Source organism: Micrasema longulum, unplaced genomic scaffold (genome assembly GCF_059751315.1).
Source record: "Micrasema longulum isolate JH-2025_06_02 unplaced genomic scaffold, ASM5975131v1 h1tg000678l, whole genome shotgun sequence".
NCBI lineage: Eukaryota > Metazoa > Arthropoda > Insecta > Trichoptera > Brachycentridae > Micrasema > Micrasema longulum.
The window spans coordinates 2,279,476-2,340,423 of NW_028277874.1; the positions used below are offsets into that span (position 1 = coordinate 2,279,476).

General features: G+C 31.8%; 1 protein-coding gene across 1 annotated transcript; it reads left to right on the forward strand.

Annotated features, from left to right (window-relative positions):
* Positions 1-12,303: 12,303 nt before the first annotated feature.
* On the forward strand, positions 12,304-56,276 carry LOC148279735 (organic cation transporter protein-like). The gene is made up of 6 exons (XM_088229543.1): positions 12,304-12,805; positions 29,481-29,706; positions 35,928-36,183; positions 38,821-39,480; positions 42,787-42,968; positions 56,046-56,276. Exons 1-6 carry the CDS (start codon positions 12,648-12,650, stop codon positions 56,196-56,198), a joined length of 1,635 nt encoding a protein of 544 aa, XP_088085669.1. The 5' UTR covers positions 12,304-12,647; the 3' UTR covers positions 56,199-56,276.
* Positions 56,277-60,948: the final 4,672 nt, after the last annotated feature.

A 60,948-nucleotide genomic window follows, 5' to 3' on the forward strand; every position in this document is an offset into this window, starting at 1 on the left:
CAGTCTATGAAACAAGATAAAAAAGAGACAACTATTCGTGCCACCTAAAATGGCAACATCGTTTAGTCAGAGGAGTCATATGTACCTTGCTTCCAAAATTTACAACATTATACCTCTGGATTCAAAATGAAATATAACCATACAGAAATCCAAATTATTTGTGACAAAATGGCTTCTGGATTTGGGTCCCGAGAACTGTCTTGAGATGGTCACGCCACCAAAACAGTAGTCTATTTGAAATCAGAATTATTTTTGCATGTCTGCTAATTATAATTTATGCTTAATAATAATAATGGATTATTAACAAAAATTACAAATTCATTATCTACTACATACATACTTATGTAATAAATTTCTCTCGATTATGTCTAGTCTGCCTAACTAGGTACAACCTGTTTTAAGGCAGACATTTGTATGCAAAAACAAACAATAACATGACTACCTACTAGTTAATTTATTATAAAGTTATACAATATACGAGTATATACCATTTATTGTTTTAGAATGTTTTAGTAAGATTTTTCTCTACCTAAATCCAGTAACCATTTTATTGCAAATTTATTTGATTGAATTCCGGTCATGGTTTTGTAATGTTTGGGTAACATATTGAATATTTTGGGGCCCAGAAACCTGAAATTTCTTTGCCCGAATTCAGAATTTGTGGTAGACCCCATGACCCATCCTTTAGCTTGACTTTTGGTAGTGTGGGAGTGTTCCTTTTGGGATTTGGTAGAATAATAATAATTTGCTTTCAAAAACATAATTATTCTAGATATATATAATTGCCTTATATCTTATACATCGAATTCCTCGAACAACTTGACGCTGGGGTACCTGAAGGGCTTTTAAAAAATTGTTTTAATGTTAGATTTTTGAGCAGATTCGAGAGGTTTTAATATTGATTTATAAGTGCCTCCCCATCCTATTATGCCATAAGTTATAATTAAGTTACATAAAATATAATATAGTTGTTTATATCCATAAAGCGTTATTTATTATATTATATTTATTTATTATGTATTGGAACATAATAAATAATGTAAATGAATGCCTTGACACGGGTTATGCCCAGTGAGGTGTTCATATAGAAAAGAAAAAAAAAAGTTTTATGTGAAATAAATAAATAAATAGATATGACATAGATATGAGATATGACATATTGTTTTGTCCAGTTCTGTGAATAGCCTTGACCGCATAGGATGAAACGATGGGACAATTAAAAAAAATCGGCCGCAGTTGTGAGCGCTGCGAAAATGAATACATGACCGTGTTTATTACGAGCGAGTTCACGAAAAATACTATTAATTTAAACTTAGATATATTGGAATTACTTAAGAACGAACTAAATAATAAAAATGGTTTTTTTCCGCCAATATTTTCGGCAGAAATAATAAGCGGGAGCGACTTGCATGCTTTGAGCAAATTGCTATTGTAATACAGTCCTGTCCGTACGCGTTCACGCGAGAATAATGTGGTCGCGCGCGGTGGTGGGAAAATCATTGTTCGTCGGAGATAGCCTGCCCGTCTATCTCCGCGACAATGTCTCGGAACAATGTTTTGCGCTACAAATGGCTTTTTACACGTGACAATCTCCTCTAGTAATTCCATTATTAAATTATATTACGTTTTCAAAATTCACCAGTCAAATGTCACGCTATGGGGACATAAAAATATTATTTTTAGTGAATTCGATAAAAACGTATTTTTATAATAATTGTCGGCTGCATTGAAGAAATACATTTTTTTACAATTTTTAATTAATACAGATCTATGAAATACTGACCAATTAATATTTTTTTTTAATTAGTATTGTATGAATGGGTGCGCGTGAATTGATTTGAGGTTAAATGAGAAAGATGGATTACAAATTAAGTTATTTATTGAGTAGATAGATGTTCACGAGTTATATCCTTACAATTTTGTACAGAAGGAATTTACAATAGCGAACACTGGCGGAGAGCTGATGGCCGGGCGACACGAAATGCCAAGATGAAATGTGCATATTCTTTTGATGCACGACGTTTAATAACTTGTCCGAGCTGACGTTGCATCGGATTACGCGTTGCGGGCCAAAGCGGTGTTCGGCCCTGTAAACTTCACGGTTTGTTGGTGATGTCCCCCACAGTATCATAAAAATATTTTTCATTGATAAATTTTAATTCCCGTGAAATCGATCCATTGCATTGGCCACGCCCCTAATACGTCACGATTCAGTTAAATTTTAAAATTTAATCATGATTTAAATTGAAAAATAACATCGTCACGAATCTCAACGTCGCAATTTATTGTCAAAGCCAAACATGTCGCGTTTTTGTAAAGACATTTTTCCAACAATTTTCTTTTTAAAAATATGTATGAAAACCTTTTTCTACAATATCCTATTTTTTTTTTTTTTTTAACTTAAAAAAAATCTATTTCACGTATTTTTATCGGTATTCGTAGCATGTGATATTACCCAATAGCCTTTCTTGTTCGCATGTTCTTCATCCATCCGGACACAGACAAGTAATTGTAGCAGAGCCATATCCAATATTTTAATACAGAGTTCATTAAAATGTACTGTAAAAATAATTATCTTAATTTTCAATCTGTTTGAGTTTAAAATAATGTTTGAATATCTAAAACAAAGTAGTAATAATAATATACTCGTATATACACAAACAAACAAACAAAATGATAACGCGTTTAATCAAATGTTTATTTTAGATAAGCAACATTAATTATTTAATAATTACTGAAAATCAATAAATGTATTTTTTTAATAAAAAAAAAACTTGAAACATACACACCTTTTCTTCGTTTATTTATTTAAAAACATATTAAACATAATTTTAAATATTAAACCTAAGATTTTTTTGTATTGCTTGTTTACTTATTGTTTTCTTGAATTTGTTAAAAAACATTATGTCGGCCTCGTGGTCTGCCCATTTGCCTACCATGCTAGAGGTCTCAGGTTCGATTCCTGACATGTTTTCCGAATGTTTGAGTTTACTGTGTACCATATTGTTGTGCCATAAATCTTAGATTTTTGTATTTTTGTTCATTTTGTCCAAAAGTTATAGTCGACTTTGTACTTCGCGCTTCTCTCGGTGATGTATGGATTACTGTTTGTTGTGATCTCAGGGGTAAACATTTTTTAGGTAATAGAATAGTTTTATCTCTGATGCCAATACGTTGTATTCGTTACATGTCTTTAGTTCCTAAAATGTGCTTATCACACTATAAATTTTATTTCCGCTTTTACATTTTTGTTTGTAAATAAAAAAATAATATGTTTGACAAAAAGATATCACAATTTTGTATTATTTATACAAGTAAGAATTAAAAGATGTATGTTGATTTCTTCAATACGCGTTTAAAGATAATACTTTTAAAATAACTTTTTAAATTTATTGAAAATAAATTAACTGTACGATGTTTTTTAAAAACGTCCATTTCATGAACAGTCCTCCCTACATTTATTTTTTGGTGAGAAAAATCTTACATGATTTTCAGATACAGTAATTAACGACTCATGGAGCTTTGAAAAATATTTGTACATTTATGATAATGATACTAAATAAAAACCATGAAAAAAACATGTTCCCACCAAGCAAGAAAATGATTATGACATAAAAGCGATTGTTTACATTCTGCAGTAATAATAATAGAGTTTACAAAAAAGACACCATATAAAGTTTGCATGACATTAATTGAATAGTTAATACATTTTTGCAGAGAATTGTTGCAAAAACAAGAATGATGAAAGCATTTTATTTGTTTCTTTTTTTATTTTTTTATTTAATTTTTTGTTTTAGTTTTTTTACAATATACATAAGAGGTAAAAGATGCATGCATAACACCTATTCTCCTCTACGGATGCAAATCGTGGCACCTCACTAAGGCCCAAACAGCAAAATACTGAGTTTTAAGAGTAGGTGTCTTAGAAGAATCTTGGGTGTGCGGTGGTGTGACTTTGTGAGGAATGAAGCAATAAGAGAACGGACGCAGCAAACTCCGGTGACAACTATCGTCAAGCGGAGGCGATACAGTTGGCTGGGCCATATACTGCGGATGCCTCCTGAGAGCCTAACCCACGCTTGCCTACTTTACAAGGCATCAGGTTCTCGACGTCCAGGTCGTCTACTGCGGCGGCCAATGGCCAATGCAATGACCGTTATCAAAATTACAAACTTTAAAATATTTTTAATGCTACTAATAATTAGCAAATTTTCTTTTTTCTAAACAGTATTTACCCTTATTACTTTAAAAAGTGATATTTCCTTATTGGGGTGCCAATGCAGTGCCCTTTGCAATTCTGGGTAAGAACAAATAAATTATGATTAATTATTTAGTCTACTAGGCAACGCATCGCCTGAAAATACTTTCAAACTTTTGTACATTTTATACCAGTTAGTTAAACCATTCATATTTTGAGTATGTCTCACCCACAACAACAAAGTGCTAATATCATCATCATCATTGTCATCATCCGACAGCCCTGGGTGGGCCTTGGCGGAATCCAGCAGTCTCCTCCACTCTTACCGGAGTTCTGCCCTTCCTCTCCAGTTCCTCACTTCCAACATTGTAATATCTGCGCTGATGCAGTCCATCGATCGCATTTTGGGCGTTCCTGGTCTTCGTCGTCCTTGTGGCACAGAGAGAGTTAGGTGTTTTATGGGGTTTTCATCGTCCATTCTAATTATAGCCAGCCCACCTCGAGCGTCCCGCCTTGATGGAGCTGATTACATCGGGCGCTCGGTAAATATCGTATGGCGACGACGCCAATGATTGTTTTCTCTCACAGCGCCATAGATAACTCTAAGGATTCTTCTTTCGAAATCTGCAATGGTTCCCTCAATATTATTTGTCATAACCCGGATTTCGGAGGCATATGTCAGGGTTGGTTTGATCAGAGTTTTGTACAGTAGGGCGTCTATTTATTGTTTTATTGACGTGCCCTTGATGGAGTTGGCAACAGCAGTCTACAGGGAGTAGTTGTGTATATACGACATCTGGACGGAAGAAAATACCAAAAGTAAGTTTTTGGGCAGTATTTTGATAGCCTGTTATTTGATACGCACTACGTGAACGTTGACGTGATATTATTTCCAATATGCACTGACTATTTAAGTTTCAAAGCCTGATACTGTTTTTTATATCTCGCCTCTAGTTAAGAGGTTAAAAGCTATTATTCTGAACATGACCTGATATTTTAAGCCTAAGAGAGTTGAAACTCTCAGCTTTTATTTATTTTATTACTAAAATGTTTTGTGGGGTGAATTTGGACACCAAATAGTTAATTATTCTTATTTCAGAATGCCCAATCAATATGTACGTAAGACTTTATTGCTATAATTCAAAATTACTGCACAATAAAGCCTAACCAACAATTTTTTATTGATGAACATACCAACGGCTGATTACAGCAGTTAAATTTGTTTCACGCGTATTTTTCTAAATAAATTATTTCATTTTTAAAAAAAAGTATTGTTTTTATTTTAAAAAATATATAATCCACAAATACCAAACTGTTACAACTTACCTTGACCTCCGTTTCAACTTACCTCGGTACTAGGAGAGTTGTAACGCAGGGAGTTTTTTTGGTTTTAGCCGATTTTCTCATTGACTTCAATTGTTTTTTCCTGTTATATTGTTTAGATTATATAGTGTATAAAATTTCCTACGTTAAAATATAAAGTTCATTGAGGTGGGTCTATTTTAGGCTGAGAAATACTAGGTAATGTAAAAACTGTTGAACCCTCCTCAGTCTCCCTTACTATTTTAGTTTGTTAAAGTACTAATATAGTTTTTTTTTATTTGAAAAATTTATTTATAAACCCTTACGGATTATTACATTCATTTTACATAAAATAATATATCCATTTTTCATTTATACTCTGTTGTTCAAAATAATATTTTTTACATCTTTTGAAAAGTTTGTCTCAGTCTTTCGTTTAGTTTTGACTGGTAGTTTATTGTATAATTTCAGTCCCTGGTTCATTAATCTTGATTGTCCTTGTCTTATTTTAGAAAGTTGTATATGGTATTTGTCTGATATTCTCGTATTATGTCCATGTTGACTACAATTTTTTACAAGTTTTAGTTCTTCGTCTACAATTACATTAGTAGCTAATTTATGGATTAATTTTAATGATTCTAGTTGAAAGAGTTCAGTTATATTTAATTGCTTAGTTTGTTTAAAAAGTTTTTTAGTTGCAGTTAAATAGGGAAGGTCATATACTAAATTTAATATTTTATTTTGTTGTCTTTGTAGTCTGTTTATGTCATTTTGATATCCTGCTCCCCATAGTAGTTGCGTATAACATATTTTAGTTTTTACATAGGCTTCATACATTAGAATTTTTTCCGTTTTTGGAATAAAAATTTGATTTTTAAAAAAAGATTCGATAATGTCGCCACTTTGCTAATTAAATTGTTGATATGAATTGTCCATGTTAATTGTCTGTCTATTGTTAGTCCTAAGTATTTAACATGTTCAATTACTCGTAACTAGCTACTGGAAATAAGTCAAAAGGTTAAACTATCTGTAACTTAACCGATCTTGTAAAACCTGTAACATTTATAGCGTATTGTACATGTCACGAGAACCTACGTTGCGTGGGAATACCTTCCAAATTAGCATAGTGCAAACACATTACTTTTAAATTACAACATATTCCCGTATACTCGTATAAAAGATATTGTGAAGTGTGTAAGGCTGAGACATGCATTATCGACAGAATCAAGAAAGGGGTGCTGCGTTGGTTTGTACATGACATGTAGAGCGAAAGAACGGCTGAAAGGATCTACGATAAGAATGTTGATGGATGCAGAAAACGAGGAAGACCGAGAAAGACATGGCACGATCAAGTCCATCAAATACTTGAAGATGGACATGTAAAAAGTAGGAATAATCGGCGTACGTGCATGAGAAGATGCATGCATGTAGTGGAAGCGAGGTCTGTGTGTCAAGATAGAGTGATATGGCTTTCTATTCTCTCTGCCTACCCCTACGGGGAAACGGCGGGTTGGTTTGTTTGTTTGTTTTGATTTAATGATACAAGAATACATTTATAGAATATGCGCATACTTTTATTTTTATTTATTGTTCGGCGCACTGTGCTATGTTGGTTCAATATTCCTAGACTCCATACCAAAGAATGTTTGTTTTTTATTTTTAATTTACCTTGTTTATTTTTAATTTTTATTTTAATTTACTTTGTTTATAAAAAAAAAAAAAAAATGTGAAACGAACTCCCTCTCTAAACACAAGTATCTACTTTATTAGAGATGTAGAAACGTTTTATATAAGATGTTCTGTATATTTACCTATTTTGTATTTCAAAAATGTATTTTGTAAAAAAAAAAATACCTATTCAATAAAATAAAAAAAATAAATATACATAAATATCGAAAATGATTACTAAAAGCACTTATTACGTACAAAACATAATAAACAATACAAATTTCTAACAAGGACATCAAGATTAAATGATAATAAATATATTACTAGCATGCCAACGGTCGGCGACTGCTGACTGCTGTTATTTTAAATTACATGTAATTCGCTGTTCAATTTCGATCTGCTCAATTTCGCTTACTAACCGATTTTTTGAGTAGAGATTTTATATATCTGTAGGGTTTTGCTGTTTGAGGTGATCCTGCCCCAGCTGTGCTTAGTTTAATAGTTTATTAAGAACTCCCCGTAATCTCTAAATTTCTTATTTGTGATTTGTGAAATAAAGATATTTTTCTTATAAACCAGGCGATCGGTACTGTCCTACGTGGTTGATACTCATATCTTTTGAAAAATATGTAAAAGATTACAAAAAAATAATATAAATATTTTTATCTGATAATCAGATTGCCACCATAATGCTACAAAATAATTATCTTTTTTTTTCTAAGAACAACAGTACCCATTGTTAGGACAAATTAATTTTATTTCATCTTGATAGATTGGTTCAAAAGATTACATTCTTTGAAATCACAACTTTATTGTGTAATTAACTTATAGTAAGTAGTCGCCAATTTATTTAAAACTTTTTGTCTAGAGTAAGTAAAATTAGCAAGTTTATTGTTGTGGAGTATGGAGCAATATCTTCAAACCATCCAAATAAAAATGTATTCTTTATTTCTTGATACCAAGTAATAAAATTATACAATACAGCCATATAATTAAGAATAGTCCAGAAACCGCATACGCACATCAAACAGAAGGCGACTTAACTATTCATAAATGAGAAGGTTTACGTTTTGCCCCATTAGTTTCTTTGTAGACGTCGCTCAGTACGCAAGTCCTGATTTGAATTCAACTATGCCGTGTTGTGTCCTTTTGAAGTGTAGAAATACTGCTAGGATCTTAAAGAAACAGGATGGCATCACTTTTTATGTGTAATTAACAAACGAATGTTTAAGTAGCAAATGAATGAAAAAAATGAAAAAACATAGAATTAAGACTAGTCCAGAAACCGCATACGCGCATCAAACAGGTGATGGGTGATGAGCGATGATGGTGAGGATCTTAAAGAAACAGGCTTGGATCACATTTCATTGTAATAAGCAAGTGCATGTGTAAGTAGCAAATGCATTACTTAAAAATTTAATTATTTTTCCATCTGTCAGATTGTCGAAGAAACAAAATGGAAATTTCGTTTGTATTGACAGGGTAGAATTTTTTTTACCCTACTTTGCTCATTTAATAAAAGAACTAATGAAAATTAGACCTCGGATTAAACAACGCCGTGGGGGACATTTGAACGACATTATCTTTAAAACATCAAATATTATTGAACATGATATAAAAATATCCGTTTTGTGTCAAATAAAATTTGTTTTATATTTTAGGTTCAAAGTTCATAAATTCAATTACTCCTTTTAAATGACCCTTTATTTATCTTATTTGTTGTGACAATCAATGTGCACAATAAAATTTTAGAGAAATGAGCAGATTACTTTTTTTTAACTTTACATTTGTGTTATGATTATTTTTTTTTCCCATCAAGCAACATTACCCGGCGACTTAACGTATGCGCGCGGCGAAAGTACGTCTAAGTGGGGAAATTATTGGACATAGTCCGATGTATTTAAATATGATTCTACGCTCCTTCTGGACTATTCTTAATTCTATGAATACAGCATACAAAGTAACGACAAATAATTAATTCTTATTATTTTTCTTTTTTCTTCTCAATTATTTTTTTTGCTACTTTTTGTAAAATACATGCCAGTCTTTATATTTATATGTGTAAAACATGTAATAGCCAAATAAATAAATATGATATTAACGACCTTATCTCCCTTAGTCCTAGATTTACCACTTCCGCCTTTCCTGAAAGCGTTTTTATATATACTTTGATTGTACAAAAAAGTTTATGGTTTGTAATATGTTGTTTTTTTTTATTTAATTATAAACATGTTAAATTTTATTTAATATTTAAAGCATTAACTTTGTGGTCAAACATTTAACTAAATGTTATTAAATATTTGTATGTAACCACTTACCGACTTTTCTATGTCTACCGGTTTCGAGACGTACCCGTAAAAATAATGTTCCTTAGATCAATAATCAAACAAACTTCCAATATAGTCCTTTATACGGTGTTCCACTGTAATGGTCACCCTATATTAAGCTTATCCCTTCCCTCCATCCCCTCTACTTTTTTCATTAATTCTCAAACAAGAGAATATTTTCATAATATAAAATAAAGAAGAAAATATCATTAAAAAACTGATAAGAGGAAGTAAATATAAAATAGTATTTTCAATGTCTACCGTTTCGAGTTGTACCCGTCTTTCCGCCAGGACACAAAATAAACCAACATTTGAAACCCCCTGTACACCTTTTGTGCAACAATTATGGTTTTGCGTGTTAGTTTAATTTGTGTCCTGACCAAGAGACGGGTACGTCTTATTAATAACTTAAAATAGTACTATTAGATAAACATTATACGATAAATTATTTGATAAGTTTTAAAATTAACTTTAATAAAAGTGCGGATGAATAATGATGATGATGATAGTCTCAGGCAACATATTAAAGGTGATTTATTGTTTTCAAGATATTTGTTTTATTTTACTTCATTGTAGTATTTTTGTTATGTTGATTGTTGTAAAATATATTGTATATTTATGATTAGTTCGACGATTCATGTGTTATCAGTTACTCAGTGATACAATACATATATTATGTTATAATATTTAAAAATAAATAAATTGCTTTTAATAACTTTAAGACCACGGCACAGCAAAAAGAAAAGTTTATATTACATTTAATAAATGTTGCAATTTCGTCGTTTTATCTTCCCTTTATCAGACAACTCATTTTGTCTATTTTTTACATTAAGGTGTATAACTAGATTAAAATAATAAGCGTTCGAAATATATTCCCTCAACCTGCGGCCAATTGGTATATGTTCGATTGAACAGTCTGCTGATTTAGTCTGTTGCGAGCGTTCGCCATCTTCTTTTCTCCTCGCAATTACTAAAATGCCTATATGTACGCTAAGATACTGCACTAATCAACCTGGAAAAGCGATAGTATAACCTTTACCGCCAAGTAATGTTCTTATCTTAATCAATATTTGTTTAAAATAGCTATTTTAATGTCAAAAAAGTCTTATTAATACAACAATGTTTGAGTGTACAAACAGACTGGCTGGATTTCCTCCCTAGGGAGTTATTCATATTTTAATTTATTTCAACAGAGAGCGAAAACATTTTTGAGAAGGGAATATGGAAGTCTAGGCATTTATAGGGCTTATGACCTGTCATTGGCTGGTTTAATTTTCCACTTTACACACTGTGTAACATTTACCATTCTGCCCATGTTTGAACTTCCACATTTCCTCAACTCTTCCATATAGTTGAAGATAAATTCACTCGAGCGATTGCGAAGATACACTACCGAACCCCCACCTTCAAGTTTTGGGTAGATACATCGATATGAAACAAGATGAAGCGTACGTCACGGTACACATACCCACGCACTAAATAACATAGCTTCAGTGTGACGTCATGGTAGAAGATAATATTCTCTCAACCGATTACGAACATACACGACCGATCCCCCCACTATCAAGTTTTGATGTAAGTACATCGGTTTATACCGACGGGTCTAGAACTTCTCGATACGTTTATCTACGCATTAAAAGTGATAAAAAATTTGTTCCATTGAGCGATTTTCCTTCAATTATGATTTGTTTAAATTTTTAATCGATATGATGTTGGCACTTTTTTTCTTAAAAGTCTATGAAAAATATGGGATAGAAATAAGTAAATTTTTAAGTCGAATTAAATTCCGACATAACTGTCAGTTTTGAAAACGAGCGGCTTGATGCAGTGGCTAAACTAGCGAGATGCTGCCCTATCAACATACATAATTTGGTGATTGGACTCATAAAGGTAATAAACCAAAATCAGTGATCGAACATCCCATTTCCAAGACAAACAAAAACGATTTTTTTCCGAGTACCTAAGCCTTGTACATCACACGTAAGGCTACTCAACACAGGAGTCCAAATATATTAAAAAAAAAAAAAAACATACATAATTTTTTATATAGATTTCAACTTTGTTTAAATTCACTCATGTATTATCCATATTATGTTAGTTCATTTTACATAGTTATATTTATGGTAGAGCATCTAGACGTAAAATATAACCACGCTGTAAAAAAAATATTTATTTATTATATTTTTTCCATCTGTTTTACTATCTTTTTGAGTGTACGTTGTACGTATCGATAGTCGGCCTTGTAATCGCTTAGTGAATCTTCTCTCAAGCCACCCAGATAACATACTTCAAGCTGTGGGCTGCTTGGAGACAGCAGCGTCAGGCAGGACGTCGTGTTGAGGATGGCAACTGAGAAACAATAGTCAACGGTGGCATCCAAAGCCCTAGTTAGCAAGAAGGATTACTGTCTTGGCGTCAGGTGGCAACCGGCCGTTAAACAGAAACCAAACAACAAATCTCCTCGTCCGACGGGTAGATTGAGAACTTGGAGGGCTGACCCCAAGTAAATGGGACATACAGCCAGGATGAAGAAAACGAAGAAAAAGATTACAAAATCAAAATGTTTTTCGTCAATTTTTATATTTCTTTAAAATTGGTACCTATTTGCATCAGCCGTAAAGAAACAAACTATGAATATTACGAAACAGTTGTGATTTCTGCGCTACGAACCGATCGACTTACTATCCGCTATCAAGTGCATATTTTGATTTATCGCAACGTTGACCGTGAACTAGAGCCGCGCGGATTGTATTGTAATTCCAGCGTCTTATCGTTTGTCAACTATTGGTAACAACTTATGAATTTGTTATTGTTTCATCAGTGTGTGTCCAGTACTGATAAAAACCACAGCTCATCTCGGACAAAAATTAAATAAATAAATCAGTTTTACATAACAAAAAAATAAAAATATAATGCAATGTGGTTGATATGCACTAACTAAATGTCAGTAATGACTATGACGTAAAACAAAATAAAACCGTTGAAAGTGAATCTGCAATTGCATTGCAACGCGATTTTTAAAAAACATGATCAAAATTTCAAAAATTCTCTATTTTAGTTGACGATCTTAGATCGGTGGCCAATTTGGTTTTAAAAATAGTTTTTTTTCTGTTTTCGTTAGGTTTAAGTGTTTTATTCGTATTTAAGTTAAAATGAAGCCAGCCGACGTGGATTTGGACGGAATCATTGAAGATATTGGTCGTATAGGAAAATACCAAATAAAACATTTTTTGTGGATCATCATACCTGTGATTATTTGCTCTCTGCACGCGAGTAATTACATATTTACTACACCCGAAGTCCGTTACAGGTAATTAATTTTTATAATCAATTTTTTATTTTATTTTTATTTTATTGAAATAAACGGCACTTAGTACCTTTTACATATTAGTTCTAAATACAATTAAATATACATACATGTAAATATAATTATAAGTAATACAGGGCATTTAAAACAACACAATTAATTTACAAATTAAGAAAGTCTAAAAAAGATAAACTATATAAAATGTTACCAGTTATAGAATCATCGATAAAAAATGATAATTTGGTATTAGAAATACTTTGAACCAGTTAAAAAAAAAACTATAAAAAAATTTTTGAAAAACACTAAACGATAAAAATATATTTATGTATTATTATTTAAAACTAATACTTAGGTAAATAGTATATATTTATGTATAAAAATATGAATTACTAATTATTTCTTTTTTTACTTCAATGATTTAAATAACATTACTAAAAAAATAATGCATACGTCTTTTAATAAAATTGTTTTCATGCAATAACTCTTATTATGAATTAATCAATACATGAATTGTATTGAAATTCAATGCAACAGAAAAGAGAAAACATTTCTGAAAAGAGAACATGGATGTCTAGGCATTTACAGAGCCTATGACCTCTCATTAGCTTTTTCGCGTGGCCATTTTACACCTGTGTGGCGTTTACTATTCTGCCTATGTTTAAACTTCCACATTTCCTCAACTCTTTCATCTATTGACTTTTGTGAATTTACATAGATAAAACCGTTTTTGATGTGGATGATATTCATTTGACTGAGTTATATTCCCCAGTTTTTGCATTATTCAAAATCTAATTTACTGAATATACAATTAAATATTCATATAAACTAACAAATTACAACAGGGATGGAGAATACCTTAAATAAGGGGATATGGAAGTCTAGGCCTTTACACTGTGTAACATTCACCATTTTGTCTATGTTTGAACATCCATATTTCTTCGATTCTTCCATCTGTTGATTTTAGTGAAGTTAAAGAGCTGAAACCTTTATTCAAGAGATTCACCTAACTTAATTATTTCACATACTAGGCAACGCCTGAAAACAATTGTTCAATTTTTAAACTTCTTCTTGGACCAGTTGCTTTCATTACAATATTTGAGTTTTGTTGAATTACCAAGTCAATCTCTTCACAACAATAAAGGTTTCAGCTCTTTGACTTCACTAAAATCAACAGATGGAAGAATTGAAGAAATATGGATGTTCAAACATAGGCAAAATGGTGAATGTTACACAGTGTGTAAAGTGGCCACTTTAACCAGCCAATGACAGGTCATAAGCATTTCAAGTCATTTAAGGTAATTTTTAAACTTCTTCTTGGACCAGTCGGTGAAATCCAGTCTTTTGTCTACGAACATTTGGACAAACTCAAATATTGTATTAATGTAATAAAGGCTTCAGCTCTAACTTCACAAACATCAACAGATGAAAGAATTGAAGGAATATAGAGGTTCAAATATGGGCAGAATATAAATTTATATAAATGTGTTACAATATGTACCTATATATAAATATGAAACATGTTCAATCACAGGCAAACATATAAAACAATATTTTGAGTTTGTCCAAATTTTTGTAGACAAGGACTGGATTCAACTCCCTGGGGAGCTGTTTATATTAACATTTTATAACAGAGATTTTATAACAGAGAATTTGGACAAACTCAAAATATTGTTGATAAATTACCTGGTCCATGAAGAAGTATAGAAATTGAAAAAATAATATTTTCAGGCGTTGCCTAGTATGTAGGTGAAATAATTCAATTAGATGAATCTCACCCGCATAAATAAAGGTTTCAGCTCTTTAACTTCACAAACATCAACAGATGAAAGAATTGAAGGAATATAGATGTTCCAATATAGGCAAAATGGTGAATGTTACACAGTGTGTAAAGTGGCCACTTAAACCAGCCATTGACAGGTCATAAGCCCTGTAGATGTCTAGACTTCTATATTGCCTTCTCTTAAATGTTCTTCATCTCTGTGGTAATATTTTTTTATATAAATGTGTTATAATATGTACCTATATATAAATATGAAACATGTTCAATGACAGGCAAACAAAAAAAATTCTTTAAATTTTTATACAAATTAACTCATTTTCGTACAGAAAATTCAGTTTTACCTTATACTCGTAGATATTTAAAAGTAAACATATTAACTTCCTATTGTAATCACAGCTCTGAGCCGCGATTATAAGCCATATCTTCACCGATACACATCGAGACGGTATACACTAACATCGATATTAATGTACCAAAATGAGTATATTTGTATGAAAATTCAAAGTATCTTCGTCGATAACCTGTAATTGAACAATTTAGGGGGGGGCGATAATTTTTTTTTCCCAATTTTGAAATGAAAGGGGTCTAAAAAGTTGCCTTTTGGATTACTCGGAATGCAAAAAATCTTAAAAAAAATATTCCATACTACTTTTGGCCCTCAACCAAAGCTTAAAGTTTTCGAAAAAGTAGATTTTTTGCGCTAAACCGGCTTTCATTTCGTAATTAAGTAAGAAAATTAGTCCAATTAAATTCAAAATGTGAATTAAACCTTATTAAATAAGCATCTAAGGGCGTGAGACCCTGGGCCTCGATTACAGTGGGAAGTTAACTGAGTTATCTTCGACTGTCTATAAAGAAAAACCGATATTTGTGTACGAAAATGAATTTTTTGCTTGAAATTTATAGTATCTTCGTCGGAAACCTATAGTTAAACATGTTTAGAATAAAAAAATGTATGCATATTCTGCTTTTCTTACAGAAAATTCAATTTTACTTTGTAGATAAAATTGAAGATAAATGTTACCTTTCCATTGTAATCGGGGCCCAGGAGTCGTTTTTATTTTAAAACTTTAACTTTGAGCTATATTTTTTATTATTTTAATTAATATTTGCGTTTTGACGATTTACTCAACTATGTCAATTTAAATCCATTTTCTTTTAGTCGTCTCTGTGTTTAAATGGGAAACTTGATCTGGTAGAGCAAGGTTCGAGCCTCGAACCTGTGGTCCGTGATTTCGCGACACTAGCCACGGGGCCACAGTCCGGTTCGAATTTAAACATTACCTGACTGTAATTTAAAGTCTTTTAATTATAAGCTTAAGATATGTAATATTATTTTTTCTGAATCGTCCAATCAATCACCATCTTATTTATTGACAGGTGAAATTGTTATGCCCATATCTTAATGTAAATCTTTTAATATTGCTTAAGTGATTTGCAAATTTAAAAACTTTGTTATGTACGTTAAATACGTCTTAAAGTCGATTAGATTTTATAGTTTAGAAGAGGCGGTGTTTTGGAATTTTGATGAATAGGTATTTGAACATTGTTTTTCTGTCACTCTCTCGCAAATCACAAGATAACTGCTCTCACTTTTAAATTTATTTATTTATTAATTCATTAAAACTTACACTCGTTTAAATATAAGTGAAATTATTAAGACTTTTTTGGCTGTGCCCGTGTCAAGCCATAATAATTAACAATAACAATACATAGAAAAATTGATTAGATTCAAATATAATGACACGTGATGCAATATAATAACAATCCGAAAAAAAAGGAATAAGTAATAAATAATAAAATTCCAAAGAATATAATTTAGAAAAGATAATCAGACATAAATATTAAAATGTAAATTATAAATAATACAAATTTAGATTTATATATAATCAAGTTTACAAACTAACAGTATCATTGAAATCAATATAAAAATAATGTATCTATAAAATCATGGTTGAAATGATAATTGAGATATGGTTACTTTTTTTATAAAAAGTATTAGAATTAAATTTTATGTGTCGATAGCTTTTACGTTTTTCAAAATTATTTATCATTTTTGTACACCGTACGTCCGAAGACGGTACATAAAACTGGGCGCTTTTATAGGTTTTTTGATAGACCAAGCTCCTATAAGAAACTATTTATCAAAAAATCAAATTAATCTATGTTGTGTATAGAAATCATCTTGATCCTTAAAATATAGCTTTATCAGAATGACAGTTGTCAGCAAAAGTGACGACATAACTTTGTAGTAACGTCTAAGGAATGATTTATATTGACACACGAAAAATCATTTGTATTTTTTTAATACAATGCTTGACATATAAATAACATAAATATATAAAATCAGCTTTAAAACTAAAATAAACCTAATTATTAATGACGTTCCTATGAAGTTACATCATTTTGCAAAAATCTTAAAGATGGGACCAATTGAACGTAGTTATGCAGAAAGCAGCCAGCCATAGAAAAGTAAAACTGAGATAATAGCACTTTTATAAAAAGAGTCAATAATCAAATTTACACATCAGTTGAAATGTTCTTGACTTTGACAAATGATAAACAATGAATACATTAGTTGTTTTTTAATTAGTAATTTAAAAATATTTTTTATTAGAAACAAGAGTCTAATTATATATTTGACCAGTTTTAATGATTTTTATAGTACTGTAAGATTTTTCTACTGCTGTGGATGTTTTCTACGAATTGAGAAATGCCCTTTTTGTGATCGACACTCTTTTCAGGTGGTGATTATTACACTTTTTTGTATGAAAGCGATCTGGCTGTTTTTCGCAGAACATAGAATTGAACTTACTGCATCTGATCACATCAATACCTTATTTTTTCAAAATTGTGGACTGGCTGCTTTCTGCATAACTACGTTTAATTGATCAATAAAAATTGATCAAATAAAAATATAATAAATTTGATGTTGTTCATGAAAAAAAGTATGAATGTCTTATTTTTTGGTGAATAGTTGTCTAAAACATATTATAATAGGCTTCTTTTTGCGTTTTTATATCACTTTTCGGAAACAGAGTTTCATGTTTGCATGAAAAAACTGAAAATTGATTTGATCGGTACATGATCAGTAATCGGTAATTTCCTATTACTAGTGACATTAGTTTGGCACCTGTAATTTTAATCAGGCTATATTTTAAGAACTATAGTTGCGTACTCCAGAGAGTAAATACAGGAATATGTTAGTTGTATGAAAAAAAGTCATACCGCTTTTCCTATTGACCATTGCAACATGGGACGGCCAATGATTAATTTTAGTGTTTTTATCGAAATAAGTATGATCTCCGTGACACCATAATATAATTTTTTTAATATTAAAATCAAACGCTGATTTGAGTCCACTTAAAATCGTTTATTTTATTTGTAAACAAAAATTCGGACAATAGGGAAATATCACATCCTACGAACACCAAATACATGAAATGGAATAAGAATAATTAATTGAATTTTCAAAATCTTTTTAAATAAACTTTTTTCCAAGTGTTGCATTAAAATGCTCTAGAATAAAGCTACGTAATATATTTATATTATGAAGTTAATTATAACTTTTGTATAAGTTTATTTTTTTTTTAAAATAACTATTTATAATTATATTACTTATTTATTATGTACTTATATGTAGGTACAAATAAATTATCATGTTTTGTAGATTACCTATAAAACAAATCACTGCTCGCCACTGATATCCACACACTGGAAGTGACAAAAATCACGCTTCTGTGGGCAATTTCTACCATTAATAATTTCAAAATGGTTAATTTATATTACAGAAGCCTATTTAAATTACGATAGATTAGAAGTACTTATTAATTTGACATTGAGAGCGAATACAAGGTTCGACATTTAAGACAGAAGGTAGTGACATCGATCAATCTAGCGGCTAAGATGTGGAAATTCGGGGTAATTACAGCACATGCGTCAAATCATTTGACGTTTGAGATGACATGATGCGCATGCGCCGTAAATTACAATGGCGACAATTCAAAAGAGAAATTACCAGTTATATTTTTTCAATCTTCCTGAAAACACGCATCACGCATATATGTAGAGCCGGTTCCGTAATACCGAGGTAGATAGAGTCGAAAAATTAAGTGCATATGTACCGGTGCAGAAGCTCAATAACAAATAACTATCGACGTGCTAAGCATTTGAGTGATCACAATGAACAATAATGAACATGCTGAAGCCACTTTAACCAGCCAATGACAGATCATAAGCCCTGTAAATGCCTAGACTTTCATATTCCCTTCTCAAAAATGTTTTCGCTCTCTGTTGAAATAAATTTAAATATAAACAACTCCCTAGGGAGGAAATTCAGCCAGTCTACAAGCATTTGGATATACTCAAACATTGTTGAACAATGAACATGCTTAAGTTATCGTGGTCATAAGTCAACGCGTGTGTAATTTCTAGGTCAACGCTCGTGTCGGTTTGTCTTTTGATTTCCTCGTAAATTAACACAGTTCACTGGTAAAAAAATCGGCATTTACTATAAAAAATGATTGTATATACAATTTATTGTTTTTGTAAAATAGTAAGTAGAATCTAATACAAAAAAGTGAAAATTAAATTACAATTACTATGGCGACTGCTTTTCTTGACATTTGGCTTGCCAACCGCCGGCTTAATGCAATGAATAGCATGATAATAATAACATACTACAACAGAGATAAAGAACATTTAAGAGAAGGTAATATAGAAGTCTAGGCATCTACAGGGCTTATGATCTGTCAATGGCTGGTTTAAGTGGCCACTTTACACACTGTGTAACATTCACCATTCTGCCTATATTTAAACATCTATATTCCTTCAATTCTTTTATCTGCTGATGTTCGTGAAGTTAAAGAGCTGAAACCTTTATTTATGCGGTTGAGATTCATATAATTGAATTATTTCACCTACATACTAGGCAACGCCTGAAAATATTATTTTTTCAATTTCTATACTTCTTCATGGAAAGGTTTCAGAGGTTTCAGCTCTTTAACTTCACAAACATCAACAGATGAAAGAATTGAAGGAATATAGATGTTCAAATATAGGCAGAATGGTGAATGTTACACAGTGTTTAAAGTGGCCACTTAAACCAGCCATTGACAGATCATAAGCCCTGTAGATGCCTAGACTTCTATATTACCTTCTCTTAAATGTTCTTCATCTCTGTTGTAATATGTTAGTATAAACAGCTCCCCAGGGAGTTAAATCCAGTCCTTGTCTACAAAAATTTGGACAAACTCAAAATATTGTTGATGATAATAATAAATAAATAAATAAAATTAGCGGTTTTGGAATATTTTCCATATTAACACCGGTGAAATTGAAATATGTTATTGAGCAGCAGGATTATACATCGCGAAACGTCAATATTGTGACATTTAATATTTGGTTTTCACGGATGTTCCATTGTGATCGTGAATGCGATAAACAACCATGGTGAGAAATTGTTATCACGTCGCTTATTAGCACGTCGATAGTTATTTGTGATTGAGCCACAGATAGCGTCTGTAATCGTTCCTCTGAACCCCCGGCATGACAATTTACAATACTATTAAAATAAATAACATACAATCAATTGAATACGTCAGAAAGTAATATTACATTATATGATTGTTTCTATTATCATTAAAATGAATAAGCAAAATAAATATTAAATAAAGCGTCTAGGAACTATCAGTATAACGACCATTGACAAAACATAGTGATTTTAAAATGACCGCGTAGGTATAATATTATTGTTTATTGTCGTGATATGATATAATAACTTATATTTAAATATAAATTACACATTAAAAATACTTGGTATGCTACTACTTTATTTATTTATTTGACCAATTAAATCTTTCACGGTCTAATTGGCATCTTTAGACTGGTAAAAATTATAGTGTATGTATCATTTACATAAAACTACATATTTTCTTAAGTATATATATTATTTTTTTTATTAATATCCCTACAGAGATGAGGTAGAATTTTTTCAAATTCAGGATTATGGATATTCGAGCGTTTACAGGGCTTATGACCTGTCATTGGCTGGGTTTAAGTGGCCACTTTACGTACTACAACATTCCCCATTCCGCTTATTAGCGAATATCGACACAGGTAACATTTTTGATTTTTGTATATATGTTATTAAATGAGAAACCATTCACAAGCGTGTTGGAGCGCCATCTATGTATTAATATTGAAGTTAAGTATTGGGAGAAATCCAGATTTGTGTATGTACAAAATACACGTACCAAAAATAATGTTGTATTTATATTATACTTAAGATCATATTTAAGATAATAAACTCAACTCGTCTGGGTCTTAATATTAATTTAAAAAAGACTCAGATTACGTGCAACAAATCCTGTCCTGACCCTGATCAGACTCTCTATAATAATAGACAGAGGATTGAGAAAGTTGATAACTCTTAATACTTAGGAGTACACATAACTGAGGATGGAAGCATGCATAAAGAACTCGCAACCCGCCTTAGAATTGCTGGAGCAACTTTTAACATGATGCGTGTTGTCTGGAACTCTTGTCTATACTCGTTCAAAATGAAATGCTGATTATTCAACTCTTGTATAATGCCAGTTCTCCTATATGGGTGCGAATCTTAGCACCTTACCAAAGCTCAAAAAACCAAACTTCTGAGTTTTGAGAGTAAGTGCTTGAGAAGAATATTAGGTATAAGGTGGTTCGATTTTATAACTAACATTGAAGTCCGAGAACGGACGCAGCAGCGCCCTATAACGAGCGTCTTGAGGATGCGGCGGTGGACCTGGCTTGAACACGTGCTGCGCATGCCTCAGGAGAACCTTCACTCTAGTTGCCTCTTCTATAAACCTGCGGGATCACGCCGTCCTGGAAAGCCGTCAATGACGATCTTTAGACTTAATTCGGTGGAACTAAGGGGCGCTGGATTGACATGGGAAGAAGTGAGAGTGCTGGCTGGCGATAGGGTCTCCTGGAGGCAACTGGTAATGTCCACATGCTCCACTTGGGAGCAGATGGGGAAAAGAAGAAGAAGAAAAATAAGAAGAAGAAGAAGAATATTGTCTTAAGTATAAATATAATTCTCCCTTACAGTATTCCGCCAACACGTGTTTTCAATAACTTTGTCCCATTCATTGAAATATTATGTATTGTATCTCTTGCGACTTATTTTTTAAATATATCTACATTTAATATAACATTTTTTTATATAAATGATTGTCACACTTTTTTTATGTTATTTATTCACACAAAGATACATATTACAAAAAAATAACGATACATATTTTTTTTAAAAACCCCTGGGTTGAGTTGGGATACAACATAATGGAAAGTGAAAGCATGGATATTTTTAAACTACACCACCAATAAACATTATTACATAAACATAAATTTCAATAAACATCTGGACCACCCGCCTAATAGAACTATATATCAATTATGCAATGCCTCGCTGCAGTCTCCTGCAATGATCTCTTTCCTTAGACGAGATACAAACTTGTCCACTTCTCCCGAAAATGGCTTTCATTTTTGAGAGCATTGAGCCTACTTACATCCTTGTTTTTTCCAATTCAATACTTCGACCCCATACATAATGGTCGTCATCAGGACTCCATTGTGAACGGATAATTTTGCCTCTATAGAGGAGTGTTCGGCATTTTGTTCCCTACTTTGGTTTATTTTACCAATTGCCTGCACTATATTGGCCATGTATGATACTACCTCTCGTGTGAGTTCTTTATTACATATCACCGATGGGATGTCGCATAGATCTTCACCCAGGCCTCTGCATCGCGCCTCCAGCTGTTGTCTTTGAAAGCTGAAAAAGGGGCAATGCATCAACAGGTGAGGGACATCTTGAGGAGTTTCATCGTTGCATGGGCAGCTATCGATCTGAGAGCTTGAAGCGATGCAGGTAGCTCATGAAGCCACCATGACCCGTAAGCATCTGGGTGAGCTCGTAGCCAGCATTTTGCATTTTTCTGAAATCATAAGCATGAACAATTGTAGGGAAAATCATTTTAGTTACACTTCCGGTTGTCTCACTCAAATAGCGATCGTTCCAGAGTTGCGTACTACGAACCGGTTTGTTTGTAAAAATAATTTCACATGACATTGGTAAAAGCATACAATTTATCATAAAACGCCATTTTATTTTTTTAAAAATGGTCTTAGAGAAATAAAAAATTATACAAATCTCACCCGCATAAATAAAGGTTTCAGCTCTTAAACTTCACAAACATCAACAGATAAAAGAATTGAATAGATATATATGCTCAAATATGAGCTGAATGGTGAATATTACACAGTGTGTAAAGTGGCCACTAAACCAGCCAATGACATGTCATAAACCCTGTAGATGCCTATACTTCTACATTACCTTCTCTAAAAATATTAAATTTAAAAAAAATCATCTTTGTTGTAATATTAGAATAAACCTTTGTCATATAAACAATTATAAAGCTACGAATTTATCCAAATAACGCCTGTTGGTATTCGTCACTGGGAAAACCCACGCTAATTAAATACATTTTATAAGTTTAGTTTAGATCGGTTTATTTATCAATAATATAATATGATTACAATCTTATTGCATAAGACAAAGTATATATTATCTCAAATAAAAACACTATTCAAGATCATCATAATTACGATCTTATCAAATTTACCTTTCACAAATTATAAACACGAATCATTATGTATATTTTAAAAGGTTTCTAAAAGATATCATCAGACGATAATCTCTCAGTCGAGATTTTTTTTATTCCAGTAATATCTACCATCAAGCAAATATATCATTTTTATTCCCTTTCCGCAGTTAAGAGTGTATCCAGCAATGCATTGGTACTTGATAATTATCATTTTTGCCATACGAAGTTAAGATGATCAGTCTAACGATCCAGGAGTCAATCTTTGAAATATTCTTATGTAAAAACACCTTTTTTTTAATAAACGTTTGTTACATCATCAGCTCTCTCGTGTCCTGTCTCCTTATCCTGAACCAATCGCATCTAACTACTTCTTAGGCCCAGATTACAATTGAAAATAAACTGTTTAAATTTATGTCAACAGAGAGAGAAAACAATTTTGAGAGGGGAATATGGAAGTCTAGGCATTTACAGGGCTAATGACCTGTCATTGGTTGGTTTGAGTGGCAACTTTAAACACTGTGTAACATTCACCATTCTGTCCATGTTTAAATATCCACATTTCCCCAACTGTTGACTTTTGTGAAGTAAAAGAGCTGAAACTTTTATCGCGGGGGTGAGATTTATCCGGCTGAACCAAATCACTTACAATGCAACACTTGAAAACAATTTTCCAATTTTTTACTTCTTCTTTTGCCGGGTAGTTAATTCAACAATGTTTGAGTATGTCCAAATGCTTGCAGGCTGGCTGGATTTCCTCTCTAGGGAGTTATTCACATTTAAATTTATTTCAACAGAGAGGGAAAACATTATTGAGGAGAGAATATAGACGTCTAGGCATTTACAGCCAGTTAAACCAGCCAATGACAGGTCATAAGCCCTGTAAATGCCGAGTGCGAGTTTTGTGCATGAAGATGCGTGGGTATGTGAATAAAGTGTGGTTTTGGTAGGATTGTGAATATGTGTGTGAGTGTATATGGGTGTGAGGGTGGGTTTATGGGCAGTGTAAGTGTGTGTTTGATACGAGCGTAGAAACATCTTAAATTTATAATGTAAAAAGATTTTTTTTATAAAGGAACATATTTTTTTTCAAATAAGTGAATGTAGGTTTACTATAGTGAAATATATATCTAAGCTATTCAAAAATACATTATAATTACGCGCCTAGCGAATCAGAGGAGAGTTCTGTGCATAGTTGGTGCGAACTGTTGGTACATGGAAAAGAGATTTATTTATTGATTACTTTAATTTATACTTTATATATCATATTTTAATTATTATAATAATTTTATTTTTGTAATAAATGTTCTATTAATTTTAATATTTTGTATACTGGTTTATGATTGTTACTTTATAGGTATGATTCTTATTTATTTATTTTGGTAGTTTTAATTGCATTTTTTTCAATTTAACCGTTATTTTTTATTTATAATTAGGCATCATATAAAACTATTATTATTATCATAGTATTTAATGTTTTTTCTTGTATTTAGATTGTTTTATATCTTTTTTAAATCTCATATTGTATCATAGGAAATTATTAATTATTTTAATTTACTTTAGTTGATTTTATATAGATTTTGGGTTGTTAATTTATTTTTTGGTGTAATTGATTTATTATGTTTGGTAAATAAAGTGTACCAGTTTCATTTACTACCTAAATTATAAACGTATCACATATTTACAAGAATGCTTTATTAAGCATATTATGGTGAACTACTTATACATTTTTACGATGTATTTTTTATTAGCAATGCCATGGTTTGATTAACATACAATATGCGAAGAATGATTAAATAGCTTTTTTATTATTATTTTTGTTTTTTAAATATAGTTTATAAGTTTTAAGATATAATATATAAAACCATGGATTATTATCGGCCTCGTGGAGTAGTGGTCGGCGCACTTATTCAACGGGTCTCGGGTTAAGATTTATTTAAAAGGGTGTTTTCCCTGTGTTGGCCCTGGACTGGCACCTGAAGTGTAAAACTGCTCATCTTACCTTCATTGTACTAAAAATTATTTTCAATTTTCAATGTTTTAAATTTTATTTTTTTATATATATGTACATTACAAAATGAAATATCTTAATTCATACATGTTGAAATAATTAAAATAAAAAGGTATATATATATACTTGGATAATTTATATAGCGCCATTTTTGTGAAAATCACCTCAAGGGCGCTGTACAATTAATAAATATCCCAGTACGTCTTGCAGCTACAGAGCGCATGGACGGTTGGGATTCTAGTTCCTCGTTTTCAATTAAGATCAATAAAAAAATATAACAGATAGGAGCTAGATTACAGGACGTCTTGCAGCTACAGAGCGCATAGACAGTTAGAAATTTAGCCCCCATTTACACATTTTAAAAATTGACAAATAAATTTAGTGTATTAATGATACTAAAAAAAAATAAAAATAATATGAATAATAAAAAGGAGTAAGATTACAACACGTCTTGCAGCTACTAAGCGCATATACGATTGGAATTCTAGACCCCATTTATAAAATTTAGGTATTTTTAAGTTGGTGTATGAAAGCTAGATAACCAATCATCGTGCAGCTACAAAGCGCATGGACTTGTGGAATTCTAGCAAAGTTAGAATGATATCAATAAATAATCACACATAGGTTTGCATAATATCCATAGAATAATGTGTTTGAAAAATAATAGAATCTTATAACGAAAAAGTCCCTCAGAGACGTTTAAAATGTCAATATTGAAAGTAATATTGTTCATCATAGAGATAGCCCTTCCAACAGGCATAACCATTGGCAGATTGGTTCTGTATATAGGAATGTGAAACCGTCTATGCTGACGCTGTCTAAAGTAACTATCCGGAACATAAAAGCTAATGCTCCGCATAATTTCAGTAGTTTAATCACAAATACTATCGACGTGACAACAATTTCTCACCATGGTTGTTTATCGTATTCGCGATCACAGTGGAACATCCGTGAACACCTAATAATAAATGTCAAAATATATACGTTTCTTGCTGCGCAATCACATATTTGAATTTCACCGGTGTAAATATAGAAAATAAAAAACAAACCGACACAAGTGTTGACTTAGTGATTACACACGCGTTGACTTATGACCGCGATATCTTAAGCAAGTTCATTATTGTTTATTGTGATCGCTCAAATGCTTAGCATGTTTTTAAGCACGTAGATAGTTATTTGTGATTGCATTCCCTGGAGGAACTCGGCGGGATAAAGCCATGGATAATATCCGCACTCCCCCATGTAGAGAAACCATTATTTTTTTTTCTGAACCCTCTCCACCATAAGAGAGTACTTTAACTCACACGGTCCCCGAATCATCGAGCCACTCTCGAGTCTACTTTGCACTAACGAGTTATAAAGAATTCTCAGTACTCGTGTATTACCACAAACTCTTCATCTTCAACGAACTACTACAAACTGTTTCGATCTGATCATGAAATGTCAGGGAACTCACAAAAGTGATGCTTAGATCTTTAACCTTCGAAGTTCGCATAAGATTCTGGTCATTCATTCTATCGCGGAAAAAAAGCGATGATCAATATACGCTGTGATTGGTGTACTAATGCAGTTCCCTATGCACCATTGTGTGGAGAAAAATGATGACGATATAACCATGATGATGATGACGATATAGCCATGGTTTTCTTAAGGATGTAGTCGGGTAAAATGCACGCAAAATGTAAAAATCATACGATTTTGCCATTTTAAAACGAAAGTTTTTTAAAAATCGCGCAACAATAAAAGATAACAAATCATAATTTAGATAAGAACAATAATTTTTAAAGGTTTTTCTATTAAAAAATAAACATGTAAATTTTGTATAACTAAAATATAATTACTTTTAGACCAGCAGATTACGCCATTTCAAATTTAGACTAAACTTATGTATCTGGATTCTCATATAAAGACTAAGTATTGAACCAAAAAATTTTGTAATAACTTGAATATAATAAATTGAACATGAAAGTGGCCCAAGCAAAATTTATTTTTTTTGTTTTTAAAAAGAATTGCAAGCATTTTAAATCACATAAATTTTTGTGATATTTTCCTTTATTTCTACGTAAAATTATGACTTATTATAGAAAAATTATTGAAATATTTTTTTGTTATTAAATCGTTTTCCCTTTTTTTTAAATAAAGATAATTCTGGTTGCAATATTTAATTTGAAACATCTTATTTACGTTTTTATGACCTTCAGACCTGCCCTTACCGAAAACGATATCGTAAAAAAAAACATTCGTTTTAAAATAGCAAAATCGTATGATTTTCTCATTTCGCGTTCGTTTTACCAGACTACAGCCTTAACTTTGCCCAGCTAACAAGGGTACATACCCCGTTCCAAGCTAGGCAATCACATTTTAATACATGATAATAGTTTACAAGTTAATAGAAAGCACAGACTAATAAAATATAAACTTGCTCGTATACACATTTTGATACATATACATACACACTTTTCTTTTAAAGAAGATTCTTTTAAAGAAAATTCATGTTGTAATATTCAATTTCTAACAATATCTTATGTAGGTTTTTATTACTTTTATACCTGCCCTTATCGGTACCAATACATTTGCGCAAACTATGCAAACTGTGCAAACAATACGCGTACTGGTTAGTGCGTTTACCTGCCATGAAATAAATAGATAAATAATTTACTAAAAAATTATCCTACTTTTTTTTATTTTATACGCCTCCACTCGTTTGCGAGTTATTTTGGCTCTTAGCAACAAGAATAAGACACTTAAAGAATATACGCTTCAATGAACGACAAAAAAAAACATACCCACGAAAAAATATAATATTTTTATTAATTTTATTTTATTATTTTTTCACGCCCATAAGTCTTTTACATACATGAAAGTTTTACAAAATATAAGTATATAAACAACATTAAATTTAAAAAATACAATATAAAGCAACAAAAGATAAAAAAGTATTAAGTAGTAAAGTTGGTATAAAAAAAAAGAAGATGAGTATATAAACAACATAGATTTTTTTAAAAACACAATATAAAGAAATAAAATATAGGAACAGTGTTAAGAAGTATAGTTGGTATAAAAATAGAAATGTGAGGTATTTAAAATCAGTATGAAAGAGTTATGAGACAATAAAATATTATTACCGTCTAAATTAAGCGTAAACATAACATGAAATTTTGGGCCAAAAGTAAAGAGGGACATTCAATTAGACTTATTATTTAAATTTGATATCCTACATTTACAGCTTTCAAATATTCAAAGCTAAAGTCTGTTCATTACTATAAGAATCTCCGAATAAACAAACCAGCTGCGTGATACCCGACGGAGAATAGCCTATTTCACACATATCACTTAATCCAAACGGCACGGTAAAATTATAATGGATTGACATTTATTAGATTCGTTCGTACCTATTTAAATTTGATAAAATTTACATTTTAGTTTTCTTTAATAAAACTCCATGGTTTTTTTAAATTTATTTTTTTTATTAATATATTTCATAATAGATGCATGTTTCTTAGAAATTCTATACATATCTACTTCTACTCATCTAGTAAATGTTATCACTGTAACTCTCCAAAAAAAGAGACTAACTCTTGTGCTTGGAGAGTGACTTGCACTGTTGTAGTTGTTTATTTATAAGAGTTTATATAATTTTAAATACGAGTACATGAGAAAAAATAAAAATAAAGGAAATATAAGGAAAAATCATAAAACAATAATACATTCATGCTAATTAAAATTTAATGTAGTTTTTACACGTGTTCAAAAAATTTATTTAGATTTACTTTAAATTTATTTATTGATATTTTATTTTTAATAGTTTTTAGTTCATTGGGAAGATTATCATAATTTTTTACACCTTTTAAGACAAAGCTAATTTGAACATAACTTGTGTAGAATTTAGGAATTTTAATATTTTGTTGGTTTTGATTTTCATTAAAATATCAATAAAAACGCCTCGGTTAATATATTTATTGTTTTTTTTTTTAATTGTGTTTTCATAATTTACCCAAATATTTAAACTTTGGTAACCATTTTAAACGAGCTGTATAATTTACCCAAATATCACTATTAGAAAATTGTTTGTATTATAAGAGGGTTAAGCCATTGCGAGTCTAGAGGGGTGTCATAAATAAAAAACGCAAAAAAATAAAAGGACACAAACCCTTTAAATGCTTTGACTTCTATATTCCCTCCTTAAAATGTTTTTCATTACCGTTGCAATAAATTTAAAGACCAATGTTTATTTGTTTTTAGGTGTCGTATAGCAGAATGCGATGGAAAAGATGCCGTATACGAAACAGACTGGCTGAACAACGCAATACCGAAGGACCACAAGAAATGCTACAGGTTTGCTGCCGCGGGAAACTTTTCGTGGAGTCAGAACGAGAGTACGGAGTGCCCTGATAGTCTTTTTAACAGGACCAGGGAAATTAGTTGTGATGAGTACGTTTTCGAAAAGGAAAACACTTTTGTTGAAGAGGTAAGGAGCGTTGTTCGAATGCATATTTAAAAATGTCAATTTGATTAATTTATTTATTAAACTTCAAGTACAAAAATATATGATCATTAGTGGGCTTCTTTTTCTTCCAAATCGGTCCCTCAATGGTGATCACCATGAACACTTCTAATTAGTCTGTTCCACTCCAGTCTATCCTCAGCCCGACGTACTGACTCATCAAATTTTAGCCCCGTAGCCACCTTTATTTGGTGAGTCCATCTATATGAGATTCTACCCCGGCTTCTCCTACATTCAACTCAGCCAGACATTATTGCCTTTTCTAGATTGTCTGGCTCACGTCTAACAATATTTCCAAAAAAAAATAGTATCCTTCTCAAACACACCACTGATAGACGAGTTGTAATATAGAGCTCTTCCAGTATCGATGCATTCGTCCTTCTGGCTGTCCAAAGCCCTCGCAGCAGCCTTCTCCAACTCCACATCTCGAATGCATCGATCCTCTTCCTCTCGTAGGCACGCACTGTCCACGTTTCAGCCCCATATAGGAAAACGGAGAATACCAGGGCTTCTATCAACCGCTTTTTTGTGTTTTTTGATATACCTCGATCTCGCCAAATCTTCTCCAAACAGTTCATTGCTTCTTTGGCCATTTGAATCCCACCCACTTACGTGGGCTTATTACTTACTTAAAGCATAAAAATTTAGTATCAATTTTTGAAAAGCTATTTTTTTTAAATCGGTACTCAATTTCTTACATACCATAACGATAAAATAGTCACAACTCAAAAAAGCAACATTTCCAGGAGTCAAATGTATATGTCTGCCAAATTTTTCAATCGGCCACTCAATTGAGCGGCTAGGGTGTTCGTTAATTACGAAATTTACATTTTAATACTTGCAACTATTGTAAGACTGAATATCTCGTTCCTACCTAAATCCTTCCTATTTCAAATCATTGTTGTTCTGTCGTCCTGTGAGCAAGTCACATTATAAAAAGGTGTCTCTGATAAACCCTTTTCATTACCATATTCTGCGTCAGCATATTTCAGACAACGTGAAGTTAACCTATGTATTTTATTTATTTATTGAATACACAAAATACACAATTTTATCGTAGCATAATTCAATTTGTTTTTGTTCCGACTTGTTAAAAAATTATGTGTTAAGTCGGGACTCTTCTATATATAAATCAAAAACATATTTAAGCATATTAAACAATATATAAAATAATCAAAACAATTTACAAAATAATAATAAAAAAAATAAAAATAATAAAAACTTATACTTGTCAAGTAATGGAATGCAGAAAAGTTATTTAATAGTACATGGCAATATGTTATTAATAATTTATAGCTATTTTATAATTCAATTCGGTAATTGATTGATAGTAAAAGAAAAACAAAATAATACAATAAAGTAATAATAGTAACACATCTATAGAGTAGAATATGTAATTTAATAAACATAATAATACATAATTGTATGCTTCGATTAGAAATAATTAAAATATACATTACAAATAATTGAGCACCATTATTAAGTTTATTCAAAGATGATATACATATATACGTATATAAATAAGAATGAAGACGGCATCGATATTATATATTTATTCCCGAAGCAATCTTATACAGTAGTCTCTCTCTACCCCTCGATAAAATCCATTTAAGGATCTTCATCTTAAATAAAGACGTTATTTTGAAGAACTTAATATGTTTATCCAAGACGTTGAACATTTTTGGAGCTGTCCGGTAGTTATTCAGTCCATCGAGGACACACATACAAACATTGCATTATATATATTTTAATATTTTTAATATTTTCAGCGAAATGTAGATCTTTGCAATGAGCATATCTACAGCGACGAAAATCTTTAATTTATTGAGTAGAAAAAAGTTAGGAGCGTAAATGTTTTTTTTATCCATCACCAGGGTTGCATTTGACGAGAATGCGTATAATAAAAGATGGGAAGATGTTATTTTCTAATGTATAAAAAAGTTTGTTTTTGAATGTTTACAAATAATTTTTGTTTTTTATGGATCCCAATCAGATTATATATATTTTAAATTTATTTTCATTTATTCCTTTTTAATGGCTTTTTGGTAATATTAAAATAATATCAACTGACATTCGATACATTATTGAAAATCGCATTCCTGAATACATTGCACCCCTGTTCGTGAGGAGAGCAGAGTTTGACATTTGCAAAAAGAATTCTATATTTAAAAATTAATTATTTGCAGTTTTGGAATTCAATCATAAACAAGTACCTAGGTACCTACTTATTAATGAAAAGAATTTTCCAAGGTAATAGCATGCAAGCTTACGTTTGGGCAGGACAACGTCGTCGGGTCTGCTAGTAGTATATAAATCTATGCAATATCTCGCAGCAGTCTACTGCAATGGTCTCTGGACAAAATCCAAACTTGTACATTTCTCCAAAAAAAGGTTTCGCTTTGGAGAACTTAATATGTTTATCCCAGACACTAAACGCTCTTGGGGACACAAAAGATAAATTTCTCGGAGAAAAGGTCGTACTTGTTTTTGGTATTAATCATTTAAATGAATGGAAAACCTCGTAAGAGCATTCATAGGGATCTCCTCTTGTAACCACATGACCAGAAATGTGTCAATGACTCTTTTTTTTATGTCTAATGTCCAGTACCTTCATAAGTTGTAACAATGTCTCTGATCGGAAAGTAGGGGTGGAAAGTATTAATAAGGGGGTTCATGATAGACGCTGTGCAACCTACCATATCAAAAAAACCGTCCGAAAAATAATTCTCGGACCTTTCTCCAAGTCTAGTTAAAGGGTTGAATATTAGCAATGATATTATTTATTGTCCTTGTTCTACATTCATGTCCTTGAGCAGGGGGATGATGATGTCCATCTCCAAATGTGTCTGCTAGAATCATTTAAGCGTATATTAGGCATATCTCAGGCACATCAAAGGCTTAAAAATTTTCTCCAGACGGGATTTTTATTAATACCTTGAGAATTTAATTTTATTGATTATATCAAAATAAATTGATTGAATGTTTTTGCTTAAATTTGTAGTTGTTGTTGAGTATTTGGAGTATATTATGACATCTTACCTTCATGTAACAAAAAAATTATCAAGATACGCTGCGATTGGTGTACCAATGCAGTGCTTTATGCACCATTAGGTGCGGAAAGGAAATGACAATGATGATATAACGACATTAAAAATACAAAAAATAAAAATTGCATACTCTGATAAAATGTAACTTCAAAAACTCTTTTAATAAAATAACTGTATTACGTTGGTGTATTTTAACAGATAATTTTACAGATCGTGAGAGAGAATGATACCAATCTTTACAAATTTCACGTTTTCTGATAGCAAAATATGATACAAAACGGTTTATTTGGCTAATAACAAGCTTGCTACGTGAAACTCTATTATTATAAGTTGTTAATAAAATAGTACAAACGTCGATTACAATTGAAAGCATGATTTTATAACAGAGTTATTGAGGTTATAACGGGTTTTGGTCCCGTAGTGGATTCATAGATCAGAGATCCGAGATTCGAACCCCACTCTACCCTGTACATTTGGGTATATAAATCATAAGACACTAAAATATTTATTTTAAAAAAAAAATTATAAACTTTTTTTACACTCGCAATTTAGGTTAATGTTTTTTATGTCAGTGTCCAGGCGGATAAAGAATACAGTTCTGTTTGAAACAGATTTGGAAACCAAGATAAGTGTTTTTGACTCGGTAACTTCTCTCAATTATAAATTTGTAAATCAGGTAGAAAATTAGATGACCTCACACTAAGGTCGACATTACTCCATTTATTAATTTTCTTAAACTAATTAAGCTAAATAATTTAATAAAAGCGACCAATGACGGAATACAAAGCTATACATATATCAAATGTGTCCTTTTAGAACAAAAACGGCTCAACTTAAAAATCAAATTTTTGGGAAATTCCAAAAGGTAATGTAAATTTTGACACCTTCGGATTCTTTCGTTGATTGTTCCGTATTTTTCGAAAAAAGCACCAAATTTTGAGTCAAAAATTATACCGAAGGCTTTCAGCTATGAATCTATGAAAAAAAAGCGTAATAAAAATAAATCATTATAAGTTTAAACAAGAAATTTATTTAATGAGTCATTATTAGATTGAAAGAAATCAAACAAAAGCACTTTGATAAATAAGATAATGACATAATTTTTATTAGGTCAGATCAGGTCACCAAACACATGTTTTTATTTATTCACGAAATGACATAAACGTAAATAATTCATTAAGATTATCGTCAAGTCGAAACGAAACAATCGCAAAGCTAATTTAGTCATTTTAATATTTTTTTAATAAAGTAAACATGCCATTTGTAGTGGAATAAAATCGACTCGGCTTTCGGTCACTATATGTTTGTCTGCGTTGCGTCCTTCACACTACAATGTAAACACAACACTAATTGCGTCGCTTCCACGACACGGAATCTAAATTCTCTGAGTAATAAAGAGACCGATGTAACGGTTTTGTCCTATTCTCACCCGAATGTTTCGTTTTTTAAATGCAAAAATATAGATAATGTTTATTGAAGTCGTTTTATGATCTTAATTCATTTTGAGTTTTTTTTTAGTTAAGTCGTTTTTGTCCTAAAGGTGCGATATGTTTGCGTTAATATTTACATTTATGTATCATTCTCAATAGTACGCTTTTTTTAATAAAAAAAGAATAGCCCGCTAAGCTTCTATTTAAGAGGCTTGTTAGCAGGTGGAAAAAATGGGATATTGAAGAAAGTTGTGAAAAATACACCACAACACCCAGACTAATTGAGAAAAAAATCATTCTTGGATTTTTTCTAGCAACTAGCGGGAATAAAACCCGCGACGTCAGTTTCCCAGTTTGCCGTCTAACCTACTACCCGATGGCACCTGTCTTAGGCGCTGATTAGTTGTTAAAAAAGTTATGTCCGTTTTTTTCAAATTTAAAAATGAGCACCAAAATTAAAACAAAAAAAAAGGTTATTCGAAAGAAAATTTTCGGCTCTACAAGATATTGTATTTGCTTGTACGTTAAAAATATATTTTTGTTTGAATACAAGCCTTCAAAATGGAATGTCGAGTACACGAAAGACTGCTCTTTTTGCTCACGTTCAATCGAGAGAATAAAACTATCAAAGCTGCCCGCGATATTTGCGCAGTGCAAGGTGAAGCTGCTATAAATTATTGACCAATTTGCCGTAAAATAGTGAAGGAGAATGCACTATTGACTAATTTGTGATTATTTTTTATTTGTCCTCTTGCTCTCTTCATTTGAATAAAAAAGGACACAAAATAATCCTCCGGGGGCCAAATCTAGTCTTAAAATAGCCAAATCTTAATATATATATTTTACATTTAAAGCACTAACTTTGTAGTTATTTATTTGTTTTATTTCAATAATTTATTATTTTCTATTATAAACTAAGATTAATAAGAAAATATTGTGACCTCACTGGGGTTACCCGTACCGAGGACTCTTAACAATATACTTTTTTTAATATTTTTACATGTGAGAAAATACAAAAAAGACCTAATATATAGATATACTTAACAAACTATTCAAAAAGTTTTAAACACTAGGTATTTAAGTTTATATTTCATTTATGTACACCTATATTATTTATTTTATAAAACGTACAATAAAATAACAAAAACATAACATGAACTACACATTTGTGTAGCAGTTTATTATATATTGGTTTGGGCGTATAAGACAATCCATTTTACTTGTACTCAGCTTCACAATAAATTTTTATGGCTTTTTTAAATTATTTATTATAATAAAATAAATAAAAACAACATTGCTTTTAACCACTAATTTTTATTTTTTTCTACCGACCGGTTTCAAAACTATATATGCTTCTTTATCAAGGTATCTTAACAAATGAATTCACTCTAATTTTATTTTATCAATATTATGCTGAGGATGGAGCTTATAAATCAAGTATTTTTGTCCTGTAAGGGTAGGAAGCGTCATGTGAGATGAGTACGATTTATTAGCTCCATACGCAGCATAATATTGATCAAATAAAATAGGATATAATTCATTAGTTAAGTATACCTTGATAAAGAAGAATGTATAGCTTTGAAACCTGTCCGTAGAAAAAATAAATAATATGTGGTTAAAAATAAAATTGTTTTTATTTATTTTATTCAATCTTAAAATATATATTATTCAATTGAGACATACACAAATGATTTCTGTTTGTTTTTAGGCAGACATTCCGTGCGAGAGTTGGAAAAGAACCCTTATTGGTACGATGCACAGTGTCGGTACATTGTTTGCCCTCCCTTTGATAGGCACATTCTCCGATAGATTTGGAAGAAGACATGGACTAATTGTGTCGTCAATGATCGAAGGGGTTCTGGGTATCATCAAATCTTTGTCTGTCAACTACGGAATGTTTCTCGCAATGGAACTGATAGAACCAACATTTGGATCTGGAGTTTATACATCGGCTTATATTTTAGGTAAACACGAAAATTAGTTGTAAAGAAACGTGCTTTTTTAATTTATTTATTTATTTTGCATTTTTAAGGACATATTTATACATAGAAAATGATTATAAAGGAAAATAGAAAGACACAATAGTATTTAGTAGACTTGGTGGGAGTGGAAGCGGGAGAAAGGGGTTTATAATTGAATTTGATTAGGTGATCGTACGAAAGAAGACAACTTGTTATCAAAGAAATCAAGACTGGTATGTTTGTTGGCAGACCTAAGAATTCTAGACATAGGGGAATGAAAACCATAGTTAGTTCTATGGTTATCGGTATGAAAGAGTAAGTTTTGCCTGAGGTTTCTAGTTGGGATATTTAATTTTATTGAGCTCAGTAGTTCAGGCGCATCAAAGAGTGAGTTGAGAATTTTAAATAGGACTAGATCAGAAAAACAAAATAAAAACAATATTATTCCATTAAAAAAGCAAAGACAAATGCGGGACAGTCAAAAATGATATAAAATGAACATAAACACTACAACGACTTACCTTACGGTTTTAAAACATGTTTTTAAGGCGAATATAAAATTAACCTTAAAAAACACATCATGAATGATAGACAATTAAACTGATAATGTCTGTGACAGTTCCGTAGACAGCCAGAAGTATGAATATATCTATACTCCAGGAACTGGACACGAGAGAAAGACTTGCATCCACGTGCGAGACAAGAATCCTGCAGTTCTTTAGACATATTTTCAGGGGCAACTCTGATAGTTTGGAGAAAACTATTCTCCTGGGAAGTGTCCAAGGGACAAGGTCGCGTGGACGGCAGCCGATAAGATGGAGTGGCTTGGTCACTGAATTATCACTGACGAATGCCTACAGAAGAGCACAAGACCGTTCCAGATGGAGGGAGACTGTCCACAGATGAGCCATGCCTAGAGTCAAGCGTGATAACCATCCTCAGACATAAGGCACGGATAGAAAAGAGATTAAACTTAGCTAAAAATATGTTTTTTACTATTTTTATGTATCGCATTATCGCGGCATGATTTTTTGTGTTGTATTTCTGAAATTATTCCGCGTGTGATGTCAAAGGTTTTTCTTCGTTGATTCTCCGTCAGTTCTGACGATTTTTTTTTGTTTGTTTTTGATACAAACATTTACATAGAATTTTAATTATAAAATACACTTTAAAAAAAATACATCTTAAAATAAGGCCATAACATAAATTGGAAATATTGCCCACAAAGACTTCAGCGTTTAAGCGTGGGCCAATCCTTTTTTAATTATTAATACGTTTACAGCATATAAATATGGTATGACATAACCATGAAAAGAAAAGAAAAGAATAAGAAAAGAAAAACAAAACATTTGCTGATATTACTTGCATTTTATTTTAAATTTTATTGTTTTTTTTTTTTTAATGTGTCTATCTGTTCATTCCATGCTAATCCAAGACCTCAAACCTACTTTACGGTAAGAAACCGGATATTTTTCACAGCTCTCTTATCATTGGTTGATTCACATAAACTACTGACGTCGTTCAAAGCAGTTCGTTTTTATTTAAATATTTTTCATTATTATTTTTGTGCATTTCCGAGAAACTTTGCGATACAATTTAAAGCTTTGTTTTTTTTGTATCCAATTTCCCGTAGGGCTGAAGTTTTTCATTCTGTAACCAGACAATACATGACATTATTCAATCTTATTAAATGTATAATATAAAAACAAATAAAATAACAAAAAAAACAAGTAATTTCCTTCTTAAAGTTTAGGAAGATGTCCACTAAAATACCAAATATATAAAAGATAAAAAATTCACATGGCTATCGTGGATATATTTCAAAGTTAGTTTATTTTTGTACAAATTTTAGTGTATGAGATTACAAAATTAGCAGAGCAACTTATAGTTTTTTTACTTCGAAATAAGACACGAGAAAATATCATTGAGGAAGTTCAGTGGTTTTTTAATTATTTTATTTGTTAATAGACTATTTAACGAAGCCAAATTTAAATAAATGTTTTATGAATCAAAGCTGTGATTTTTTTTAAAGTTATAATTTTGAAATCACTCCGCATGAAACGTCACAAACTCTCATCGGAGTACTCCGCTGATTGGTGATTAAGCTTCCTGGAAACCGGAAATAGATTCATTTGGAAGAATTTTCGATGTTTTCCTTCAACTGGGTGAATCACACCCACATGATAAAGGTTTAAGCTCTTTTACTTCACAAAAGTCAGCAGTTGGAAGAGTTGAGAAAATGTGGATGTTTGAACATAGGCAGAACGGTGAACATTACACAGGACAGGACATAAGCCCTGTAAAAATGTCTAGACTTCTGTATTATTTTCTCAAAATGGTTTTACTCTCTGTTGCAACAAATTTAGTTGATTTTTATTAATTTTTTCACACATTTTTGATAAATTTCGCCATACAAATTAATACGCTCTAATTTTACTGCGTGCAATAAAAAAATAAAATATCTATTTTTTTTTAGCACTAAACATTTTCATCAAATTTAAAATAGTAACTCAGCAAAAGAAAGTATTTACCATAAAATTAGTTGTGAGTGCTGCAGACTGGAAGATGAAACAATAGTTTATATTTAAATTGTAAGTTATTGCGTATGTATCATGTGATGATATTGATTGTTCGTTTCAGCGTTGGAGATTCTGACACCTTCCACAAGAGTCGCAGCTGGTTGCATAATCAACGTTTACTACGCGACAGGTCAAATTCTGATGGGTGCCATCGCCTGGGCCGTCCCTTACTGGAGAACCTATCTCCAAGTCATTTACGCTCCGTCTCTTCTTGTATTCGCATTTTATTGGGTCCTAGACGAAAGCGTTCGATGGCTGCTCTCAAAGTACAGATACCAGGAAGCAATAGACTTACTGACGAAAATGGCCGCAGAAAATAAAAAGGAGCTGCCAGAAAAAGCCATGGCCAATCTCAAATTCAATGCCGAAAATGCTGATAAATTTGCCAACCATTTTAATAATAAAAGCAAGGCTGGAGAAGACCACCAGAAGCAAGATTCGCCTTTGCGACAGGTTTTTAAGTCTAAGGTTTTACTTTTGAGAGTTTTGAAAGTCTCCGTCTGGTGGATCACCTGCACTTTTTGCTTCTACGGTCTATCGATCAACTCGACGGTATTGAAAGGAAACAATTACGTGAACTTCATGTTGTCCGCTTGCATGGAGATTCCAGCTCATTGTATCGCGTACTTTGGATTGACGTACTTTGGAAGAAAGAAAACAATATTTACAGCTTTTTTGATTGGAGGAACATGCCTTCTGTCTTTTCCATTTATACCAGAAGGTAAGAATATTTTTCATTTATTTCAAACAGTATAGATGTCTTTTTTTTATCTTATTTTATAGATTGTATTATATTTTTGTGTGTCAACGAGAAGTGCCCTAGCGTACAGTTGCCTGACGTTCAGAACACCTACTCGTTCAAACACCTCCGTTGTGGGTGTTCTGATAGGGACCCCGAGGCCCTGAGCAGAGCCTTGAGTACACACTTTTGTGCTATTTCCAATGTATGCATAGCACTTTTGCTGGCTCCACCCCATGCAATTATTCCGTAATTTATAATAGTTTGACACATTGAGTAGAGTACTTGATTTAAAGTTTTTTTGTCAAGAATGTTTCTTATGGTATTAAATACATAAACAAATTTTTTAACTTTTGCCTTATTTTGTGGAATATAAATCGTATTTCTATGCATAGATTAGACTGAATATTCTATATTTATTATTTAAAATACCGTACTCGTGTTGTAACCTAACGTACTCGTATTGTATGGGACTCGTCGCACATTATTCATTCAGTGTGTATCAGTTAAATTTTAAAATAAAATGCTAATTTTTCAGAATATGGTTTTGAAATCTAACATACTTTTAAAAAATACAATTTATAGCATTTCTTGATTTAAATTTTAACAAAAAGGTTTCAAACTTTTTACCAAGCTCTTTCTTGTACCATTTTTAATATATTTACAAGTTTTAAACAATTATTTTTTCATACTTACGCATACACACATTAACATACACATGAATACAAACGTCACACACGCACAATTACGTTAACTCTTTTCTTTTTTTTTCTTTTTATTTATTTATTTAACTTTTTGTACATAATGTTTTTTGTACATTGGCGGGCTTATTGCCAAATGGCAATTTCTTCCAACCAACCAATAAAATAAAAGTTTTATTTTTATAATTCAAGTCACAGAACATATTCAATAGAAGAAAAAAAAGATTAAAAAGTTAAAAATATATAAAAATAGAAATAAACGTAATTGGTTTATAAATTACCTTAAATCAAAACTATTACTCAATGGAAAAAAAGAAAAAAGCGGAAAGAGGAAAAAGGAAAGGAGGAGAGATTAAGGAAGAGAAAGGAGATGTTTCTTCAGACGTGATTTAAACAGAGATAATGTAGTAACATCTTTGATGGTGGATGGGAGATGATTCTACAGTCGAGCCGCATGGACACTATATGAGTTAGAGAAGAAAGAGGAATTGTGTATGGGTATTAAGAGAGTGCCTTGAGAATGAGAACGAAGAGGTTAACCATGAACTGATAAGCGTTGAAATTTTTCACACAGGTATATAGGAGCGTTAGGACTATGAAGTACATTGAACAGAAGTGAGAGGGAGTGATAGTCTCTCCGCTGTCTAATTTTGAGCCATTTCAGTTGCCTACGATAATCAGAAATGTGGTCATATTTCCTAAGACCAAAAATGTACCTTATGCATGTCTTCTGAATTTTCTTATATATTATGTCTCATTAGATTTACAGTGGATTTTTTTAATTGGCTTATGTATTGTTAATATTTTTCTACTTATTGTGTTTGTGAAATAGCTGTAAAAATCCCAAATAAAATAAAATAAAATATATCTCTTAAAATAATAGGGTATTTTCACGTTTTTTTTTTATTTTGCGAAAAAATAGAAAAAAAAATTACGATGGTAACTATACAGTTTTTATTTTTTTATGTCCACGCGTTAATTTTTCAGAGCGGTTTAAAAACGTATACTTTGAATTGGCGCCAAAACGAACATTCGGATGCCGTATGGGCTTGTGACGTCACGCGTTACGAATTTGACTGACCGTTCAAACAAATTCATACGAATTTGTATAGCCTACGTGTTGTTTTTGTTGTAATCGGTTGTTTTACACTGTTTTAACTAATTAACACGCATACAATGTCTTTAGTTATAAGATACAAGTACTGTTTAGTTCCGATGTGCACAAACACCACGGTGAATACGCAAAAGAAAGCTTTTTTGGCCATTCCTAGTACCTAATGAAAAAATGCAGAAAAAATGGTTGAACGCATTTAAACGTTATGAAACGAGATGTTAAAAAAAACAAACCACTATTCTTTTTTCCGTAGGTCTTGTTCAGTACAAAATACTATATTTTATGATGTAGACTGTAGACTATAAACATTTACTAACAGTAGGTACTGAAATTAGCACTTATAAAGCTTGACAGGTACTACAATACTAAAATAGTTTATTCTTTGAACGTTACTGTTTATATTTGTATTATATTTCTGTACTTATGTTACTTAGTTTAATTTGTGGAACTGTTGGTTTTCTATATGAATAAAAAATAAATTACTAAAAAAATTATGTATGAAAACATACCTTATTTATTTGTGAAATTTATTGCATTTACAAAATGGCAACTGACCTTAAGATGCTGGACAGTGTTCACACTTGCAGGATTCTTTTATTTCCTAGACTTCATCGCAAATCAACTTCACCGAGTACGATTTGGTTCTAACTTTATGTTCTGCGGGGTGACTCGACCTTTTACCATTCAAATATCACCCGTCCGTTTTACTTGAATGTAATCTATGGCATTGTCTCCGTAATTTACCCTAGCTGATATATTAATAAGTAAATCACATTTAATAAAAAAATGCATTAACACGCACTCGAGCAACAGAGATGTTTACAAGCAATGGTATTTTATGGATTATGTTGTATCAAAGTCACGTTACTTCCCTTTTGCATTAAATGTACGCGAAACAATATATTTATAGTACATGCAAATAATACAACTATTTAAATAAATACATTCTGGAAGCAAATATTATATATTTGCTTACCTTACGGCCTTTACATTTCTTTACTAGGAACATAAAAAGTTTGTATTGGATGAGAAAAAAATACCCATTATGATTATATCTATTTTGGGCAAGTTATCGGATTTTCCTTGTAAAAAAACAATTTCAGTCATAATGCTATGGATGTTTATAAATGAAAACAAAAAAAAAACAACGGAAAAGACGAAATTTAACTATAAAAAACAAATAAAAAGCCACAAGCCGCCCGCGTCGGAGTATCTCAGTATAGGATTTGAGTGAACGTAGGATATATAAGTCACGCGTGACGTCATCAACCCTTTTGGCCAGTTACGGGCCGTTTTATTTCTATCAAACTTTAAATAGGAAATTATAAATGAAAACATTCGTTTCAGATTTTGATAGTAATATGGTTCCAATCGTAAAAATATTTTTTAAATACTGAATACATTAAAAATCATATCCCCAGTTTATGAAAATACCCTATTATTGAATTTTGCTATTGAACCCTTTTTTTGCAGATCTATACTGGCTTTCTTTATTGGCCTATCTATTTGGAAAACTGTGTGTATCTCTCGCTTTTGGTTCAGTTTACCTATACACATCTGAACTGTTCCCGACACCGCTGAGGCACTCCTTATTGGCTTCATGTTCCATGATCGGTCGAGTGGGGTCCATCTTAGCACCGCAGACTCCATTGCTGGTAAGCATTATGTATATTTTAACTGACGAAATAAGAGAGACATTTACACTTAAATCAAGTAAAATTTCGCCATTCCTTAATAAGATCACTAATCTGAAATAATAATGACTGCGACACGATACAAATAATAAGTAATTAACCATTAATTATTATGTTCCAGAAAATATCAAATACGCGTTATTTTTAATTCATCAACTCTGAAGACAGACACAATAAACATTGTCTTGAAATGTCAGCAGCAAAAAAACTGCGTAATTACTTGAGAAACTGTTGTTAATAGTGGTTTTTATTACTTTAGTATTCATACAACCTTTTTATTTTTAAATTGTCTTCTTAGACATGGGCACAGTAAATCTATAAATAATATGGTTTATATATTTTTTTTAAAATAATTGAATTTCTCGGTTTCGTTTTATACTATGTTTATATACTATGTTTATTGATAATTTCGCCTAATAGGGAAAAACAGTTTTTTTTTACATTTTTAAAGTAACAAAGGTCTACAAAATAATGTATAGTAAAAAAAAATTCTTTGCCAATTATTAGTAGCTAAAAATGTTTTTAAGTGTACAATTTTGAATTCCCGCAAAAACGGTCATTCCATTGACCACGCTCCTAATATGTCACGATTCGTGTTTATTTGTTCTTGACCATTCAAATTTGTTACGAACATTGTCACAAATCTTGACGTCACATCTGTCAAGGCCAAACATGTTGCATTTTTCTAGCGACGTATTTTCCTTAAGTTATGTATGAAAACATTTCTTCGCAATATCCATAATGATTTTGAAAATAAAATTAATTATGCTAAATCCATTTCACATATTTTTATCGGAATTCGTAGTAGGTATGTGATATTTATCCATTAGGCATCCTAGAAACACCCCCTGAAAAGTATTACTTCCATTGTTAGGTATAGTTACTGTGAATTAAAAATCTTTTTTTTTTTTTTGGTGGTCGTTTTTTGTTTAATCCAGTTGTGGTAAATCAAGAAACGAACTATAGGGTTCTGTTTTGTTTTTATCTGGCGTTTGTAATTTCAAGAAACCACAATCCAATCCAACTAGACTTATTTCATAATCAAACTAACTAACTAACTAACTAACCATCACGCCATTTCCCCGGAGGGGTAGGCAGAGAGGATAGAACGCCACACCACTCTGTTTTGGCACACTTCCTTTGCTTCCTTCACATTCATACATCTTCTCATGCACGCACGTCGATTATTCCGACTTTTCACATGACCACTTTCAAGAATTTGTTGTACTTGATCATGCCATGTCTTTCTCGGCCTTCCTCGACTTCTACAACCAGACACATTCGCATCATAAATCTTTTTAGCCGTTCTTTCATCATTCATTCGCTCCACATGACCGAACCATCGCAAAAGACCTTTCTTAATTTTGTCGATAATGCTTAACTCAGCCTTGCATTCTGCTCTAATTTCGACATTAGGGCACCTATCATACATTGTTTTTCCGCACATTCGCCTGAGGGATCGCATTTCAACAGCATTCAGTCTACTTTCGTCCCTTTTTTTCCAACTCCATGCTTCGCTTCCATACATTGGGGTTGGTACCAGAACTCCATTATGAACTGCTAATTTAGCCTCTTGCGATAGACACTTATTTGCTACAACAGACTTTAAGGCACCATTAACTCTGTTACCGGCACTAACCCTCCTTTCAATATCCTTGTCCATTTCCATCTCTAGTAAACATACTACCCAGATATACAAATTCTTCGACCTGTTTCAAACTATCTCCATTTACTACAATCTTACATTCAGTCATAGTTACATTTCTTTCAAAGACCATGACGTTCGACTTTTGCACATTCATTAGCAAATCACTCTCCTTGCACACTTCGTAAACCTTTGTAACCAAGGATTGCAGTTCCTCTTCGCTGTCAGCTAGGAGGACTGCGTCATCGGCGTACAGAAGGCAACTGACAGTTAGATTACTCATTTTCGCTCCCACATCCATACTTTTCAATTCTTTCATACATTTATCCATGTATATGTTGAATAACCACGGTGACATTACACATCCCTGTTTGACTCCTTTAGGGATGTCAAACCAGGAAGTTAATGACCCATTTACCCTTACACACGCTACACTATCTTTGTACAAAGAAGCAATAGCGCGGACAAGGTTGTCACTCACTCCATACTCCGATAGAACCATCCATATTTTTTTCCTATCAACTCGATCAAATGCTTTTTGCAAATCAACAAAAGCGCAAAAAAGCTTCTGGTTTTTCGCCAAAAACTTTTCTGTCATATTGCGTAATGCAAATATTTGATCCATACATCCTCTACCATTCATAAATCCACTCTGTACATCCCATACTTTCTCCTTGGTCACGTTTCTTACTCTTTCTATCAGTATTCTTCCATAAATTTTGCCGACAGCGCTCAGAAGACTGATAGCTCTGTAATTCCCACACTCCACCTTAGAACCCTTTCCCTTGTATAACGGCATAACAACTGCCCTCCTCCAATCAGGTGGAGTCCTTTCCTCCTTGAGACACAAGTTAAAAAGTTTATGTAGCCATGTGAGAATTAATTTGCCACCCGACTTAATAAACTCTGCTGCAATACAGTCATACCCTTGCGCTTTACCATTCCGCATACATTTGACAACACTGATAATTTCTTTCATACTAATCTGACTTACCTCATCATTTGCGTTCAAACACACCTCGGATAATGTCGATACATCGGCACCGCCCGAGTTGCCAGTGTGCGATTCATAAACTTCCTCAAAGTATTCCTTCCATCTTTCTTTTATTCCACTCTCACTAGTCACCATTTTTCCATCCTTATCTTTAACAACTGTCATGCCTCCGCTTTCACTGCTACTCCTGGAGTTTTTCACAGCTTTCCAGATAACTTTAATGTTTTCATGGAAATTGTGTGTCATTTTCATTCCTTCTTCATCATCATAATCATCTTTCTTAATAATAATTTTAAAAGGAATTACCCGCTAAACCTCTATTTAGAGGCTTGTTGGCAGGTGGGATAGAGGGGATATGGAAGAAGGTAATGAAAAATACACCAAAACACCCACAAGGAGAATTTATGTGTTTGCAAATGAATGCGTAAATGATTTGTATATATTTAATATAACACTTTTAAATTTTAAAAGGCAGTGTATCAATTTATTATATTCAAATTGTAATACTTAAATAATATCAACTTTGTTGTTTTAAATTGTAAATCCTTTATTTACTTATATTTGTACTGTTAATTTATGTTTTTCTAACTTCTTCTAATTTTAAGATTTTTTTATACAATCGATGGGAAAAATTAACTTCTGTTCTCTCTACTGGAATAAATGTATGTATGTACTATATTAAGATCAGTTTTTATATTTTTTTTATTTTCTTATTCTTGTTACTTCATTTAATTTTTTTGTTACTTTTGTATAAAAAACATGTCTGTTTTTTATACATAAATATATTTAAAACATGTAAAAGCCTACAGGGCGATTAAATAAATAAAAATAAATTAGTTGAGGAAAAATCTTTCTTGGAGTTTTTCTTGCAACTGCCGGGAATCGAACCCGCGACGCCAGTTTCACAGCTGGCCGTCTGCGTCTGTCAAATAAATTAATTTTTAAAAATTATTTAAAAAATGATTTATTTTCGTAATCAAAAGGTCCATCAATACGTGAACTAAATTAATCAAGGAGCTGATCGTATAAAACGATTTATAATTATTTTTTACAACAAATATTCATACTAGGAAGTATGTTTACTCAATAAAAAGACTGACTAAATAGGGTCCTTTCACGTTTTTTTTATTTTATTTTTTGTTTTTATATAAACAAAAAAATTACAATAGTAACGAAATCAATATTTTATTCGAGCGACGTCGGATAATTTTTCTACGAATGTTTCAAATATGCATATGTTCAGTTACCCGAAACAAGACGTTTCACGTCCAGTGGGACAAACGGCACGTATGACGTTTAGGCCCCAACTTGTACGCAATGTTTAATATAAGCGCAGTCGGCGGTCATAAGGCGTGACGTCAAAATGACGCGATGACAACTGGGAACGGTTTGTATGTGCTCATTTTCAAACTCAAAAATTGTAAATGAAAACTTGTTTTGAATACATTCATAGTTATATCATTAGGATCGCAAAAATCTTCTCTATATACACATTAAATTATTAACGTTACTCCCGATTTGTAAAAACACCCTATGCGCGAACTAAAGCAATCAAGGAACATCACTTATTCTTCTTATTCTTGTAGATCTAGGGGTCAGTGCTATAAGATAAGCTCCAAGCGTCACTGCGACCTGTGTAAATCTATAATGACGGGTCCCCTTAAATGAGTTTTTACCCCCAAGCCAAGGTCTTTTAAAAGCCCGGCTGTCATATTGCAAAATCTCCCCCTCCAAGCTCAGATCCTAGGAACAGATATTATAGCTACAAAGACTTATAATTTTCTCAGCAGTTCATAATGGAGTTCTGGTACCAACCCTAATGTATGGAAGCGAAGCATGGAGTTGGAAAAAAAGGGACGAAAGTAGACTGAATGCTGTTGAAATGCGATCCCTCAGGCGAATGTGCGGAAAAACAATGTATGATAGGTGCCCTAATGTCGAAATTAGAGCAGAATGCAAGGCTGAGTTAAGCATTATCGACAAAATTAAGAAAGGTCTTTTGCGATGGTTCGGTCATGTGGAGCGAATGAATGATGAAAGAACGGCTAAAAAGATTTATGATGCGAATGTGTCTGGTTGTAGAAGTCGAGGAAGGCCGAGAAAGGCATGGCATGATCAAGTACAACAAATTCTTGAAAGTGGTCATGTGAAAAGTCGGAATAATCGACGTGCGTGCATGAGAAGATGTATGAATGTGAAGGAAGCAAAGGAAGTGTGCCAGGACAGAGTGGTGTGGCGTTCTATCCTCTCTGCCTACCCCTCCGGGGAAATGGCGTGATGGTTAGTTAGTTAGTTAGTTAGCAAAGGTTCGTCAAATAACAACGGATTTCATCCGAGCTTGACAGTAATGGCAATTTGCCAATATATTCGCTATAAAGAGATTGATCCTTATAAAAAAGCGCACAATGCTTTGCACAATAAGTCATGGCCGCTTCGTGATCTGAGTGCTCCATATCATGAGGTCGTGATTAAAATAGACTTACATCAACACATTAGTGCGATTTCGAAGATACTTTTATTCCGTAAACGTGATCTGTATGACGTACAATAAACCTGATGCAAGGTTTTGTCAATTGAATTTAGCAAATACATAACTTATCATTAGTTATTTGATTTAATGAAGTTTATTAATCCATCTTTTCTATTTCTTACGATACATTTACTACATTTTCGGTACTACTACTACTACCATCACGCCATTTCTCCGTACGAGTAGGCAGAGAGAATGGACCGCTACACACGTCTACCCTCATATACATTCCTAGCTTCTTCCACATTCATACATCTTGTCATAAGTCACTGAAATTAAATATTTAGGTGTAATGTTGGATTCAAAACTTACATTTCACCAAAACGCTAAGATGGTAATAAATAAGATTGCAAAAAAATTATCAATTTTGGGAAGGATCAGAAGATTTATTGATAAGGACTCCTGCAAAACTATTTACAAAGCAATTATTGAACCACACGTTAACTACTGTAGTAGCATTTTATTTTTATCAAACAAAGAAAACATAGATAAACTAACTGTATTACAAAATAAAGCCTTTAGAATCATTTTGAAAAAAAACAGATATACGAGGGTAAAGTCGATGGTAAATGAAATGAAATTATTAACATATAAACAAAGAATATTTTACAATACAATGATATTTGTTCATAAAATTATAAACTCTAATAAAAAAACAGAATTTTGGAAAAAAATTGATCGGAACCAGCATGAACACGATCACAATACTAGAGAAAAGAACAAAATTAGACTTCCATTTAGGAAAAAGGCAAAGTCACAAAATTCAATTTTATTTAAAGCAATTAAAAAGTATTACGAAATGGAAAAAAATATTTATGAAGAAAAAAACATATCAAAATTTAAAATAATGGTCAAGACATATGTGATAAACAATTTATAAATTAAATATATTTACAATGTTATTATTAGAACACACATAACAATATGTATGATATGTGTGCCCTACTTTAAGATTTAAATAAAAAAAATTAAAAAATACATGTCCTTCGGTTCAGTCTACTTTTGACACGACTAGACTTGAGATTTTGGTTTATCGGATCATGCCACGTCTTCCTTGGTCGTCCTCGTCTCACGTTGCCGTTTATTTTCGCAATATATACTTGTATTATCAATCTTTCGTCGTATATTCGTTTTCCGTGACCAAACCATCTCAGAGACCCTTTCTTAATCTTATCAATTGTACTTGACTCAGATTTACATTCTCGCCTGATTTTATCATTCGTAACCCTGTCATACATTATTTCCCACACATTCGTTTAAGAGATCGCATTTCCGTCCTTCCTCTGCCAGTTCCATGTTTCACTTCCATACATAAGTGTTGGGACTAAAACTCTATTTAAAAAATAAAATAAAAATATTAGCAATTACTGTGCTCAGTGCTCCGTTCATTGTTGCCCGCATTCACTCTCCTATTAACATGTTTATCTACTCTTCCATCTCTTGAAAACATGCTTCCTAGATACAAAAATTCTTCTAGTTGTTCAAGACATTCGTTGTTTACATTTATTATACAGTCAGTAACCTCTCTATCCCTTTCAAATACCATCAGTTTTTACTTACTTTCGTTCATCGCCAATTCGCTCTCCAAGCATACATCATACATTCTAGAGACTATTTGTTGCAAATCATCTATGCTGCTTGCTAACAGAACTGCATCATCAGCATGCAACAAGCAGCTTACTGAAAAATTATCCGAAAAGGTATCTGAACCGATTGCCAGCCCTCCAACTATCGTTCTGGGAGAAAATACGGAAATAACGTTTGTATGAAGAAAATTCAGACGGCGTTTCCTCTTAAAGGTGTTTTTACACTTCAGCATTTCATTGTTTTTGGGCTGGAATATTAAGCGTAAGACTGATCACCGTACCATCCATGTGAAAAAAGTGATCGAAATACTCTGCAATAGAAAATATTGCTTTTTTTACAATGAAGCACTTCAGCTCTACGGGAAATTGGATACAAAAAATGTTTTCTTGGGCGCAGTTACAATTAGAGCATTAAATTGTACGGAAAAGTTTCTTGAAAATGTGCGAAAAAAAAAAATATTTGAATTAAACCGCACTACTTTGAACGACGTCACTCATCCATATGAATCAACCAATGATATGAGAGCTGCGAATGATATCCGGTTTACTTACCGTAAACGAACCAATCGGGAGAACTGACAAAGAAGAATCTCTGACATCACACGTGGAGTTATTTCAGAAACACAAAACTTTAAAACATCATAGCACTGATAAAACGATATTTCAAAATATTCATTAAAAAAATTGCCTGATTTAATAGTCTATTAACAAATAAATGTTTAAAAAAAATACTGAGCTGCCTCATTTTAAATTAATAAGGGACTATAAAATACTGTCATGGAACAAAAAATTTGTTGTTCTCATTAGTAGCTTAAAAAATACTTTTTAATTTATAATTTCAAATTCCTGTGAAAACGGTTAATTGCATTGGCCACGCCCCTTATACGTAACGATTCGGTTAAATTTTGAATTTCGCTTGTGACCGTTATAATTTAAATAGAACGTCGTCACGAACCTTGACGTCACAATTGTCACAAAGGCCAAACATGTCGCGTTTTTGTAAATATATATTTTTTTAACTATTTGATTTTTTAAATTATTCATTGAAACATTTATCCACCGCATCCATATTGATTCTAAAAATATGAATATTTTTTGTAAATCCATTTCTCATGTTTTTATCGATATTCGTAGTATCTGAGATTTCTCTATCGCTGCATCAATGCAGTACCCTATACACCGCTGGGTGCAGATATGGAAATGATGATGATGATGAAGTTCAATTCAATCAATCATTCATTTGTGAGTGAAGTAAAGATTTACTCGTATATAAATAGATGGTTACTAATTGACAATTTAAGCTCAATTAACATTGAGTATAAAATAAACTAGTATGTCAACAAGTTATTACTAAATATACTTCAGAATACTTTAACAGTTCTGAGAAAGATGGCAGTAACTCAATTTTAGGAATTTTCAAAAAAGTTATCTCTGTATTATCGTTCGAACTTTTTGTTCTCGAACTCAAATGTTTGAAAAACCATCAAGGAGTATCTCACTCAAATCGCTGTCCCTAAGGAAAATCCTATCCTAAAATGTTTTTTTTAAAATAGATTTTGTCCTTGAGAGCGTAATTCTTAAAAAGCCCGCTGTCTATAAAAATACGTTCTTGGCGGATTTGGGTCCAATTAGATTTTTTTATTTTATTTTTTATTAATAACAAACAAAAATACAATATAACAAGTAAATACATTTTTTTCATTAATCAAATACATATATTTACATAAACGTTTCCCATTACGTAAAAGAAATAAACAATTCTTGTGTACATAATGGGGAATGACATCTTACAATAGTTTATTTTATTTTAATCAATAGTATTGTTAGGATAACATAAATAAATTACAAAAGAGATATAAACGATGTTTTCAATCAGTGTTACATAAAGAAGAATTAAAGATGTAATTTTTCACTTCTTTCTTAAATATATGGTATTCCTGACTGTACTTTTTATTATCTTTCTTCATTTCATTAAAGAAAAATATTCCTCTGTAAGTATAATGATGTTGTGCAGTAGTTGTTTTTAATTTAGGAATTAAGATATTACCACCTGTTCTAGGTCGCGTACTTACGTTTTAAATGTCATCTTTTAGGCATTTTTGTGGGTTTTATAATATTCTTTCATCGCAATATGCTGTGAATGAAAAGATGCGTGATAAAGTTTTGTGTACAATTTTTCGTGGTTTAGTTAACAAAAAATTAGTGTTTAAAAATACTTTTTACATAATCGATAATTTACAATTGGTCTAATTGTACCCATCTCCGGTAGGTATAAGTTGATTCGCTCTTCCCAAATATTAAGCTTTATAGATGTGATAAAAGAGACGTGTCTCTCAGCAAAAGTCGTCTGGGTTTTAGGTTTGATTGTTTTTTTATTTTAAAATTCACATTCTACTGTTAATGATAATATTTTTAACGTCTTTTGTCAAGGTTGTCTGAGTCTTTTGCTTAGTTTTGTCTGGTAGTTTATTGTATAATTTTAATCCATGGTTTATTAGTCTCGACTGTCCTTTTCTCGTTTTAAAAGATTGTATATGATATTGTTCTGATATTCTCGCATTGTGTCCATGTTAACTACATTTATTTTTCAAGTTTTATTTCTTCGTCTACAATTACATCAGTGGCTAATTTATGAATAAATTTTAAGGATTCTAGTTTAAAGAGTTCAGTTACATTTAATTGCTTAGTTTGTTTAAAAAATTATTCAGTTGCTGTTAGATAAGATAGGTCATATACTAACCTTCAATATATTATTTTGCTGTCTTTGTAGTCTGTTTATGTCATTTTGATTTCCTGTTCCCCATAGTAATTGCATGTAGCATATTTTAGTTTTTACATAGGCTTCGTACATTATAATTTTTTCCGCTTTTGAAACAAAGTTTATGATTCAAAAGAAAAGACTCGATAATGTCGCCACTTTTCTAGTTAAATTGTTGATATGAATTGTCCATGTCAATTGTCTGTCTATTGTTAGTCCTAAGTATTTAAAATGTTGGATTTCAGATAGTGAATACGATATCTGTATAGATTCTGACGAATCCTAAAAATTCCAACACAAAATGTCCTCTCACGAAAAACGCCCAAATTTGAGTTGCTACTACCTTCCTTGCAGTTACGAGTATGAGATTCTGAATGTTCCGACAGGTTTTATGCCTTTGTATTGCCACCGCGATAGTATCTACCCAATGTTAAATAAGTTTTTAATTATAAGCTGCTTAATCTTCCAAAGCTCCCAATTAACCATTATTATAGACTTATATAGCAAGTGCAAAGCGTGTTTTGCCAATATCGAAGAAATTGTACATTATTAATATATATTATTGTTCACTTCGTGGCGTAATGCGTTCATGCAAAAGATCTCGGGTTTGATTCCCGGCATGGTTGACATGAAATATTTATTTAAAACGGTGTTTACACTAGCGCATTTTATAATCCCTGGACTGGCACCTGAAGCATAAGACGGATCATCAGAACTTCATGTTACAAAAATTATCAATATACGCTGCGATTTGTGTGCATTACAGTGTCTTATCTACCATTGTCATTCAAACTTTTTAGTTTTATCAATATAATAACGACGGACTTCAAAAATATTATTACCATCAAAACTCTTTACTTCACTAGTTCGAACCCATCTAGAATATGTTTTTCCAATTTAGTCTCTAATCTATGGGACTCATATTGACCATATCGAGTCTGTCCAACACCGTTTTCTAAGAAAAGTGACACAGTTGCTCGGATTGCTAATGGGTAAATATTTCTATTTTAAAATAGAGCAATCTCTTAATCTGTCTTTATTGGAGAAATGTAGAACTGGGGTGGACCTTATATGCATTTTAAAATACTTAATGCTATAAGTGATGTCCCATCTCTGTTGCAATCAATTTATTTTCATGGTTCCAGCCGTGTCACCAAAAGTTAACATCTGCTATTTATTTAATCTTCTTAGAGCAACTTCTGTTTTTATGCCACAATGTTTAGAATGTGTAAATTAATCAAATCGTCACATTTGGAATCCTTTGAGATAGATCTACCGGTTTTTCTTAGATCTCTTAGCCACTAAAACAGTCCGAGATGAAGATGGATTGGCATGGTTTAGCTTGAAATCTTATTTGTTTATCGAGTTTGCCATTATTTAATTGCCGTTTTCTGTCTTTTAATTTTATTTTATTTTTGTTCATTTTCTTGTTAATATCTTTCTTCGGGTAACTGTTGTAATTAGCTTAGGCCGTACATATAATAAATAAATAGCGTGCGGAAAGGAATTATGATGAAAATGAAAAAATAATGTTCTTCTGACTGAAAAAGAACCAGAACCCTGGACGAGCGGTTTTGACTCGATGGCTACTCTCAGGTAAAAATCCTGAAAAAGAAAATAGAGTGGACGTAAGTCCGCCTTACTATGTAGCGGTTGGCATGTTTGCCTACCATCTTTGAGGTCCTGGTTTCGATTCTTAGTAGGTGGACGTAAACCACTAGGTGGAGATATGAAAATGATGATAAAACAACTTACCTTCTGTTAAATGTCTACTGGTATTAAAACGCACGTGTCTCTTCGTCAGGACTCTAAATAAACTAACATGCAAATCAAACAACTTTTCTAAATTAAGAATCAAATCGAATCAATAAATCAATAATCATAATAAAAAAATACAAAAATCAGATTTTAGAATTTTGTAAATATTTTTTGATCAAAAGTTACTGATTTTCATAAATCCATCAATTATTTTTTTTGGTTTTGTTTCATCTCGTTTTATTTTATTTTTATTTTTATTTTATTTTATTTTGGAAAGCCAACAGATTACAATGTTTATTAATTACAGTGTAGGTTAAATTATATATTAAGATCCAATTACAGGCCTTCTCGTAAGCTAAAAGATAAATATTACCAATAAGAAGTTAAGAATAGATATTAAATTTAGATATGTATGTACATTATACAGTGCGGATAACATAATAATAAGTATACATACATATGCAGCGAGTAAGCCTTATAAGAAGAACAACTTAATTGAAGAAAATAATAATTATAAAAATAAAAATAAAAAACTCAAAAACTAAAATAAAATAAAGTGTTTATAATAATTAACCAAATATCAAACTCACATACACATGTACATGTACATATCCATACACAATGTAACTGCACAGGTAGGTATTTCGGTTAAATAAGATATTATATAAGAGAATATTAAAAAACATATTTTAAAAAAATAAAAAATAAAAAAAATTAGTGAAACATAAATTGATTTTCAATTACTTTTCTAAAATTGTTGCATGTTATATTATTAATATCAATATGGTTAAATTTATTGTTATACAGATTGCAAGTTCTACATATATAAGAATTTTGGCAAGCATTAGTTTTATATTTAAAAATATGAAATTGGTTTTTGTTTCTGGTCTGTGCTACAGGGATCCTAAATCCAATTAGGGATAGGAGCTGTGGACAGTCAACCTGATTATTCATAATTTTGTACAGATATACAAGGTCAGCTACGTTTCTACGGGTTTTCAGTGGTTTTAGGTTAAGATGAGTGAGAAATTCATTGGTTTCATTTTCTGAAACCCTTAATTTAAATCTGCAGTATGATATAAATTTTGATTGAATAGATTCAATTCGATTAATGTATTTTTTATAATGAGGGTTCCAGGCAGGTGACGCAAATTCTAACTGACTTCTTACATATGTACAGTACAATAGTCTAATGGTTTGTATATTACTAAAGTCATTGCCTATGCGAATTAGGAAACCTAACTTTTGATAAGCTTTTTTAACGATTGCATTAATGTGAGCTTCAAAAGTTAATTTAGAATCAAGTATAATTCCAAGATCGCGAATTTCGTTTACTCTAGAGAGGATATTGTTATCAATTGTGTAGTTAAAATTAGTTTTTATTTTATTTCTAGTGAAGGTCATTACATAACATTTATTAGTATTTAGTTTAAGGTGATTTAGTTTGCAGTATTCATTTAGCCTAATAAGATCTTCTTGAAAATTAGAGCAATCTTGATGTGAATTGATTTCAGAATAAATTTTCATGTCGTCTGCAAAAAGTAAAAATTTGGCAAATTTAAAACATTTACTGATGTCATTGATGAAGATGATAAAAAGTAGCGGTCATTCTTCTTCTATATTCTCAGGCATCTTCAAGAAAAGTGCTCGTTTGTCAAATTAAATAAAGTAAAACCTAACCAAGTAATTTTACTGTCATTTTTTTATCAAAATCATTACCCTTTACTTCTAACGATGTGTTTATTTATATTTGTATGTTATTTGCAGGCTGAATATTACGAGCCACTTCCTTCATTCCTGTTCAGCGGATGCTGCCTGATTTCCGCAGCCCTTATGCTCACATCTCCGGAAACTCTAAACCGGAAGTTACCGGAAACGGTCGAGGAAGCCGAACAAATCTCAAACTCTACGATACCATGATTAATATTATTACCATGAATGTCGAGGCTTATTTTTTAAACTCAATCTAAATAAAAAGTATTATTTTTGTAAATAAAAGCTTTTTTAATTTTAAATTAACTTTAAGACTACTATTTTCTATGTTATTAATATTTACAGCACTTTTTTTCAACCTGCGGGTCGCGAAGCCTTGCTTAGGGGGTCGCAGCCGCAAGAGAAGCAAATCAAGAAAGGGTCACAAGACATTTTTATGTTTTATATCCGCAAGGGGGTGGCGTATTCAAAAAGGGTTTGAAAACACTAATTTAAAGTATTAACTTTGTGGTCAAACAATTTGTGTGTGTTAATAAATATTTGTAGATAATAAATCACTTACAAACTTTCATGTGACTACCGGTTTCAAGACGTCCCGGTCTCGTCCTCAGAACTCGTCCGAATTAGAATATGAGTGTCCTGGCGAAAAGACGGGTACGTCTCGAAACCAGTAGACAAAAAAAAAAAAGGGCATGTTTAAATATTTATAAACGTTCGCTCCAGTGTTCTGTTTAGAATCAGCATTAAATAATTACAATATATCTGATATATTTTCAAAAATATTTTGAGTTTGTCCAATTTTTTCTAGGTAAGAATTGGATTTAATCCTTTTAGAAGTTATCAGTACTTAAATATTATGACAGAGATGAAAAACATTTCTTAGAAGGGAATGTAACTATGACTGAATGTAAGATTGTAGTAAATGGAGATAGTTTGAAACAGGTCGAAGAATTTGTATATCTGGGTAGTATGTTTACTAGAGATGGAAATATGGACAAGGATATTGAAAGGAGGGTTAGTGCCGGTAACAGAGTTAATGGTGCCTTAAAGTCTGTCGTAGCAAATAAGTGTCTATCGCAAGAGGCTAAATTAGCAGTTCATAATGGAGTTCTGGTACCAACCCTAATGTATGGAAGCGAAGCATGGAGTTGGAAAAAAAGGGACGAAAGTAGACTGAATGCTGTTGAAATGCGATCCCTCAGGCGAATGTGCGGAAAAACAATGTATGATAGGTGCCCTAATGTCGAAATTAGAGCAGAATGCAAGGCTGAGTTAAGCATTATCGACAAAATTAAGAAAGGTCTTTTGCGATGGTTCGGTCATGTGGAGCGAATGAATGATGAAAGAACGGCTAAAAAGATTTATGATGCGAATGTGTCTGGTTGTAGAAGTCGAGGAAGGCCGAGAAAGACATGGCATGATCAAGTACAACAAATTCTTGAAAGTGGTCATCTGAAAAGTCGGAATAATTGACGTGCGTGCATGAGAAGATGTATGAATGTGAAGGAAGCAAAGGAAGTGTGCCAGGACAGAGTGGTGTGGCGTTCTATCCTCTCTGCCTACCCCTCTGGGGAAATGGCGTGATGGTTAGTTAGTTAGTTAGTTAGTTAGAAGGGAATATAGAAGTTTAAAAATTTACGACCTATAATTTTTATTTATTTATATAAAGATAAACGTACATATTACAAAAAAAATAACAACGTATCCCTAACTCCACGAGGCCAAGGGCCCTGTGTTGAGTTGGGATACAACATAATGAGAAGTGGAAGCATGCATATTATTAAAGAATAATAAAAATAAAAATCATTACATAAACATTAATTTTAATAAACATTTAAACAACACGCTTAATAGTATGTACTTGTACTATACAAAAAAATATGCAATGTCTCGCAGCAGTTTCCTGCAATGGTCTCTTCCCTTAAACAAAAACCAAACTTGTACACCTGGCTGGTTGAAGCGGCCACTTTACTCACTGGGTAACATTCAACATTCTGCCTATGTGAAGTTAAAGAGCCTAAACCTTTATTGATGCGGGTGAGATTATGGCTGAATTATTTCACCTACATACTAGGCAACGCTTTAAAATACTTTTTAATTTTTATACTGTTTCTTGGATTCAGCTCTTTAATTTTCGCATATTTTTTATAGATCAACAGATGAAAGAATTGAAGGAATGTAGATTTTCAAACAATAGTTTATGTTTCACAGTGCGTAAAGTGGTTACTCAAACCAGCCAATGACACGTTATAAGCCCCGTAGACTTCTATATTCTCTTCTATAAAATATTATTCATCTCTGTTGTAATATAATTATATTTTCTTTTGAAATTTCGTATAAATTTTAATGCGTTGTGTAAGTTTTGAAATATGAATAATAGTCACAAAATGGACTCACTCTGTCGGTTTAGGAGATTAATTATTTTTTGTAAAAACAAAATACTGATTATTCAAATCGTATTGTTTGTACATAGTTTTTTTTATTTATTAATCGTTGGGTTCAAAGATGAGCAATGATGCTTTTTTATATTAAAATGTGAAAGTAAGAAACAAATAAAATATTTTATGACATTAGAAGCATATTTTTCTTATTCCTCGTATGTTAATATTGACCAATTTATTAAAACAGAGATGGAGAAACATGAACATGTAATAAGAATCTTTTCCCATCTGCCAAAGATCCTCAGAACAGTGAACGAAATCTCACTAAACGGTACTGTTGATGTGTTCCTACAGTAAGGGCAGGCATTTAAGAAGCAAGCGGTGTTGTCTTTCCTGACTCGCGAAGTCACACTTGCCATTTCCGCCTAGATTATGCTATATACATACCCTTTGTTAATTATACACTTTGTTGATTTAAGTAGATTTTAAAATGTTTAAATTAAGTATTACTCATTAATGCCAATCTATTAGAGCTTACTTAAGCCTGTTGATTGGTTTGAAAAAAAAAAGGTATGGGTAAAGCTGTGGTTTTCTAGGAGAACGGTGCTGTCCTCTAGCAACCGTCACGTGGCGGCGGATAACGTCACATTGGGATGTTTTAAACCACCCCACGTATTCACCGTTAGGTCTGCGTTAGCAAAGCCTTCAGATTATCATATTTTTACTTCCCTGAAGGCACACGGGTGGAATGAAATTTTCAACAGACGAGCTGGTCCAGAAATAGGTTCAAAAGTGGAGGAAGGAGCTGGCGGAAGAGTTTTTCGAGGTGAGAAAAAGAAGATTGTGCCAAGGCTAACCACGTGCATTGAACGGAATGGCGATTATGTGGAAAAATAGTCAGCAAGTTTATCAACAATAATGTTAGAAGATTCGTTCTGCGTACTGCCAGGGTTTTCGAAAATACACGCGTACTGGGAACTTTAAACAACTCTATGCCTATGGTGCGAAGTAGACTAAAGAGTGGCTCGATGATTTGGAGGCCAGATGAACTGAAGTACTCTCTTATGATAGAGAAAATCCAAAAAAAGTTTCTGAGATACCTCTACATGAGAGAATGCGGGTATTATCCTAGGCTCTACCCGATCGAGTTTCTCCAGGGTATGCTTGGCTACAACAGTTTAGAGACTAGAAGTAATGTGTACTTAACTACACATTTTTGTCGATTGTTGCGCGGTATGATCGATAATTCTGATATTTATTTATTTATTCATTCAAAATTACAAAATTAAATATTTGTGAACCTATTAAGGCTTTTTAGGCTATGCCCGTGTCAAACCACAATAAATAACAATAAAAATAGATAATAAAATTAATTAGATCAAATTATAATGACATAGAATCACAATCTAGAAAAAAAGGTAAATGTAATAAATATCAAATTCCAAAGAATAGAATGCAAAAAAGACAATCAGAAATAATTTTTAAAATATAAATTATACAAATTAAGAATCACACATAATCAAATATACAAAATAGTGGTATCATTAAAATCAACAAAATAATTGTAAAATATAGTAGTATTAAAAAAAATACAAAATAAGAGCATGATTTAAATCAACAGAAAAAGAATAAACATATATAAAAGCATAATTGAAATGATAATTGAGTAATGTTTTCTAGATATTCACTCAATTATAGTAAGAAATATAAGGAATAGGAACAATTTCATGTTGCAATATTATGATGAGCATTGGTTTGTTTGTTCCTGATAATTACCTAAGACAGCGTCAGCATAGATTGTTCCATATTCCGATATACAGGACCAACCTGCCGATGGTTATGCCAGTTGGAAGGGCTGCAAACAAACAAACAACTACTGAACAACATCGTTCTGGATGTTGATCTGTTTCATATATTCGAAGGAGTTTTCCAGAGCAGGATTCTCCTACTATTTTGACAAGAGTCTCTTTATGTATTTTTTGTCTTTTTATAATAGGTACGTATTAAATTTTAGTTTGTAATGTATGTTTTATTTCAAATAAATGAGTTGAAATTACCTTTTCTAAAATGTTCTTCATCTCTGTTGTAATATGTTAACATAGAACCGTATTCTTTATCTGCTCGGACACTTGTTGTTTTTTGTTAAACTAATATTTTTTACACTTCTCATCTATCTTTTTATTCTTGAACCTTCGATCTTTTCTTTGGAAGATTTCTAATAAATATTGAACGAAAGTAATAAAAATAATGTAGTGTTGTAAACACAAAAAAGCAATATTTTTTGTAAAATCTAAGATTAAATGTGATGACAATATTATGCAGATTTAAGTGAAAGTAAAATTAACAAAAAAAAATTATTGTCAAAAACGTTATGTTAATAATTTTCACTAAAAAGTTAATCATATTTGTATCCGGGATACAGATTATGTGGTACTTTTTTATTTTATTTTCAATCTAGGCTGCTATAACATTCATCGTCATTATAATTCCCTTTTCGTACAAAATGGTGCATAGGGCACTGCATTGGTAAACCAATCGCAGTGTATTTGGATCGTTTAGTTGCGAAGGTTTTCACG

Bases quoted from the DNA above. Each gene is read 5' to 3' on its own strand.
- LOC148279735 (XM_088229543.1), top strand. From the start codon at position 12,648: ATGAAGCCAGCCGACGTGGATTTGGACGGAATCATTGAAGATATTGGT. The intron at 12,806-29,480 runs GTAATTAATTTT...ATTTGTTTTTAG, and splicing joins ACACCCGAAGTCCGTTACAG to GTGTCGTATAGCAGAATGCG. The intron at 36,184-38,820 runs GTAAACACGAAA...TGTTCGTTTCAG, and splicing joins TACATCGGCTTATATTTTAG to CGTTGGAGATTCTGACACCT.